Below are 72,089 nucleotides of genomic sequence, written 5' to 3'. Positions count from 1 at the left end.
TTCTGTTAACTTGGATAGTTTGACTTCAGAGTGCTTAGCCTTAGATCTTAAAATTGTGTTCACTTTTGAGATTGTAGACTCTGTTTTTCTAGTTTTGTACTTTTTGTTTTGTTTTTTTAGTCACAACAAGATTGTATTTGAGCTTTTCAATCCCCTAAAAATGTTGATAGTCACATTTGTAGAAGATGAAAGCTTCTTCCTGTGTTGTAAGACCTTCTCATCTGCCTTATCATTTCAATGTTTGGCAAATGGGATTAAAGCTTTCACTTGCACCAAAACAAAAGTTTAAAGTAATCAACCAACAATAAACCTGTTGGCAGCTGTTCAAAAATATCAGGGTAGTTTATAGATTGCTGTGCCTGATTGGCAGTGCTTGCTGGATTCTTTAGGTGGGTGGAATTGGAACCAGACCCAGCTGGTATCTGGTGAGGACTGAGGGGGCCACATGGATGTGCATCTTCTCACTTCTCCTGACGTTTAACCCAGAACTATGAAAAGTTCTCATCCATTTTATTTAAACCTCATATGGGTTTTAGGCTTTTTATTTGCTCTGTACTTTAAGTGATAGCAGCATCGGCTTTCAGTTAAAGCGTATTGTTCAAATTTTCTGTGACTAGCAGTTGTAATCTCCTTCCTTTGCTTCACATTTGTGGCAGATGGAGCACTCCAAACTCCCTGTAGCTCTGCCCAGACAGGGAATTCAGAAATACATGCTCTAAATTAAGGCATAGCATAATGAAACAACTCTTAAAATGTTGAATCATTTGTGTTGAAAACACTGGGGTCTGATTGAACTTGTTAAAGATCCAGGGCTGGAGAGTAGTTCCCTCACTATCCTCCCTCGATGTACCCAAAACCAGCCTGACAGGTGAGGAACAGGCTTTCTGGTGTGGTTTGATAGTGCCTGCAGCTCTGCCAGGTGTGAGGTGTGGCTCCATGGGAGCTCAACTGCCTTGTGCTGAGCTGTTTGGTTTTGCTGGGAAACCTGCCTTTACCAACCCAGGGTAGGGAGCTTTAAGTTTAGACATTGTGCACAAAGACCACCACAGGTGGTGAAAGGAGCCCTGTCTGCTGCAGTGGAAGTATATCAGTAGATACTGGATAACTAAACATAGAATGAAAAAAAAAACAAACCCTTTGGAATATTGCTTTTTTTTATTTCCTCCTAATAGAAAAGTGTAAAGCCTATAGGCTTCATTAGAATCTGAAGGAACGACACCCTCCACCCTTCCAAAAGCAGAATTGTTACTTTGTGAACTTCCTATATTCTTACTGTTTTGTGCATATTCAGAGTAACTCATGCTGCACTTCTGTTCAAACACAGTGAAATAATAAAATAATCCCAGAGTGAGAGTCTGCCTCGAAGGCCTCACTTCCCAGGCCCATGACCAGTACTACAACCTGCTGAAAAGCAATTCCATCAAAAAGTATAATGTATTAAATCCTGTACTGAAGTATTGCAGGAGCGTTACTGTTGAATGGGGTATTAGCATGTGTCAGATATTGGAATACAAACTCTCACTTCGTAAATTCAGTTGCTGCATAAAAATAATTTATTTAGGTTTCCATGTTTTGTTGTGTTAATGGAGTTGAGGACAGCAAACCATTTCTCTTTTTGTCATCTCTGGGTTATTTGTGTCCCATCTCCCACCCAGTCTCTTCTTTCTTATCTCATGGAAATATAGGTAACCATTAGAATCAAAGTTTTTCTTTAAGCAAAGAAAGAAAAGCAATTTTGTCTTGCTGTTTGGAAACATGAAGAAACCAGCCTTATAGGTTCATCCAGTAGGTAGAGACATAGAAACATTTACTTATAAATGAATGACTTTATGCAATGTTAAGAACTGCAGGAGCCTGTTTCTTTTGAAATCTTGCAGAATGCAGCATTGCCACTCAGATCCTGAACTTGCAGGAGAATACTAATATGAGCTCATCTGGAGGATTTTCCTAATGGCGTTACCTAAAATGACTGCTTTACATAAAATACATAAGGGGAAAATACTGCCTTGTCAAAATTCAAATCATTTTGTGGGAACAAATAGTTTTCTTGGGTTTTGACAGGGAAAGCTGCTTCTTAGTTGAACAAGAGATCTTCCACTGCGTGTTCCCCTCTCCATTGAATTTGGCTGTCCTTAAGTCTCTGCTCACAGTGTCCTGGCAGCCTTGTCTGGTAACTTGTAGTAGGTTTTTATTCTCTCCTATAGCAAGTCCATGGGTCCTGATGAGATCCATCCGCGGGTCCTGAAGGAGCTGGTGAATGAAGTTGCTAAGCCGCTGGCCATCATATTTGAGAAATCATGGCAGTCAGGTGAAGTTCCCGATGACTGGAAAAAGGGAAATATAACCCCCATTTTCAAGAAGGGGAAAATGGATGACCCAGGGAATTACAGTCCAGTCAGTCTCACCTCTGTGCCTGGCAAAATCTTGGAGCAGATTCTCCTGAAAGGCATGCTAAGGCACATGAAAATCAACAAGGTGCTTGGTGACAGCCAGCATGGCTTCACTGAGGGGAAATCCTGCCTGACCAATTTGGTGGCCTTCTATGATGGGGCTACAGAACTGATGGACAGGGGTAGAGCAGTTGATGTCATCTACCTGGACTTGTGCAAAGCATTCGACACTGTCCCACATGACATCCTTGTCTCTAAATTGGAGAGACATCAATTTGATGGATGGACCACTCGGTGGATAAAGAACTGTCTGGATGGCCGCACGCAAAGAGTTGTGGTCAATGGCTCAATGTCCACCTGGAGACCAGTAACGAGTGGCATCCCTCAGGGATCGGCGTTGGCCCCAGTCTTGTTTAACATCTTCGTTGCTGACATGGACAGTGGGATTGAGTGCGCCCTCAGCAAGTTTGCCAATGACACCAAGCAGTGTGGTTCTGTTGACACACTGGAGGGAAGGAATGCCATCCAGAGGGACCTTGACACGCTTGTGAGGTGGGCTGATGCCAACCTCATGAGGTTTAACCATGCCAAGTGCAAGGTCCTACACCTGGGTGGGAGCAATCCCAGGCACAGCTAAAGGTTGGGCAGAGAAGAAATTCAATGCAGTCCTGAGGAGAAGAACTTGGGGGTGTTGGTTGATGAGAAAATGAACATGAGCTGGCAGTGTGCGCTTGCAGCCCAGAAAGCCAACTGTATCCTGGGCTGCATCAAAAGGAGCGTGACCAGCAGGTTGAAGGAGGTGATCCTGCCCCTCTACTCTGCTCTTGTGAGACCTCACCTGGAGTATTGTGTGCAGTTCTGGTGTCCTCAACATAAAAAGGACATGGAACTGTTGGAACAAGTCCAGAGAAGGGCCATGAGGATGATCAGGGGACTGGAGCACCTCCCGTATGAAGACAGGCTGAGGAAGTTGGGGCTGTTCAGCCTGGAGAAGAGAAGGCTGCGTGGAGACCTCATAGCAGCCTTCCAGTATCTGAAGGGGGCCTATAGGGGTGCTGGAGAGGAACTCTTCATTGGAGACTGTAGTGACAGGACAAGGGGTAATGGGTTAAAACTTAAACAGGGGAAGTTTAGGCTGGATATAAGAAGGAAATTCTTTCCTGTTAGGGTGGTGAGGCACTGGAATAGGTTGCCCAGGGAGGTTGTGAATGCTCCATCCCTGGCAGTGTTCAAGGCCAGGTTGGACGAGGCCTTGGGTAATATGATTTAGCGTAAGGTGTCCCTGCCCACAGCAGGGGGGGTGGAACTTGATGATCTTAAGGTCCTTTCCAACCTTAATGATTCTATGATTCTATGATTCTATAATAGCTGTTATTGTTTTTCTCTGAATTGAAATCATGTGGTAGAGTATATTCAGTAATTTAGGACCACCTGATGCGTCCAAGAAAGATGCAATCTGCTAGAAGAGTTTGACTTGCTGTCAGGAGGACCTGCCAACAAGCTGCTTTGTACATTTCAGCAATTCCAATTTTCAGTTTTTCCAGAAGATGCTGATTTTTTTTTCTCTCCCCTTTCTTGAATAAACATAAGACACACACTTGAAATGAAACCAAAGCTAAGGAATATTAAAAGCTGACTGGAGCAGGAATGTCTGCCTTTGGTTTGTTGCTTCCTGTTCTGATCATGAAATATGAATCAGACTTGGTTTAAAGATAACAGAAATCCCACAAATTGCTGTTTGGTGTAGTTATGTCTGCTAACACTTCCTTTGAAGAAAGGCCACTATAAAATCTGTCTTCTAGAACTTTTTAGTACAGTGAAAACATTTTGGTTGCCAAGATTATAGCTTTTTTTCTACTTTTTTTTCCTATTTTGAATCAATGAAATGAATGAAAAAGTTCTGCTAGAATTTGGTGACTGTGTTTTCTTTTTCTGAGGAAAAGATGGTGAAGAGATTAGTCTGAAAGAAAAGAGTTGTATTCTCCCATACTGAGACTGACTTCATATTGAAAAAGCCAGCCTTAAATAAAAAGACTGATTTTTATGATCATTTGTTATTAAAAGCTGAATTGCTTAGCAAGATTCTTCTACTGCACTGTAAAACATTTGTAATCAGAGAAGGCTTGGGAGGAGATTCTAAAGAAATGTTGATATTTATCACAAAAGAGCATGAATGCTACAAAATGGTTTGGTTTGAGTTTTTCCATCTCCCTAAATCATAGGAATCATTTTTTTAAAGTCACTTTTTTTTTTTTTTTGGTAAATCCTGGAGTTGTGTGATGCCCAGAAGATAACAGTGTAACTGTCTAAAGCCATATAAGTAGAATTAAACCCAACATACAGTCCTCTCTCATCGTGTGGGAAGACACTTGTCTCACTGATTCTTCTGGTTTTGTATTTTTTTTGACAATGTGTTTAAAACCCCTGAACTTTAGAATGAAAGATTAATGAAAGTTAAATCCTACTTTCAGGAACTTTGTACTTCTGCAGAGTAAACTCATGCTTCTATCTAAAAATCACTCTGCCCTGTTTGCTTTGGGACAAATACTTGCAGTTCTGCCCCTCTCCAATCACTATGACTAGGAGGAGTTTAATTCACACTCTTGAATTATTGTGTTTGAGCACTTACTGGCTACAAATGAAAAGTTTTGTAGTGGTAACACACCAACTTTATGCATACAGTGAAACACCAAGGCTTTATGTTTTTTTTAAGTGTAAGGGGAGAACACAAGTCAGCTCCTTTTCATTGTATGACAATACAGAGTAAATCTTCCTAAGTGTATCTGTGTTTAAAAATGGTTCATGCCACAGCCTGCTGACTCCTGAAGCACATCCACAAACATTAGGCTATTAGATGGGTTGCGCGATTGCCAAAATTTCTGCTCAAATTCCAAGTGGCTTTCTTAGAGGGGACATCTCATAGCTGGGCTGAAACGTGAGTATGTGTGTGGCAAAGTGCTGATGTCTTTCTTTTCACACAGTGATCTCCAAATACATGATTTAATGAGGCTTGAGCATAGCTCATGGCACTTTCTCAGTTAGAATACGGTACCACAGGGTGTTTTCTGAGCAGTGTGAGCTTTTTCACCCTGTTTTTCCTGAGGTTTAATAACACTTTAGAGAGTGAGCATCCTCAGCTATTCAGGTATGGAAGCAGAGCAGTAAGTGTTGCTCTTGCCAGATGCAGCACAAAAATAAAATGATTTGGAGCCGGATTTCTGATTCTCCTGTTTACCTGTATGGGTTTTGTGGTTCTAGCCATTTGTCTGAATTTTCTGTGATGTCATATGTGTCTTGGTAGTTACTTTGCAATAACAAAGACTTCATAATTTCCAGAACCTCAGCTTTAGCTTAAGTATGTTGTAAATTTGCCACTGCTTCTTTCTGGTATTGTGAAACAGAATATGTGAATGTGTTTCCTTCAGTCCAGCGTGAAGACACTGATCTGTTGTCTAAAAGACATGATGATAACAACTTCCCCCCGCCTTCACCGCTTCTTTCTATTGAGGAAACTGCTTCATGTATTTAAACAATCTCTAGTTTCAAGACTTGATGTGTTTGAGAAGAAATCCTGCCAGTTCCAGCTATGATAATTTTCATATCACTGTCTTTTACCTAAGGGGGGGGGGGGGGGGGGGGGGGGGAATGAAATAATAAAGGATAGTGTTTGAGTTCCAAGTCTTTTTGCCAGGCAGGTGGTTCAGGTAGACTCTGCTACCCTTTGGATTTTCTAAGAACAAAAGGTTGTCAGAATTGCTGCTCATATTTAAGTACTGTAAAGGCAAAAATTGAAGGTTTTATTCAGTTTATTCAGTTCAGTGAGTAGTGGGTAGCCCACTGGCCATGTGCCCCACACCCACCCCAGAGCTGCAATGACAAGAGGCTTTCAGTTGATTCCAGTTGCTACTATGAAGGAATGAGTTTTAAAAAACAAACGAAATTAGACACTTAAGTATCCTGCAGTGCAATGCACAGGGCTATGAATTAATGTGACAACATTTGGATGCCTGTATTTTTTATGCCATTTGACAAGAGGTAATGGGTTTAAACTGAAACAAGGGAAGATCAGGTTAGATACAAGGAGGAAGTTCTTTGCTGTGAAGGTGGTGAGGCACTGGAGCAGGTTGTCCAAAGAAGTGGTAAATGCTCCATCCCTGGCAGTGTTCAAGGCCAGGTTGGACAGGGCTTTGAGCAACCTGGTCTAGTATGAGGCATCCATGCTCATGACAGGTGTTGGAACTAGGTGATCTCAAGGTCTTTTCCAACCCAAACCATTCTATGATTCTATGCCTGCAAATATCCATTTTACCAGCTATTCTGTCCTATTTGTTGGAAATTATTAAGTGTCCTGCCAAGTGGTAACAGTAGACAAGACAGTAATGCATATCTAAATACAAACTGTACAGCACCATTAATGCAGCAATAACAATGGAATAATGTTCAAAGTAGACACCTATATTCATTATTTACACGGTATCATATGAAGACAACTTTTTTATTGCCTATCTCTTCAATCCAGTAGGCTTCTGAAGTACTATCATCCTTCTGTAGTCTTTGGCTCTTTCAGGTCAAATTCTCCATCTTGCCAAAGTCATTGACTGTGCTCCATCTGTGCTACAAAAGCAACTGTTGGTTTTGATTGTGTGTGCGACTGAAGGACTGGCTTAAACAGCAGGTATGCAATTCCAGAAGGAGGGAACAGCATTAGCATCAAGACTTCTACTGGCTGGTTTGTAGATAATAACTGCATAGCAAAACATTGCCTGTAATTACAGGAGAACAAGGAGTGCTTCCCTGCTGCTTGCCAAATCTCTCTCAAAACTCTCCCTCAAATTTAATACAGATATTCGTGCAAAGATTAAGCTCAATTTGAGCCCACAGTGAAGAAACTTAAGCCATGTGTAGCAGTGCCACCTAGTGTAGTCTGCGAGTCCGTGGTTTTCAGGGTTAATAGAATTTTACCCCTGTCGTATCTAGAGTCTGTAATGGTTTGGGAAAATAAACATTACCTCTTTATAGAAATCTCTTGAAATCAGGGCCAGAATATCATCTTACATCAAACAAGCTTTTACCTGATGGCTTGTTTCACTCTTTGCAGAATTAACGGCAAAATATTTTGAAGTAATCCATGCATTAACAGGTGATTTCCTTTTTGCCATGTTTAGTTGTAAAATGAAATGGTCAGGTAGGATGGAGCAGTGATTGGACACTACTCTTGCTTAAGAAATACCACTTTGATATTGTGGATATTCATCGAGGCTCAATAATATATTTATAAAAATATTCATGGAATAAAGTAGCATTTATTATGACCAAAATTTATAGAATTTTTGCCTGCCAATCTACATAAAGTTCTATTTGAGAAGTGGAGGAATAGAAATAGATTAGATTACAGACTTCAAACAGTAAATGGTTTATCCTGTGTGAGAATTCTGAAAAGAAATGGGTTTAAACTTGCTGTGGCTCTTTGCAGATTGTTGTAATTTATAACTCTCAGCCTCCCAGCTGTTATTGATGTTAAGTTTTGGCTCCTTGTTAGTGAAGAATAGCCCCCACAAGTCTGAACCTTGTTATTGTGACAAAGCCATGGAGTGGATTTTTATTTTCACTATAATACCTGTAAAGGTTGACTAATGAAATTTACAGAAATTTATCTGGACTTTCACCGGTTTTAAGGAAACAGATTTAGTTGTGTGTACCTCTAACCAAAAGGAAGTTCATCACTGCAGCTGGAGCTGTTGGGAATTGCATGTTTTTTCTACATTCCCAAAGGAAATGCTGTCAGCCAAAGTTAGAAATGGCAGGAGGACAGAAAGCAAAAGGCAGAACTGCTGGATTTATACTTAATAGGATTTGTTCTGCTTCATCTTCTGACTTAGCTGCTGAATTGTTTATCTAGTGCTGTCTAGTTCAATTGACACAATCCTAGGGCCACCCATGGAACATGAAAAATACTGTCTTGAGTTCAGGTGCCCTCTCTGTGTGCTCATTCCAGACATGAGAAGGGGAGAACTCTGCCAGCAGGATATTTGAAGGAAAGATTTATATGAAAGGATACTACTTACAGCACATTGAGCCTCAGAATCTTGGGATGTTGTGCTGTACGAACAGCAAATTGCTCAAAGATATCTCCAGATAATACTGCCTTTGACTCCTTTCTTTGGAGGGAAAATGAGATTGTGATCACTCCAGTGCCAAGGCCCAACATCACTGATATAGGTGTGGTGAAAACTGAGTGGGTATAACCAACACTGTCTTGTACAGGGAGATCTCGCATGTTTCTTAAGAAAATCAGAGCATGGACTTTACAATTTGGGTACCCCCAAGACTGCTTTTATTCTTAATAGACGATGAGACGAATATGCTCACATAATTCTCTATCCACAAGGGTTTTCTATTATTATGAGCAAAAAAAAAAGGAATTAACCAAGTAAGTTGGAAACATCCATCTGATAGCTAACTTAGTATTTCTTAAAATCTGTTGTATATCAGAACAAGTGAGTCTGGTTCCTTACAGGTGAGGTACAGTGAACTCGCCATCAACAGTATAGGACATACTGCTTTCTGCTTCACAACAACAGGTTCACAAGGTAATTCAGCAGTTGCTTCAGTTCAGAGGATGTCTAGTCAAAGCGGGTGTTACTACCTGAGCAGGAGCTGCTGGGATTATTCCATTGCTGGTGAAGACCCTGTTGTGTGCTGAAGACTGCAGAACTGGCTTGAAAGGTTGCCTCAAGAATGCATAAGACTGCACTGTGTGTCTTTTGTTGTTTGGTTTTGTTTTACTGAATGGCTCCTTAAATATTTGGATGCTATTTCACATTTCTTAAATATTGTAGTCACTGAGCCTTGCAGATAGTACTAAATGCTACTTATGTAAACTAGATTTCTATGGGAGTCCCCCAGCGTTCCCTGTTCCCACAGCCTAAGACAGTGTTTGAAATATGGATGTTGCTCCCCATCATCCACTTTTCATTCTTCCAAAAACTCCTCCTGTTATAACTTGACCTTGCATGTGTCTTGGTATGAGTTTTGTTACTTTGAACTAATTTGGAGCTTCGTTTCTACAGCACTTGTGATCAAGAGGGTCCTATCTCCAGAATTTGGAGCTGCATCCCCCTAAAAGGGGTGATTGTTTTGACTGTTCTCAGTGATGATAATGGACAGTGTTTCTGACTGAGCTGAGTTTGATATTTCACTCGCTTATATATAAGGAGTTTTTTTATTAGTAGCTCTAATACAGTCCATTAATGTAGCAGGCTTGGAAGCCCTGCAGTGGAAGGGCATCCAGGTAGATTAAGTTTGTGTAGCCTAATTTACTTTTTTAAAGCATGTAATACATATCAAGATGTCAATGGCCCTGCAGCAGGTTATTCTGAGTAAATGTTATCAATGGCAGGAGTATCTCCTGCCATTAGGAGTATCTCCTATCTTTTTGCCCAGGGAGGTTGTGAATGCTCCATCCCTGGCAGTGTTCAAGACCAGGTTGGAGGAGGCCTTGGGTGATATGGTTTAGTGTGAGGTATCCCTTCCCATGGCAGGGGGGTTGGAACTTGATGATCTTAAGGTCCTTTCCAACCCTAACTCTGCTATGATTCTATGATCTCGGAGTGCTTCTAGCACTGATAAACAACTGATGGCTTTGAAGACAAAGGTCTTCAGGTAAAATCTGAAGCATACAGGACGAAGGGAGACCTTTGCATTTGATAAATGTGAATTACCTTATTCTGATTTTATGTAATGATCTAGTGAGGGGTAAAGGCTTAGACAAAAAAGCAGGTAATCTAGTTCTTTCCATTCTTCTCTGTTTCTGCTTCTGTAATGCATACTTTTTACCACCAACTAGCGTAGGAACATTTCAGGGGACTCCTTGTTAAAATGTTGGCATGGCATCAGAGGCATGTCCGTCCTCCTCTCCTCAGGTTGTGCAATAAAGGTTTTGAAAGTTCAGCAGAGGAGGAGTTCCCAATGGCAATGTCTTCACAACACTCTAGCAGCCAACCTAGTTTGTTTTGGTGCCATGGTCTGTATTAGGTTCTTCTGCAGACCCCTTCAGGGCAGTTTTCTGCCACAGTCAGCAAAGCTTTGGAGGGTGATTGCTTGAAACCCCATCTTGAGGCTTTGCTTTTATTTTCATGGGGCAACCACATCAAATGGTAAATGTACTTACATGGTTCTTTCAGATCCAGGGTAGATTTGTGGGTGCCAGACTGACATATACAGTAAGAACTATGTGTTTTGGCTTGGGAAGAATCAAAACAAAACTAAACTGCAAGAACAAGTTAGGCACCTTTCCAAGGGAGTCCAAAATCATGACTGGTGCCTGCTGTATCTCACTGGCCTTGCATCACCAATGGCAGGACACAGCACAAGTCACTGTGTGTTGTGCTGAGGGCTGCAATGAAGATTTCACCTTGTGGAGTAAAACTAAAATGCTTATTTTAGTATTTTTCAATATTAAAAGCCCTTATGGGAACATAGGAGGGATCTTGTGATTTGAAAAGTCAACCAGGTTGTCAGGTATTCCTGAAAGCTGGAAAAGAAATTTTTCATTTGCTTCCTTCCGGATGAATGTTCTCTGACTGTTTAACTTCTGCTGGTGGGTTGGCCTTTGTGGTTTTTCATCTTTTGTTCTGCTGTTTTAAATGAAAGGAAAATACTGATGTAACCTTATCAACAGTTGTAAGGCTTGATTATTTTTAAGATTTTAAAGGAAACGTTCAGACAGAGTGTAGACATGAAGGTGTAGTGGAGCTGTGGTAGAGCAGAACTGGAGCAGAGCTGAATCTTTGAGGCACTGACAGGCTTTAAACAGGGAACCCATGTGGAGCTGGAGCTTTGCCACATGCAGTATGAGTGGCAGTGTTTTAAAACAGGTTGTCCTTACCAAAGGAGTGAACAGATAAATTCTAACTACAAATGGAATAAAGCTGTAGGAAAATAAATTGCCTATGTCTACTTAACACCTGCACTTGAGTATTTCAGAAGCAAATCAGAAATCTGGTCACTTGTAAGAAACCCTATTTTTTTGCCTTTTAATGATCTCATTCATTAGCTCAGATACTTGGATTAAGGAATTAAAGATTTTGATGGATTCCTCTGTTTTAGTGAGCAAACCAGTAGATCACACTGAGTAGGAAAACAGCAATACGTACTCTCAAATTAATTCCTGTTTGAAATTCTTACTATTTCCTGAATGAAACTGGGAAGGGGTATTTTCTGCAAGAAAATTGCTTCCCATGGGAAAAGTCATTCTACAAAGAGCCACTTTCTCTGTCTTAAAGATGCTGTGAGCTCTGCTGTATTTTGATGTTAGAGTAAGTGACAATGTTGTTCAGTTCATGCCATATCTATCTTATTCTATTGTAGTAAAAAATATCCCAAAGCTTCTTTAGACTGTTAATAAAAAGCATAGACACAGTATCTATGGTCCTTTATAAAGAAGTTAAGGCTTCATACTAAATAAGGGTGAAAAATGTCTTAAGCTGAAGGCCACATCTTGTTCCCACACTTTTGTAAGCAGCATAAATGCAATTAGAAAACTAGACTAACATGCAACAAAAGACAAATGTTCTATGATTATCTACAGAAGAAATGGGCATAAACAAAAGGAGGCAGTGCCAGTACCTGGAATGCATCTCTTTCCTCTGGCCACATTTGTTTTGTTGTTTTCATCTGACTGATGCTTTGATAAGAGATGGTTATAATAAGACCTCATGCTGACTTCAGAGGGAGCTGCCACAGTCCGTGTCCTTGGCTGATCTCCTGTTGCCCCAGCTGGTCTGTGACCTGCACAGTTTGACTGTTTAATTTTTGCAGAGCAAGCCCAACTATGGCATTGAGACTGGGGCTGTGGACAGACTTCGCTGTGTGTCGGCTTAAGCATCAGTGTTGCCTAGACATAAAAACAAGAAAAGGTGGAATAAAGTGAAACTGGATTATTCTTTCTTCCTTCTAGGCTGGCATTACTTGCTTTCTGTGATACCAGAGTCAGCTTTATACTTGGCATGGGCAAGGCTGTGCTTCGATTTATTTTTCTTTTTTGGCATTATCATATCCTTAGTCACAGCATCTTAAGGTGCTGCTATGCATCCCAGTTAGGTATAATTTAACACTAAGATTTTTAGCTAAACTTAACATCCCTAGAGGCTTTAGAGTCTGAAGGCTTTTTTATTTACTTAATTAAAAAGTTGTGCTGCCAGTCAGGCAGTGTTTTCCCAGGCTGTCTGCTGCTGGTGCAAAGCAGCACACTCAGTTTGCACATAGCATAGGGTAATGCCTTACTGAAGGAATTGCACAACTCAGTGGGAGAGACGGAGGAGCACCTTGATTATTAGTCATCTGTGTAGTGGGAACTATTTGAAATCTTGGCTGCTAGCCCAAGGAACCAAATAAAAAAAAACTATAATAATTTAAAAATCACACCCCCTGCCCACCCACCCCTCCCCAAACCTACCACTCCCACACAGAGAAACCCACTTGTTACATTGCTGAGAGTAGACAGGGTGAGAGTGTTTTGATGATTCTATCACAAATGGGGAACAGAATTAACTGCATTTCAAGCCCAGTTGTGTGTGTTAGTCTGAGTGCAGAAGTCAACACACTTCAGATTCCTGGAAAATATTCAAGGATTTATATTCTGTGCAAAGGGTTTAAAAAGCAATATGCTCCGGGTTAAAAGCAGCTTGTCCCAGTTCCCTCTGCAGCCAGCAGTCTGGAGCAGTTGAAGCCAAGCCAGTACTCCTGTGAGGGGGAAAAGAGGGAGAAATTGAAGTAACAGAAATGCATGTGCAGGGTTGTCACATGAGACCAGTGAGAAACATTTATGAATAAGGGTTCAATGCAGAGTGTTGATCATGAAGAAATATTGATGCATAGTCCCTCAGTGCAGAAGGTGTTACCTTACAGATACACAGAGTCCAGTCCTGGAATAGTACAGAAGGGATGGAAATAGCTCCCACAATGTGTTCTGATACTTGAACCATAAGCACAGCCTCCTGTCAGCAGAAATCTTTCTGGAAAAGAGCAGCTTCTTCAAAATGTGCATAAAATGTAGAATAAAAGAAGAGAAGGAATGGAAAATAGTGGGAAAAATACATAGTAACACACAAGCAGTTGGCCTGTTTTATATGACAGTGTAGTAGACAGTGTACTAGAGGTGGGTAAATGTTGTTTAATTTTATGACAGTCCATGGTCAGTCTGAAGTTGTGCATTTCTCCATAGGTCTTCACTTGGTCACTTATTTGTCTCTCCTCTTAAAAGAGATAGAGGGCATTTCTGTGGAAAGTAAATTGTAATTTTCATGAAAAAAAAAACCAAACATTTGGACTCAAAACTTTCTGCTGCAGTGCCAGAGAAACAAGGGAACAATTTCATTAGCATTTATGGAAAACATGAGCAAGTGCAGTGCAAGAAGTGTACCCAAGCTCTTGTTTTTTTATCTTGCACCGTAAAAAACACTGGCAAGAGATATTGCGGGGGGTGATGAGGTGGAGAGGAGTCCTCTATGTATGACATTTCAGAAATCTTCCTATGAGTGATCTGCATTTAAAAAGCAAGCAAACCTATCTAGAAATGTATGCTATAAATGAGATCTTCCTAAATCACAGATAGATCACATGTGTTTGTAATGATGAAAATTAATCCAGTAAAGCTGACTAATCTAGTAGAGTGCTTTCCCAACGTGGTGTGCCCTCATTTGCCTTTTTGAGTAACTTGTGGAGGAGCAACAGGAAGATCTTCTGAACATTAGATGACTCGACAATGGACTAGAACAGAAAAATAACTTCAGGGGGTTTTATTCTTTGTGCATTGCATCACTTCTGGACAGTATGCCTAGGTAAGTTTGTGAATTTTCACAACTCTTCCATTCTAAGCTTTATAGTTAGTAAAGTTCTTCTAACATGATTCTGTTCAAGCTCTGCAGCTTAAAATGCAAGTAATTCATTGCTTTTAAGAACACAATAATAACGTGCTTCTGCCTTCATGCGTACTTAAGGAAGTAATAGCAAAGTAACGCTGAGGTTTTGAACTTGGATTCTTGTTTCTGTTTATTGTTGAAAGTTGACCAGCAAGGGAATAGTTGAAGTTCATTATGCTGATGTATTGAGAAACTCTTGTTTTTGAAACTAGGGCCTGACTAGTTCTCAAATTTCATCATCACTTTCCAAGAGAAAGCAGTGGCAGAGAGTTGTCCAGAAAATTACTGGTGTAATTGTTCAACCTGAATGCATTCAAGTTCCAACAGTGCTGGTACTTCTGGGTCTCAATCCATGTTTCTGTCTTACGGCAATGCTGTGACCTGTGCTGGGTACTCTGAGAGCACTCAGTATGGGCTAGTTCAGATCACTAACAGATTTTAAGTAAATGTGAAACCCAGTGCTCAGTGTTCAAATGATCTAGGAGATAAAGGAAAGTAAAAGGTAAATTAGCAGTAACTAATATCCGTTGCACAGCAGCCTTGGAAAATAGAACTAGATTTTGGATGAACGGGTTGATTCCCTCCCCCCACCCTGGGGAAGCAGGGGGGGTTACTTTGCTCTGCTTACATCTCAGAAGAACTAAATCTATAGCGAATCAAAAGAAGCAGATGTCTGGTGTTACAGTATGAAGTCTTTTTTTGCAGTTCATTCAGTGCTATGCTTGAAATGGGATTTGCATGTGCTGGGAAAGAGAAAATGTAGGAACCACAGTCTATCTTTTCAGTCTTAGTTCCACTTTTGCATCTTTACAATTCTGTATAATGGGGCTGAGTAAAAAAGCCTCAAGCTAAAAGGTTGTGTTCCGCTGCTGTGTGGGTGTGGAAGGACCTGGACTGCCAAGGAAAGCATCTAGGATTTAGTAATGGTGGTTTACAGGGGATCACTGGCAGAGCAGAGATGGTCCCAATTACATTCACGCAGTCAGGATTGTTTTGCAATCAAATAATTGCCTGAGCCTTCTGATTTAGGCTAGAAGAATCTGGCTGGAATTCATGAAAAGTCAGAAAATGTCCCTGTTGCCTTGCAAGCCCTTGGGAAGATTTTGCTTAAAGATGTGTGTAATTGGAAGTGTGCCACTTGATGAAAGACTACCTGAAATGGAACAGGGAGCCTCCTGTAGATGTGCTATCCAGAAGTCTGCTTACCAGACATACCCATTACTACAGAGTTCTGACAAGTCTGCCTGCTATACAGACTAATGAGTTTGTCTTTTAAAAGTACCTCATGTTTAGACAACCCTGATTTTCCTGCATAAATAAAAAGATTGAAGCTTATAATACTCTCCATAGGAAATGTCACCAGAATTGCCACGATTGCTACCAGAGCATTTAAATGTTTTTATCTGATTTGAAGAGGAAATTTAAATATAAATAATACTGTATTCTTTGGTAGAAAGAATCTGTGATGGAGTTAATGTTTCAAAATAAATCCAGTTGCTCACAGTAATCACCCAGGTAGTATATTGCCTGTGCAAATGCAGTTCAGGGCCTGCAGCAACATATTACTTCTGTCTTTCCCCTCTATGCTCTTTTGTTAATAAAACCAAAACAAAACAAAACCTAACTAATTCTAACTTTGACAGACTGCGTCCTGGTCTTTTTAGCTTTAAACATTCACAAATGCATTTTTGACACAGCACTTAAATTTAGGAGCTTAAAGAAAGGGGTGCTTTTTGTTCTCATCAGAATAGTGAATTACTTTTCCATTTCTGTATTTCTTTCAGGTTTTATAGTTGAAGTAGAATTTTGCTATTTGATTAATGGAATCAAGGCTGCATAGTATTCTTAATCAAGGCTACTTAGTATTCAGTAACTTCTTCCAGCTGATGTGTGCTTTAGTGGTCTGGTTAGTGGTGACTTGTTTCTCTACCAGATTTCTTTGCCACTGGCTCTCTATTGCTGTTGTTGAGCAAGAAAAAAAAATAAGGCAGTGGTTTGGATACCAAGGTCCTCAGAGAATAGCAAATGGAGGATTGCAGGAGTGTCCAAATAGGAACTGAGGGTGGAGGCCAGTAGAAAAAGCTTCAAAAGCAACCAAATTAGTAATTGAGAGCACACTAAACCCTTAAGTAAATCACTGTTGGCTTGGTACCTAAGTGGGACCTTGAAGTGCAATTTTTAAGTTGTAATGATTTAAACATATATGTATCAATCATTGTGATTTTGTCATCAAAATAAATAAGACATTCATAACCTGCATGTCATAAAGGAAAAGTCAACCTATTGCCAGTGAAAACTAATTGCAGTGCAGTGAGATAAAGCCCCTGAATTCAGCACTCCCTCTCATTAAGATGAATGACTTACCTGTGTTAAGTCAGGAGACTATGATCTGGTGGCAATTACAGAGACGTGGTGGGACAGCTCACATGACTGGAATATAGTCATGGAGGGCTATGTCCTTTTCAGGAAAGACAGGCCAGCCAGGAAGGGTGGTGGGGTTGCTCTTTATGTGCGGGAGGAACTACAATGCACCGAGTTCTGTCTGGGGACAGATGACGAGCGAGTTGAGAGTCTGTGGGTGAGAATTAAGGGGCAGGCTGGCAGGGGGGATACTGTTGTGGGTGTCTGTTACAGACCACCAGATCAGGGTGAGGAAGTTGACGAGGCCTTCTACAGGCAGCTGAGAGCGGCCTCACAGTCACAGGCTGTGGTTGTCGTGGGGGATTTTAACTTCCCTGATGTTTGCTGGAAGGACCACTCAGCAACCCAGCCACAGTCCAGGAGGTTCCTCCAGCGTATGGGTGATAACTTCCTCCTGCAAATGGTGGATGAGCCGACCAGGAGAGGAGCGCTGCTGGATCTCATCCTCACTAACAAGGAGGATCTGGTTGAAGCAGTAAGGGTTGAGGGCTGCCTTGGTTGCAGCGACCACGAGATGGTGGAGTTCAGGATCTTGTGTGGCAGGACTAGTAGAATACCAAGTAGAATTGCAACCCTGGACTTTAGCAGGGCAAACTTTGGCCTTTTCAAGCAATTGCTAGGGGAAATCCCATGGGCAAGGCTGCTTGAAGGTAAAGGGGCCCAAGATAGTTGGTTGACATTCAAGGACTGCTTTTTCCATGCTCAAGATCGGAGCATCCCGACACGTAGGAAGTCAAGGAAGAGGGCCAAGAGACCTGCGTGGCTAAATAGGGAATTGCTGGGTATGCTCAGGTGGAAGAGGAGAGTTTACAGGTCATGGAAGGAGGGGCTGGCCACTTGGGAGGAATATAAGGCTGCTGCTAGAGGATGTAGGAAGGCAGCTAGGAGGACTAAGGCATCCTTAGAATTAAACCTGGCAAGAAGGGTCAAGGACAGCAAAAAGAGCTTTCTCAAATACATGGCAGACAAAACTAACACCAGAGGCAATGTAGGCCCACTGATGAACGGGATGGGTGCCCTGGTGACAGAAGATAAAGAGATGGCAGAGTTACTGAATGCCTTCTTTGTCTCTGTCTACTCTGCTGCAGGCAGTCCTGAAGAGCCCTGTACCCCGGAGACCTTAGATGAAGTCAGGTCGATGGAGCGGTTTGCCTTAGTCGATGAGGAATGGGTTAGAGAACAGTTGAGCAATCTGGACATCCATAAATCCATGGGTCCAGATGGGATGCACCCGCAGGTGCTGAGGGAACTGGCAGAAGTCATTGCTAGACCACTGTCCATCATCTTTACCAAGTCTTGGGAAACGGGAGAGGTGCCTGAGGACTGGAGGAAAGCAAATGTCACTCCAGTCTTCAAAAAGGGCAAGAAGGAGGACCCGGGTAACTATAGACCGGTCAGCCTCACCTCCATCCCTGAGAAAGTGATGGAACACCTTATCCTTGGTGTCATCTTAAGGCATATCAAGGATAAGAAGGTTATGAGGGGCAGTCAACATGGCTTCACCAGGGGGAAATCATGTTTGACCAATCTCTTAGCCTTTTATGAGGAAATAACACGGTGGATGGATGATGGCAGAGCGGTGGATGTGGTCTACCTTGACCTCAGCAAAGCATTTGACACAGTCTCCCACAGCATCCTCACAGCTAAAATGAGGAAGTGTGGACTGGATGATCAGGTAGTGAGGTGGACTGCGAACTGGCTGAAGGAGAGAAGCCAGAGAGTTGTAGTCTATGGGGCTGAGTCTAGTTGGAGGCCTGTAACTAGTGGAGTGCCTCAAGGGTCAGTACTGGACCGGTATTATTTAATATATTCATCAACGATTTAGATGAGGGAATTGAGTGTACTATCAGCAAGTTTGCTGATGACACTAAGCTGGGAGGAGTGGCTGACATGCCAGAAGGCTGTGGTGCCATCCAGCGAGACCTGGACAGGCTGGAGAGTTGGGCAGGGAGTAACTTGATGAAATATAACAAGGGAAAGTGTAGAGTCCTGCATCTGGGCAGGAACAACCCCAGGTTCCAGTATAGGTTGGGGAACGACCTGTTAGAGAGCAGTGTAGGGGAGAGGGACCTGGGGGTCCTAGTGGACAACAGGATGACCATGAGCCAACACTGTGCCCTTGTGGCTAAGAAGGCCAATGGCATCCTGGGGTGTATTAGAAGGGCGGTGGTTAGTAGGTCGAGAGAGGTCCTCCTTCCCCTCTACTCTGCCCTGGTGAGACCCCATCTGGAATATTGTGTCCAGTTCTGGGCCCCTCAGTTCAAGAAGGACAGGGAGCTGCTGGAGAGAGTCGAGCGCAGGGCAACGAAGATGATTAAGGGAGTGGAGCATCTCCCTTATGAGGAAAGACTGAGGGAGCTGGATCTCTATAGTTTGGAGGAGACTGAGGGGTGACCTTATCAGTGTCTATAAATATATAAAGGGGGAGTGTCACGAGGATGGAGCCAGGCTCTACTCAGTGGCAAACAATGATAGGACAAGGGGTAATGGGTACAAACTGGAACACAAGAGGTTCCACTTAAACTTGAGAAGAAACTTCTTCTCAGTGAGGGTGACAGAACACTGGAACAGGCTGCCCAGGGAGGTTGTGGAGTCTCCTTCCCTGGAGACATTCAAAACCCGCCTGGACACATTCCTGTGTAACATTATCTAGGTGTTCCTGCTCCGGCAGGGGGGTTGGACTAGATGATCTTTCGAGGTCCCTTCCAATCTCTAACATACTGTGATACTGTGATACTGTGAATTAGTTGCGATCAAAACCATCAGAGAACAATGTGCACAGGCTCACAGGTCTCCAGGGCATGCGGGAAGATTAGTGGCATATATTAAGTATAATTTTCATTGAGCAAGAAAGAATGTCCTTTTCTTTATCAGAACAGTGATCCACCTCTTAATATGATCTCTCTTCATGGACTGTTAAAGAGTTTCTTCCATCAGTCCTGTTCCACCTCCCCTAAAGAAATGATGAGTCTTGTTCCTGTCTGTCTTCTAGCATGTATTTCTCATATTACAGCCGGTAGCTAGATCACATTTTGCCAATATAACTTTAAAATCCATCCAGTATTGTGCATCCAGTGCTTTTGGACTATCAAAGGTAGAAGCTGATATGTACCAACAAGAAACCAGTTATTTTCTTAGTATGTAATGATTTTTTAAATGGTTATAAGATAATAGATCAAATTATTGCTTATTCTTCCTGTCTCTTGCTCATTCAGTATAAAACTACTGTATTGAACCTGTTCATCCAGATAGTTAAGGGAATAGAAATTACAACTATTTTAAAACTGCTAAATAGCTTTAGATGTACTCTTCTACTAACTGATGCAGCTGGTACCAAAGATACATGTTCTTCTGCAATCTACATATACATGCTTATGAAACCAAATTTTCATCATCAAATGGAAGCACAGTGAAATCCTAGTCAAAGTTTGTCTGATACAGGCCGAAGACCTGTGTAATAACCTTCCATAGGGTTAGTCTAAGGGCCCGAATGTTCAAAGCTCCAGTGATGGCTGTGCTCTGCTGGAACTAAGGAACTGCCTGCTGTTGTGGGGAGTGCTAAGAGAAGGCGGGGAAGTGACTATTCCAAGAACAGACTTAACCTGTGAATAGGGGAAAAGCAGTGTGTTGCTGTAGCTTTCAGTGGCAGATCCAAAATTATTTCTGTTGCTTTCAAATAGAAGCTTTTTTTTAGATGCTAATTAAACATAGCAGAACTGTCCCCAACATCTAATAAAGGTTGATAATGCTATTTTAGGTGACTGGAATATACTGTCTTCTGTTCATTCAATATAAGATATATAGTAAGGAATGGGGTAGTACAGGGTAATGCACCTAAAAGATAGTAGGGAATAATACACTTAAATATTGTGTCTGCGTACTATTGAATTCTAAGTGGCTTTATTTGCTTTTCTAATTTTAATTTGTTCATGTACTTCTTGACCTAGCTACTGTTATCTTTGTTTACTGCAACAATCTCTTATTATGCAATCATCAGAAATGGCTTTTAGATGAATGGAGTGGGGGCTTTTTGGAATTCTAGAATCATAGAATAGTTAGGGTTGGAAAGGACCTTAAGATCATCTATTTCCAAACCCCCTGCCATGGGCAGGGACACCTCACACTAAACCATCTCACCCAAGGCTCTGTCCAACCTGGCCGTGAACACCACCAGGGATGGAGCATTCACAATTTCCCTGGGCAAGCCATTCCAGTGCCTCACCACCCTTGCAGTAAAGAACTTCTTCCTTATATCCAATCTAAACTTCCCCTGTTTAAGCTTTAACCCATTACCCCTTGTCCTGTCACTACAGTCTCTAATGAAGAGTCCATCTCCAGCATCCCTATAAGCCCCCTTCAGATACTGGAAGGCTGCTATGAGGTATCCATGCAGCCTTCTCTTCTCCAGGCTGAACAGCCCCAACTTTCTCAGCCTATCTTCATACAGGAGGTGCTCCAGTCCCCTGATCATCCTCGTGGCCCTTCTCTGGACTTGTTCCAACAGTTCCCTGTCCTTTTTATGTTGAGGAAACCAGAACTGTACCCAACCCAAGTGACATCTCACGAGAGCAGAGTAGAGGGGCAGGAGCATATCCTTTGACCTGCTGGTCACGCTCATGGGACATGACTCAGAGAAGTCTTGAGACAGCTGTAGAATTGAGTTGTTTCAAATATGCTCTATGTCTTACTTGTTGTTTTGGTTTTGATAACTTTATTTCCTATTTAGTAATCAGGAATGTAACCCTCTGCTTTGCTAGTTTGCTTATTTGTCTCTTTGGGTTTGCTTAGTGTTAATGATAGCCTCACACAATTGTGCCAAGTATAAAGCATCTTCTCTTTTTCCCAAAATAGCTGTGTTTATTGTAGTGTAAGAGAACCTGAAATCCAGAAAAGGTTCAGGAAGTTAATTCAGGGTGTCTTTCCCACCAAGCTGCAGAGTTTAATTTGATGGCTAATGCAACCAAGGGTTGGATATGAGACAGAAATACCAGCCAGTAAACATTATCTGACAAGGACCAGGCAGAAAACAGTTCCCCTGACTACCACTAAATATATTTCATACAGCCCAATTTCTGCTATGTTGTGTAAACCCCAGGACTAGCAAAGGTGTGCAGAATGGGAGGAGGTGTTTCACATTTCCAGAGACATTTCAGGAGATGATGGCAATACCTTTGCCTGATCTTCTAAAACACTGTAGGTGAATTTACTCCATTTAAGACTAAACAAATAAGAATTGTCAGGAAAAGCCTTTTGGAAGGTCTGGAGCATTGGGTAGTGCTGGATGATTCCATCACTGAGTGAGCCAACTCAGGAACTAATCCTGTTCTTCCATCAGAACTCTATGTATGTGGACAAGTGTTTATACCCCATACAGTGTACTTCCATATAGTGTCTATTAATGACACCTCAAGGCAAGATTAAACAGGAGCAGGCTGCTCCAAGCAAAGAGGATTGTGAAAGAGGGTTGTTTTCATCTTCCTTCTCTTCCTTTCTTCCTTAGTAAGTGTTTTTTTGCTTATCCTCCAATTTCAAGACATGTCTCAGTGGATAAAGCCTGTTGTGGGAAATAAACAACGTGCTTACTGTTTGCCTGCAGTTGCGCATTCAGTCATGCTTATCACAGCAGTGTAAGCACCCAGTTTCTTTTTTTCCTTATTAGACTGAATGTATAGGTTCAAAATTAACCATAGGCACTCTGCAAGGATGCAAATCTCTGCCATGTGTTTGGTCTGTAGGAGGGATGGGTATCCCTATGGAAGGAGCCAACGTAGATAAGATTGCACTGAGTTTCAAAGCATAGAGGAAGGACTTGAGAGGCTGAGATGTAGTTAGAAACAACAAATCTTAATTTTTCTTTTTCTGAGGCCCAATCCGTCTATAAGAAGAACAAAATATATCAAGACATATAGGAAACTATTCCCAGCTTTATGGATTCTTCATATTGTTTCTTGCAAGCAAACCTGGTGATAAAATTGACAAACTTCTCAATGTAAGAGAAAAGCCCACGGGCTACAGATTGAAATTGTGAAAGGCAGCTTGTCAAAATGACAATGGGGGAAAAGCCAAACTCGATATGTTGTAATATTGTTAAGCCATAGCATTTTATGTATATCACTGTTGATAATGCAAATTAAGGTTTCTGCTTGTCCTGGTATCAGCTGGGATAGATCTGAGAGAGTGAGTGAGTGGCTTTGTGTTACGCAGTTTCTGCGGGGGTTAAACCACGACATTGCTCTTTCCTCTTAAGAAGAAATATAACCCATTGAACTGAAAGGGAGCACCTGGGTCAGGTCAGCCTTGCAGTTCCAGGTTCCAGTGCAGAAGTAGCCAGTTCAAAAGGGTATAAAGGAGCTAGCTGCGTACACCAGTAGACTGCAAAATTGCCTTCCAAAAGCACATAACAAATCCTGTATCAATAAAGAAGATTCCAAAGCCACATATAGCACAAGAGGATGAAGTTTACCACAGGTTTCTGGGCTATTGCAATAATGAAATTTGCTATATTAAGTATCAGAATCTTCCCAAGGAAAGACATTTCCTGTGCTGGAAAGAACATCTGTATGTCTTTCAAATTCCAGCCTTAAGTTCCAGGTCTGGAACCACAGCTGATCTTCAGGATTTTGTTGCTACTTCCCTGATTTTTATTTGTTTTAATCAATAAACAAGTAAATTCTTGACTTGCTTGTGACCTGCTGTAATTTGGGGGCCTGTATCTATTTTGTTCTGCTTCTTATTGTTTTGCTTCTTCTGTTTTCAGCTGCAAAAGAAAGAATTGCAGTCCATAGTACTTCTCTTGCAGCACCTCAGAGTGAGTCCTGGAAACTGCATATTATTCCTGCCAAGTCACACAACTCTAACATCATAGCAATCAGTAACAATACTTCTGTTGCTTGAAGTATGAGGTTTTCAGACTGTTAGGAATGCTGGTCTTGCTGCTTCTTTTAGTTATTTAACCTTTTCCTAAGTCAAGAAACAACTTACGTTTGCTGTATCCTGAAAACTAGTTAGAGGATATTTATATAGAAAAGTGTATGGATTTGTAGCAAGTTGCAGAGTTGAGCACTCTAATGCATGAAAGTCACCAAAATCTGAGTTTAGGCACAGACCCAAGCTCATGAACCAGTATTGCTGCTGGAGTCTGGAGTTCTAGTTTGTTCCTGAGCTCATTCCTAACCTCAGAACCCTTAATAGCCAGGAATTCCTTATGCCTATGAATAGATACTCTTTACTTCAAAGTACTTTGTTTAGTTCAGTCATTAGCTAATTCCCTCCTCCTTTGTTTGCCATAGCCTCTGGAGCTTTAGAGAAGATGGTGCTTCTCTTTGGGGAGAGGGGGGAGGAAAAGGATTATGTGTTTGGGTTAATGAGATATGGTTCTGTTTGAAATGCCCTTAGGTGTCTGAGACCTGTGCACAGGAGGGATGGAGGTTGTGATGCAGGACTTGAGACCAACACTCTCCCAGTATGGTAGTAAGAAGCACAATGGCTTACTGTGTGGGGTAAATGACGCTAGGAGTACCATGCATAAGCAGCAGAATCCTGGTCTTAGCATTGGGTTTGAATGTTGTCTTAGCTTGTGATGCTCCTTTGAGTTTACGGACAGTAGTGTCACTCTGGGAATAAAAACAAAGATATTTTAAGTTTGCTCTTTTTCACTGGGTGCATTTCACTGGTCTGCCATTTCATAGGTTTTCCCTGTAAGTAAAGTATTGCATTTGTGACCTGCTCAGTGCTTTTGTCTTATGTGGGTAGAGCTTCCTTATGATCAGAAAGATATTGTCTTCTGTGGGTAGAGTTTCCTTCTGAGTAGATGGAGTTGGGCCCTCCTCTTCTAGGTTCCTCTTTAAATGCCTGTGGAGATCCTGACTCAATGCTTATGTATTTGTCTTTTTCTATTAAAAGCAGTTATCCCTGTGCTCTCTGTGCTAAAACAAACCCTGGTGTACAGGAAGCAGCAGTCTTGATTCAGGGGATCCAAAGGGAGAAGTTAAGATTTCAGAAGCGTTAGGCTATAGGATTTGGCAATAAAAGGCCAGTCATCATAGCCTGTTAGTACAGACTTCCATAGAGGCTTTGATTATCTAACATGTGTATGCATAATTGTACCACTGACAGTGCTTTCTAGGGGCTAATTTTGATTTGAGGTTATTTCAGTGGAAAAACAAAAGCTCTAAGAGATTGGTGTGCTTGACATGACTATGTGCTATTAGGATTTGCATTGGGGTATGTAGGTAATATGCTGAAGGAGATTGCTTCACCCAAAACCTTGTAGTGGTATGTACTCACTGTCTCATCATGCTGTTAGCAAGTGTGTAACAATTTCAAGGGTATACCATGTTTCTCACCTATTACATATCTAGTATGGGTCAGCTTGCAAGCAGCTTTTAGCAAAGGGAATACAGGTAAGAGTAAGTCTGCTTATGGTGGGTGGGTCAACAGGAAGGAGGAAACCCTTGCCTAAGAAAAGGTAACTTCAGGCATGCCAAAATCTGTGGGGCTTCAGATCTGGAAGACACAAGTAGACCCCAAATAGTAGAAAGGGATGGATTCATTATAGGGTTGGTGTGAAAGAATTGGGTCCATCTGTAATACTGCTTTGACAAGCTGGACACCTAATTTTAGGGCTTCAGATCTGGAAGACACAAGTAGACCCCAAATAGTAGAAAATGATGGATTCATTATATGGTTGGTGTGAAAGAATTGGGACCATCTATAACACTGCTTTGACAAACTGGACACCTAATTTTAGGGATGTATGTGTTAGCAAAAGCAATTCCACTTAGAATGTATCTAGCTTCTGTCTCACTGCTTCTCCAGGAGGATGACACCCAAGGGGCACAGATAACCCACTGCCACTCAGCAGGAAGTCAGCACTGGCATCTGATAGAGGGGGCAGTACTAGAAGCAGATGCAGGAAGTGCTCTGTTCAGCAACTGGTTGCCTTGGCCTAGCTGCTGCTGTGGAGTGCAGACCTGACGAGTTCCTAACCAGGCTCCCTGCTGAAGCACAAAGCTGTTATTAGCAGGACTCTGCAATTCACCTGTAGGCATGACCTGGTAGGAGTCCTATGGGCTGAGCTGGAAGGGAGCAGAGGACATCACAAGTCCTGGCCTCTGGATATGTGGAAAGCTGCCAAGGTCTCACTGCTGCTTGCTCACCCGTGAGTCACGACTGGATGCTGTCCCAGCTGGGGCTGAGTGCAGCCCCAGGTACAGAATCACTTTAAGGGCAATGACTACTGATTTGCTATTTTTCTTCTTGTAAGCTTTTAATGCTTTGTGTATTTGAAGCTTCATTTTTAGTTCCAGTTTTCTTGATGTTTTATTTTCAGTTCTAGTTCTCTTCGTGTAAATAAAATATTTCTTCCCTTTCTGCTTTCCATCTCATAAATTAAGCATTATCTTTTGTTACAAAAAATTAATATCCAGCTATAAATTGTGATGGTACTTGTGTAGTTAACAGAAGAAGCACTCTTCTTTGTGAAATGGGTAAAACTTCAGGAGGGATATTTTTAGATATGAAACAAGATCCTGGTTAGTGGAAGGTGGCAAAGAATGATATTTGGTTTAACCCATTTTAGTTATTTCTAAATATAACCAGTTGTTAATACAAAATATTAGACAAAACAATAATAATATATGTGGTGCATTAGTTTTGAGTCTAACCTCAAGATCCTTCCTGAGAATTATGAGATATTTTTGGTTTGTAACCTTAGCCATTAATAGCAGGCTTAGGATATCTAAAGAGATTCTGAAATGAGTAAATTTGAACGCTGTGAACCAGGAAATGAGAGGAGAGGTTTCAGTTCTTTATAAACTGTGAGCTGTGTAAACTGCTGCAAGGTACAAGGCCCCATGTTCTCTAATAAAACTAACACAAGTAGTAATCAGTCAGCTATGTAGCCCCTACAGGGAAATGCACATATAGCAAACCTAAGTAAATGAGTGTTTGGCTTGTATTTCTTCAGAGGAATGCAAACTTGAAAAGGGAAAAAGAAAACGTCAAATAACAAAATCTAGGTTTAATTTTTCCTTCTGCTGAAAGTCTTTAGCAAAAGACTGGAAAAGTTTTGTTTCATGAGGCTGTGATCTGTGCTCTAGAGTGACTGATGTTGCTGGTGTTTGCTTGTTGTCTTTGGAATTATTGAGATGAAATGTCTTGGTTCTGAAGATTCTAATACTCTTTATGACTGCAACCTTAGCTAGTCCTGCAAAGGGAAAGGCGGAGCAGAAGCCTCCTGGAGTGCCAAGCGTGTGTATAGGTGTTAAATGTTCAGTATGCAGTCCAAGCGTGTCATTTCAGGACATTCAGGGTCTTAAAACTGAAGCTCTCCTTTTATGTTGTTGAAGGCAGGATATAATGAAATGAAATGCACCTGCTGCTTTGTTAGCAGAGTTGGCCTTATGGTTGTGTTTTCCACTACCTCAGCAGATAAGTTTGTTTTCTCCTGTGCAGTGTAAAAGCAATAATACTAATTCATCCTCCCCCTTCTTGGGTCTGGATTGCAAGATAGCCAAGAAAGCATTCCTAAGAGCTTTCCTCAGACTGAGTCATTTGCAAACCTGTTTTAACTTCTTTAACAGATTTAAAATAACTTTTTTTTTTTCTTTTGGCCAAAGAATATATTGCAATGATTCTTACATAAGTTTGATCTTTCTTTCTTTTTTTTTTTTAATCTTGCATGTACATCTCAAGTAAATCTTGCATTTAAGGAAGGAGTGAGAAAGCAATAGTGGCAGCTTTATACGGGAAGTGGCATTCAAGTACCTGTATTTGTCCTTCTAGAAAGCCAAATACTAAGAAGACTAAAAAACCCAGAAGATTGGGATTTTATTATATGCAGGATAGTAGTTAGGCATTTAAAGCTGGTTTAGGGCTTTCACTATGAGAATTCGATTTCTGAGGGTACCCGTAATCACAGAAGGGAATTAGGTCCCCAAAGATCTTCTGAATGCCTGAATTCTAATAAACAGACAACTTCCGACTTTACAATGATCAGCTGTTTGAAAATTAATCTTCTCATAGGGGAGATGTACATAATGTTTGCCACTTAAACTGCCATAGAAATATTTGCATTTCTTTGCATGTTCAAATTTACATAGTGCTGTTTTGATTACTTAACCATGGAATTTACATAAATGTGCATGAAGGGCAGTGCAGCTCATTGTTTCCTCCTCCTGCTGGGTCTTACATGCTTTAAATTTCTGTAACAGCAGAAGGATATGCACTTTGCAATTCCACTTAAGGAAGGGATATGCCTGGTCTTCCATGACTTACAGTACGGAGGCAAGATTTATAAGCTGCTCTTCATCTGTGTTTATTTGGGTTACTGATTGATAACCAACTCTGTGTGGAGTACACTGTACTGATCTATGATTTTGGTGTGCCAGTATTGTAATCTCATCATCAAAATTAAATAGTATGAAAACACTTTTTTTCAGAAAAGCCAAAAACTGAAATGAAAGGTGGTCATCTGGGAGACTGGAACTTCTTATACTCTACATTAGGGAACAGTCCTACTTTCTGGTATTACAAGATATGCCAGGAATCTGTTGAACTAGGGTCTGGGCTCTGTGTTAAAGGTTATGCCAGTGGTATAGTAAGGGGTCAAATTGTAGATGTATAATTTCACCAGCTAAAGGTTTGGGTCCATCTCTGGTCTTGCACCTCTGTCTCACTGACAGCAACAGCAGAAACCTCTGTTTTGACTAGAGTATCTTCAAGGCAGGAATGGCACCTGACCTCCTGAGGCCGCTAAGACTGTACTGTGGTTTCATGTACTGTGGTTTCAATGGCCATTACAAGTGCTACCATAAGCAATTTTTCAGCTACCTAAAGTCTGAAGTTTAATATTATATGGGATGAATCATGTCCTGGAGGACTTGCATGTGCCTCCCAACCTGCCAGTTCAGTGTCTAGATACAGTGTCTGTATTTATGTAGTTTTAATAGAAAAATACTCCTTTTCATGATTCTGAAGAGAGAATCCTGCTTTTGATATTCCTACTTTAGTCTGTGTGAAGATGGATGTGTGGACTTGTTACTTTATATGCTGCTTCCTTGAAAAATCGTTGACTACTTTCTATAGTTTGGTTTTCCTTAGGAAAACTATAGAATGATCTTGGTGGATCAAGGGAGAGCCCAGCAAATACGTGCAGAAATAGTATGGACCTATTTCTGCTCCTTTTCTCTGGGTTCAGCTGCATTTCAGCCCTTTGCATATCTCAAAGACCTGGGAAGTGTGGTGTAAAGTAAAGAATAAGGCAGTAAAATGAGGTTGAGCCAATGGGTGTAATCGATCCAGCATAACCAAATAATGAGCACTAAGTCCAGCTGGACTCTAGTAGGTTCCATATGTTGGTGTCTTCTTTCTGTGCTACTTTGTGGGAGGATGGTCCTGAATCAAAATAGCCAGCTCCCTAGTCTGAAATGTTTATTAACTTGGGTTTCAGGCAGCCTACTAAGGAAGGTGGAGTTTTTTTGTGAGCATGGCCAATATCCTGCTGCACACTTACACCTTCAAAATGCAGTAATATGAAAGGAATATACGATTAGTCCATGGAGTGTGTATGCTATCCACTTTCCTTCTTAAGCCTGTGAGGACAGATAAAAGGCTATTCTAAACTATCAATGGATTTGTTTGCCAGATGCTTTCCAGATGAGTACAGTGAGGGCGGGGAAAGAAGGTCTTTTGGCTCAACACAACTCCTTTGATTCCTTTTATATTTCTTTCATAACAAGGTTTTGTTTGTTTTTTAAGGAACAGGAAAAAAAAAATCTTGGCAAGTAGAAGGCTTTGCAGAGGACAGATTAATTTGAGTAGTATTGCATAGAAACATCTTTAGTCCTAGAGAGCTGGGGGAAATTCCTCTCAGAAGGATTTTTATTTTTTTTTTTTTAATAAATGGGTGTTATTTTTGCTAATGCTGAGGAATATTCTGTATGTGAGAAATCGGAAATAATAAAATCGGTGGTTCCATTATTTGCACCAGTCTTTTTCTCCTGTCCAGTATGTGAGAGGCCACTTGCTCAGTGTACTCCAGGAAGCAAAAATGGAAACAAGCTGCTACTTTGTTTTGTGTTTACACTCTCACATTTCTAAACAAGAAAAGAATGCCATGCACTTGAAGAGAGTATTTTCTCCCAGTTTTTGCAAGAAGTAACAAATGAGAAGTTTGACTCTGGTTTTGATTTGGTAATGATATGGTTTGAGAACTACTGAGAAAGAAACACAGTCTGGGATTTATATTGGGTAGAGAGGTTTACAATGACTGATTCTCTAGGCATTCCCATTGTTCTGAAGAAAGGAATGTCACATTTTCTGTGTGTGACAAACTACTTGAGCATTCAGGCTACTGATGAAGAAAAATCATAAAGATTACACATAAATCGTATAGACTGAAGGGACCAATGGGTAAAGGAGCAATTAAAGAAAGCAATTGACTTTTCGTTATTGTCACTACTGAAAGTGGAGCACACTTCAACCAACCAACCAAAACCCCACCTTATTCCTATAGAAGCCTGGTCAGGGCTTGTTCACAGGTTTGGTGCTGAAGGCCTTTAATAATAGAGTAGGACTTTCCATCGCAAAAATGTGCACCCAGAGCTGTGGTACTAGAGCCTGCTGCATCCAGAATCAATATTCAGCACTCAGGAAGACAGACTTCTGTAAGCAACGGCTGGTTGGTTGATAATTAACATCAATAGAACTTGTCTGTGAGTGTTTCTCAGTGACAAGCTGTCAGTGTCATTTCCTTCCACTCACAAGGGAAGGGTACGTGTTTCTTTTTATCAATTGTACTTTGTATGATTGGCTGAGTGTATTATCCAGAGCTTCAGCTTCAACATGCCTATGGAAGTGTTTTAAAGTTAGCATTCAGTTGGAATTGCAAACTTGTAAGTTTGGTGTAGCCTGATCGATTTGCTATTTTTGCAGGCAAAAATAATTGAAATGTTGGTTCCCCTTCAACATACTTGCCATGAGTCTTTCCAAAGGACAGACTAGATCTTCTATAGTGGCCTAGCCAAGAACTGTAAAACACCTCAACACAGAATCATGGGCTGAGACCACAGTCTGCTGTTCACTCTATGGAAGAAGGCAAGTGAGGGAACAGGGTGGACATAATAAAGCAGATATGGTTTTGCAGTGGGAATGCTTAGTATAACTCTATACCACAGAATGAACTGCAGGTCTGGGATGTCTCATTGTCAGTGCCCAAGACTGAAAAATCTGTATATTTATGTTGTAGCAAATCCTGTTCGCTGCAGTTCTTTCACTTCATTACTGAAACAAGCTGAAAAGCAAAGGTCACAGTTTGCTTAAAACTGTCATTGCTGAATTCATCAGGCTGGGAGGAAATGCCTTATGCAAGAAAGAATTTGGATGGTAACTATTAACTTATCACATTCTCTACTTCACTCATGTATATGATAAAATTATGCTGATTCCTGTAACTCCTACTCTGAACATCTTCCCCTGTCCCTGTATTGCCAGTATGTTTCTCCCCTCCCCCTTTACCACTTGTTCCAAATTACTCTTTCCACTTGGTGAGATCTGGTCTTTTCTACCACTTGTCCATCAAAGGTAGCAGTATACCCATTTTCTTCTCTCTTAAAAGACTTCTCAAAGTTCAAACTTTGAGTACACTTCAATGTCAGTAAAAAATCTGTAATTACTGTTCTTTGGAACAGGTGAGTAATTGGAGGCTAGGTGAAAAAAAAAAAAAATCACAGCATTTCATGTGCCTTCTCTTGTAAGTCATTTGCTGAGACAGATTATGTTACCTTTGATTATTTTTCCCAGTCAAGTCAATCTTCCTTCAGGAAAAGGCCAGGTAATGTGGTACCAAACACCATTTGGATATCTAAGGTCCATACCTAGGTCAGTGGTCATTCTTCTGTGTCATTTGAAGCTTTTGGTTATCTGTTTTAAAAGAAAACAGTTAGTGCTTCTCTTTGAGCCTGTATTTGATAATTACTACTTTTGAGTGGAAAGAGGTACTGATTCCAGTGACAGGGATCTTAGAGGAGGAGGGCTGTGCACTTAAAGTAGGAACTGTCTTTGGCCAACACTATCAATCTCCATTGGTGTTTGACTTGTACACATCTAATGGTGAATTGTAACAAGAGAGAACTTGACAGTTTAGAGGCATCCAAAGCAAGAAAACTTAATCAGCAAACAAGGGAGACTGGAGACTTGACCTCTTGTAGAAGCAACGTAGCCTGCATCCCAAGCTTCTTGGGAAATACAGTTTCACCTACTTTGGGGTAGTCTTCAGTCCTGCTATAAGCACGTCGTTCCTGTCTTGGGCAGAAATCAGTGTCTGGTCTGTTGAAAATAGTTTGTGGCTTACTGACTCTCCTTTCAGTACAGTCCACAGCTACTTCATCTAGCTCTATGTGAATGTGTTCTTGACACTTCAAGCATGTTCATGTTTTTCAAATGAAATACTCAGATTTCAGTTCTAAGATTAGCATTGAAAAATGGAAGTAATCTGAATTTGGAGGGGAGAAAAGGCAAGCAAGAAACTTGTTGCAGAGCTCTAATTTCTGACTCATTCTTGGAAAACAATTTTGTATAAACACAGTGCTGCTGATGCAGGATTTCGTTTGTTTCACTTTACTGCATATTTTACTTGTTGGGTTGGATTTTCTTCATTATAAATTATTTCAGAGGGTCTTTTTGTGGTTACTTACAAAGCTGAGAGTGTTGTAAAGGAGTTTTCCCAAACACACCCCAAGAGGAATTGTGAGAATAGGTGCTCTTCCTGAAGCCTGATAGGATCATGTCATGCTTGTTAGCTCATGCTGGAATTGTAGTCTCTTAGCTTCGATAGAGTATCTGCAGCTGGGTCAGGAATCACCCTATGAGATAAAGCCTTCTTCACAGGAACAGCTAGCAGTCTTCCTTTGGTGAGCAGAAGTAGCAAACCAAGAACTACTTGATGTAGAAGGAGAAACGCTGAAAACCACCACAAGCTCCATCTGGGTTTTGTAATGACTACAATATAGAACTGGAATGCAGAAAAGCAAAAAGTCTAAGTAACTCCTCAGAACTGATAAAAGCAGACACAAAGGCAAGCTTAGACCTCTCTTGGGCTACTCCAACACCCATGCTTCTCAGTTGATGAAAACTTGCTGGGAATACAACTGGTCACTGCAGTCCTTCCAGATTTTGTATTTTCTGGAGTTCTAAATCAACCAATCTTTGCTCATACAAAACAAAGCTGTAGGGATTAAATGTAGAGCAGTTCCAACACAGTTCCTGCAGGTCCTGGGGAGGGTGCTGGTGCTGTGAGGAACAGGGAACATAGCATTATTCTGACCAAGTGACTTCTAGGCAGGTACTGAAACCTGAAGGAAATCCTTCATTCCAGAGGATGAACTCAGGTACTTACCCAGTTGTTACCACTGTGCGATGGATGGCTGATCACACTTGTTTTTTGTGGGTGGGGGAGAAGCCAGATTGGTCCTTGCCTAGCACTCAACTGGGAACTAGCAGGAGCAGGAAATCAGTGGAGACGAGGGAGACAGAGTGGCATCCAACTGTAAAACTCTTAATGTTAGCCAGTGACTTACCTTACAGTTCTTGTATTATTCAGTATTGCCTTCAACTGAGTTAATTCCTCATGAATTATGAAGTGTTATACCAAAAATGCAGATATACATGTGATGCATTTCCCTAGGTAGGAAGGAAGGAAGGGAGGGAGGGAGGGAGGGCGGGAGGGAGGGAGGGAGGGAGGAAGGAAGGAACTAAAAAAGGCATTCTCAAGGGAAAAGATCAGGTTACTGGATGCTTTCTGCCTGTGGTAAATGTGTATAATTTTGTCCTCTTTTCAGCCGCACTCATATCTCTAGCTGTTCTTTTCTCTGGAAGCTTGTTCTAAAGCCCTGCGTATTGTTCAAATCAGAAAAATATATCCTGTCAGTTGTTCCCATCAGTTGTTCCCCCTTCCTCTTATCTGTGCCTTGAGTACCTCACAGCCCTGCCTCTGCTCTGTTGAAGGTATTAAACATCCTTGCCACTAGGCTTAGTGCCATGTGCCAGAGGACTCTGTGAGACTATGACAAGGATAAACACAAAGTGATGGCCTTAAGTAGGTAAAGCTGGCTGCATAAACTCAGTTATAGATGTTGTCATACCGAGAATAGTTCTGCTGCTGCTCTTGGAAAATGGAAGATAAATGACATTAACATGCTGGAGCTATCTGCTAGTAATAAATCACAGTGCTTCAATGTTTATGTATAGAGCCTGTGGAGCTCTCCAGTGCATAGCTATAATTTAACTGCCCCTGGGGAGATCCAGGTAGCAGATCTTCTGGGTAGCTGCTTTCAGCTGGGGTGCAAAAACTAATGTATCATTTAGGACTGCCTGCTTGGCAGGCCTGTCAGCTTTCCCGTGCAAACTACAGATGAGAAAGAACTAATATTTTTCCAGCCACCCTTGGATGACCTTAGCAGCAAAGCCTTGTACATCACTAGCAGGTTAACAAGCAAGCCAAACCTGCCCAGCAGTCTCACCCCAACGCTTAACTTCTCCGCTAGGCCATATTATTCCCAAGTTTTCCCTTTGTATAGAGCTGTGACTTCGGTGAAGCACCATTGCTTGCTCAGGCACTTGTCTGTCAGCATTAAGGACACAGGGGAACCTCAGCTATGTCAAAACCCTTTAATGAAGTATTCAGAGAACATTTTTTAAAGTCATTCCTCCATCCAGCTGTAAGCCTGTACTCACACTGCTCAAACTAACAAACATGAGGAAAAATGTATGAACTGGTATTTTTATTGGGCAAATCAATCCATTCGTGCTCAATCCAATGTACAAAACTGAATTTGAAGTAAGTAACTTGTACAGATGAAATGTTCCTTTTTTTCAGTAGACTTAAGGAATAAACTCCACTCAGAGGCTTTGAAAGAGGGAGAAATCCTGTGTCATATGTGGTACAGGGCATCCATTAGTAGTTAGTCATAAATCTCTCTCAGTTTTGAACATCAGTTGTATGTAATTTTATTTCAATCTCAACTCCTGGCCCACATAGCTTGTGGTGGCACCTTCTAGTTAAAAACCTCAGCTGGCCAGCCAAGCATTCTGTGAGACTTGTGTTCTTCATAGGAGTGAAGAAGTGTTCTTTGCAGGCACTGAGGAGGCTGCACTGTGCAGACAGTGTTTGTGACACTGGCATCTAACAGCTTCTTCCCTGGCTCTAGTTAGTATATATTTTCTTGCATGGTGATGCCCTTTCTTTTGTGTCTGGAGGGAGTGGCCTGGCATGGGATGTACTCTCCCATATATGAGAAGGGTGAAGTGGGGGCACAGCCTCAGCAAGCAGAAAGGAGTTACAATGAGAGGAGAGTGCTCATGTTGCAGCACCCAAGCAGAGGGGGCAGGGTAGACCGCGTGGATAGTGCCACAGACTAGAGCTTTCTAGAGTCACGTTAGAAGAAGCAGCTGCCATTTCAGCAGCTGGTTCAACCAAATGAGGCTGAACCAGCAAGAGCACAATCCCAGTTCTGCAATGGCTACATACATAACTGAGCTTTATCAGCATCTTCTCACTGCTCAGGCACTGCTCTGTGAAACTCCAGTGAGACAGTGTGCACAGGGATCTCCATGCCCCCCAAACCCCGCAGAGAAAGTGATTTCTTGTTCCTCCAAAGGGTCAGAGGTAAGACATGTAGCTGTCATCACCAATTCTGTTCTCATTTGAAAAGCCATTCCCTCAGAGGTGGGTGTTTCAGGCACACTGCTGGTGCTGACAGCCCAGAGGTAAACAACATTCATAAGTCTCCACCACAGGTAGAACTGTTGACCTGCGGTTACTGGCAGGCAGTTGTCATGGTCTCTGAGCAGCTAACCAAGATAGGTGGCTTCCTGATAACAAAAGTTATCTCTTTCAGTACTGCCATGATTCACTCAAATATGTACTCTGCTACAGGAGGATGGTGAAGTTTCCTGTTGAAGTCAGTGCAGATCTGATACTGAAGTTCATGAGTACACATCTCTAGACACCAGTGATACCAGTTCCTGCTCAGAGCCATCAGCAGTAGTGAAGCAGGAATTGCTGTGTTCTTACAAATGAGGTTTTTCTGGTGTCTCTTGTACCTTTGCACAATTCTGTAAGAGTGGCTACAGCAGACCTTGGCATAGGTGAATGCTAAAAGCTTTGTGACAATCAATGGGGGAACTGTAAGCCACTGCAGATCCCTATTGTACTCTACAAAATGCTGTGCAATGCTCTGTCATGTTAGTGTTGATGGCTACTGAAAACTAGGGGCCTGTAGCTCAGCTTAATATGTGCTTGTAAGACAGGCAAGCTTCAAAAGCAGCAAAAAGCATATGGCAAGAAAATTGTGTATGCAAATATGTATTTAGCCATTTAGCTGGTGTATCTTGCAGTCTAGTGAAATGTGTGCAATGCATAAAAGGGTGGTTGTGGGTAGTTCAGTTTGAAATCCACCTGCTGGGTTTGGCCAATTGATGCTGGGTTTGACCAATTGGCTGGGTTCAGCCAATTGATAGACCAGCCTTGCAGTTGCTGCCTCTCATGCTCTCTTGATAAGGGATGTCTGGCTGAGCTCTGCAACTGTTCCTTCCTGTTCCTCAAAGGGGTGAGATTGGGAATGGACCCTGGAATAAGGAACAGCAGGACTGGCAGTGCCACTTATGGGTTTGGATCTTTGCAGTCTAGAAACGCTGTCGCTGGAGGGATAGGACAGATAGACTACAACAAATGCATCCAGCACTACTGCAACTGATGGAGGTAATGCAGCAACCGTAGTAGCATGGAGCTCAGTTTTAGAGTCATAGAATAGTTTGCATTGGAAGGGACCTTAAAGCTCATCCACTTCCCACCCCCTGTAATGGGCAGGGACACCTTCCACTAGGCCAGGCTGCTCCAAGCCCTGTCCAGCCTGGCCTTGAACACTGCCAGGGATGGGGCAGCCACAGCTTCTCTGGGCACCCTGTGCCAGTGCCTCAGCACCCTCACAGGGAAGAACTTCTGCCTAAGAGCTCATCTCAATCTCCCCTCTGTCAGGTTAAAGCCATTCCCCCTTGTCCTGTCCCTGCAGGCCCTTGTCCAAAGCCCCTCTCCAAATTTCTTGTAGGAACCCTTTAAGCACTGGAGCTGCTCAAACATCTCCCCTTAAGGAGCCTTCTCTTCTTCAGGCTGAACAAATCCAGCTCTATCAGCTTGCCTCCATAGCAAAGGTGCTCCAGCCCTGTATAACATGTACAGCATCATGTCTGACATTTAGTCAGCTCAGTCCAGGGGCTGAAGTCCCAGCAGCATCTGCAGTGTGGAAGTTGATGTACCAAACTGATGGTACATGGGGTTGGATTTGAGCTCCCTCAGGCCTGAGCAGAAGCACAGTTCTTCTCTGAAAGCTTGTCAGTGTGTTTAGATCACTGTGCTTATCTGCAGTACACAAAGATGAGCACAATAGATGCAAATCCAACTCCTGAGTCCATTTTCATGTTTACCTTGTTTTCCTGTATGGTGTATTTGTAAGTGCTTGCCAGTTAAACACAGCCATCAGGATTTAATATCATCAGGAGGAACATCAGGGGATCACATCCACAATTCTGGCATGGTGTCAGGCAAAGAGGGAGAGACAGAGCTGATACGGTTATAGGTGGAGCTGTCTGAGATAGCTGCAAGTACAAGTTTCACAGACTTCTCTCAGAACATTGCCTCCAGGGCACAGATGTGATATGAGGGCATGAATACACTCCTCTCTTTGTTGCATGTTTGTAATAACATGACTGGTTTTGTTTTTGAAGCTGAGCTTTTAAAACAATGTTGTTCTTCCTCCTGCAGTGCGTTAACTACACCATAACATAGGAAGAGCCTAGATGCTTAGCAGGAGCCCTATGATATCAAGTGCCTGTTCAATAAAGGCTTTTCCTTCTTTCATGCTAAAGCAAACCAGGTCGCATGGGCAACAAGGAGCATTTGCAGGGGTAGTTGCAGGATGCCAGTGATCTAGTCAGTGGGCAGCATGTGGGATGGTTCTCGGGACCATAACTGAAACATGGTTCAGTGCCTCAGTCTGTGCTCCTCAGTGCCCCATGGTGTCACTGTCACTCTCTGCTCTTGCTGTGCCAGCTCCACTTGGTTGTGAAATAACTGAGATGGGCTTTTAGGCTGCGGAGAGTAGGGACCCACTGACATTCACTGTTCCACCACCTTCCTGACCATGCTTTGCTTGTTGCCCCCTGACCTGGAGATGATTTTCTCTGCTGCTTGCTTGATGTTTGTTTAAAGCCTGGTTTTGTGCTGAATTTTCTGATGAATATTTCTTTCACAACATTAAGGAATTTCCCACCCGAAGACAACCTCTGCCTTGCTTATTTAGACATACTTCTCTTCAATTTGTATGATTTTAAAAAATACATTCAGTATTGTAAGCTTTGATAGTCATACAACAGTAAGTGCCTTTAGAAACATTAAAATAATGAACCCACACCCACTCACCCCCCCTCCCCCCCCCCCCAAACTGACTGGGATTCTTATTTGTATGGATCTGCTTTATGTTAAATACACCAAATCAGCATGGGTATTTCATATAAGCTTGACTTTCTTTGCATTGGCAACCAGTGAAGGACTGCCTTGGTGTTTATGAATACTGAGAGAAAATCCAAACAGAAGTTCAAACTACTGTGTTGTCTCCTCAACTTATTTGTCTAATATGGATACAGGAATGTTATCTGTGCTTTCAAAATAAAAATGTACGAGATCAAAGGACATCATAGGAAGACTGAATAAACATTTATGGATTCCAATTGAAAAATAACTAGAGCTCTGAAGTCTAAATAGTTAGGAGGGTCTTTCCTTCACCAAATAATACTTAGACCAGTCTGACCTGTATCTTCCTTTTCCTCACTAAGTTTTAATAGCAGGTTTGTTTTATCGCATGTCTTTCAGAAGGCCTGAGGGCAGAGAACAGATCTGAACTGGTAGTGCACACATTAAGGAGCCAGCGGTTATTTTATGACTTGAGGAGAGCAGGCATGTTCTTACATGCTGTGGGATCGTCATTCAGTGATACCAAAATTTCTACCATTCTTTAATACTTCTAAGCAGTTTGCATTGGAAGAAGAATTTGCTTGTTTACATCCTCTATAAATTCAAATTCTTTGTTGCACAGTAAAACATGATTTATTTATTTGTTACTGGATAATTATTCTTTTGTTGTTGGAACTGGTTGTACCTTTAACTGTAAGAATTTATCCCTTGGTTTAAAAATAAGTCTGTAATTTATTTGGAATGGTTTCCTTCCTAAAAGAATTTTTTGGGAAGAAGTGCATCAATAAGCTGAAACTTTCATGGTAGTTTGTAAACCACTTCTTTGGTTTTGGAATCCAGGTCCAGAGCCATCTGCTTTTTGCTTTTGCTTGTCACTGCTATATCTACTTCTGTAATGCTGCAGTTCTCCTTGTGAACCAATTCTACAGAATGTGTTGCCCTGTAATCTTTATGTTACACTGATGAAAGAAAATGAGCCAAAACTGCTTAGTGTATAAGGAACTGGCTGGCTGATCATACTCAGAGTTGCAGTCACCAGCTTGATGTCTAGGTGGAGAGCAGTGATGAGTGGCATTCCTCAGGGGTTGGTACTGGGACCAGTGCTGTTTGACACCTTTGTTAGTGGGATCAAGTGCGCCCTCAGCAAGTTTGCTGACAACGCCAAGCTGTGCTGTACAGTCAACATGCTGGAGGGAGAGTGTGGCTTCCTTAGAGAGAGGAGTGGGTGCGCCACGTCAGTATCAACCTACAGTTTTTCTTCTTATCTCCTGATGAACAACAGATGTGTAGTTTTGAAAACAGCGAGTGAAGCAAAACAGGCTTGGAGGTCATTTATGCTGAATTGCTGTCTCAAAGGTACAGAGTATTCTCTGAAGAACATGGAGAAGCATGCTGAAGAGCCAGCTCCAGTCACACTGCCCCATCGAATGAAAATAGAAAAGCTGATCTGAAAAGGAGAGTGTGAAAGGGGAGGGTTCCCCAATTTCTTCTAACTTGATACTCACTTCTGCTCTTGTGGGGGAAAAAGAGAGAATTGGTATCTAAGCAACAATCTTTAACAGTATCTGGGTTTTCTCTGTGCTGCCATCAGGAGAGCGTTATGTTTGATTTCAGAGGTTCCACATGAGACATCCAGGTTGTGGATTTTTTTTATTTCCTTCTTTCCAGGAACATAATTCTGGAGGTGGGGCTCTGAAAGAAAACAAGACAAATAGATCACAACCTTGGGGTTCAGCAGAGCAGACTTTGGCCTGTTTGAGGCTCCTGTGGAATATCATCCTGGAGAGTAAAGGGGTCACAAGTGATACTGATTTTTTCAAGGATGACCTCCTCTGAACTTGAGCATGGCCTGCTGCACATGGGCAGGAAATAAACCAAAAGTAGCAGAAGGCCTGCACCAATAAACAAAGAGCTGCTGACAGAGCTTGGGCATGAAAAAGATGCATGCAAGAGGTGGAAGCTGTGTCGGGTCACCCAGGAGATTACAGAGACAATGTCCAAGCATGAGGGGGTGGTTAGGAAAGCCAAAATCCCACAAGGGACATGAAGATGTACAAGAAGGGCATTTTACGTGTGTATCGGTGAGGAAGATGAAAGAAAATGTGGGCCCACTGGATGAGTGGGGCAGGGGACTTGGTATGGCAAAGGCTAAGATACTCAATCCTTTCTTCACCCTCGGTCTTTGCTGGCAAGATACATCCTCAGAAATTCCAGCTGCTTGAGACCAGCCTGGAGCAAGGAAGACTAAAGGAGGATCAAGTAAAAATACAGGAAATTCTATTTAAACTTGAGAAGAAACATTGTTCTCCCATGAGTGTTAATCAAACACTGGAACATGCTACTCAAAGGGGTTGTGGAGTCTCTATCCTTAGTAACAGGCAAAACCTGACTAGACGTGGCACTGAGCAATGTGCTCTGGCTGACTTTTCCCTGAGCAAGAGGTCTGTGGACTAGATGATCTCCAGAGGTCCCTTCCAACATCAACTGTTCCATGATTCTGTGAGATCAGTGCTGCTGAAGCAGCTGCAGAGTGGAGACCTGAAGGTTTGACTCTATATCTTCAGACAGAATATTGCAAAGATCTAAATTGGTGCATACTGTTACCAAGAAAGTAGCTTCTTACCAACCTGTTGGCATGTACTCTTCACTGGATTTGGGATTTCTTTCTACATCAGTAGGCCTGCATGTGCTGTAAGCAAATACAGAACTGACTTCTTGTAAAAATGGAAATGCTAAAATGCACCACTGGGAAGGTGTCGAGAGGCATCTCCCATGCTATCCGCTTTCTAAATTTAAAATAGACATGTTATGAAATCTAAATACAGATTCCCAAGCTCAGCACTCTTGTCTCCATAGCTAATATTCCTTGTCTCCTGTTATTCACACCATAATATCCTGTGCTGAAAGCATATGCCAGGTCTTACCCAGGTGAGTAGCTATTGTGAAAAGACTTGTCATATGAGCACCATCCCATATATTAACTGGTTATTCCATCTGTAAATTCTGTGTGGCAAGGCATTTAATCTGTACGTGACCAATCCTGCTTCTTTGCTGTGAGTTTAAATTAAAAAGGATGAATAAACTACCAATAGATTTGGGTAAAATAAGCTACCTTCACTATAATCAGTGCCCTTGTGGCACTGGACTGGGATTATCATTGGTGAAGGTACTTAGATCCATTGTTTTCTTACTCTCTTTGGAGGTTGAGTCCATAAACTTTTATGAGCTATACTTTAGATAATGTTAGGAAATAGCTTGTCTGGAACTAAAATTATCTCATTGTTTGAAACAGGCAAGGACAGGTTTTGGTCTTTTTTGCATTAGTCTATTTGCTATGAAACAGATCTTATCTTTCAAGTATTGTGGAGCTGCACGTTAAATTTCTGGGTTTATACATGGAAATACAATAGATCTGGCTTCTTGATGTCTGTGGCTGCGTGCGAGTACTGTAATTAATGATCTAGTTTATATGAAGAGAGATCTATGGAAAAAAGCTGACAGAATGTTTGCATTCTGTTGGCCTGGGTTTTTTTAAGAGATCCTCAGATTTGTCTGGGTGAGTATCTTTGCAATTGTTAGAAATCTCTTTCCTTTGACATATTCCCATCACAACTGGGATTAACTGCATTCTGGAGGCTGAGTCTAAATACACTTACACAGTAAATAAGTGGCAAAGCAAGACTAGGATCCAAGTTTTCTGCATTATTCACCTACCTTGACTTCTAAGAAGCAAATGGTACCTTATTTCTAGCATTTTTTAATCTATATAGATTTATAGCCTAAGTCTGTGGAAGTTTTCTCCTTTTTGATAGCCTAAAGAAAACTATGTTTTTTAAAAGAGGATGTACACCATCAGCAAACTGAAGTGTGGAAATGTATGGATACCACTTAAAGATAAGAGCACTTTCTTCACTGAGATTTTTTTCACTACGATAATGTACTTGGCATCTTCTGGTCAGTTATAATTAGGGAAGATGATTTTTGTAAGTATTGTTATTTTTGCAGTACTCAGTAAGAATTTATTCTTGCTGATGGTAGCTGAATCTTAGGGAATTACTGTTCTCATGGAAAATGGTGCTCTCAAAGAACAGTACTAACTGTCACAGATCCATGATTTTCAGGCAGTCATTCTCAGCAGGAGTTCACACGGTGTTCAAACAAGTTCAGTGTTGTTTGCACTGATAGTGTACCAAGTGAGCACTCCACCCAAAAGCAGAGCTGAGGTCTTGGAGAGAGCATTGCTGAACGAAGGCACAGTCAGGAAGGAGCTGGAAATTAAGATGTTCAGAACTATTGTTCAGTGCCACCATCTCTGTCCCAAATCCCCCAAATTTTCACATTCAGGGCTTTGATTCAGGCTGACTTCTCATTGATGTTGATTGTTTTCAGACATTTTTTTTTTCATTTTCTCCTGTCAAGATCTGTCAAAAGAATTCAGCTCTCTCAGAAGTGCCTTTATTCTGCTCTATATTTCTTTTATTGAGTTCTTGGCACAAAAACTATTCCTAGCTATTAGAGTAGCTGTGTGAACTGGGAAAGCATCCAACTTCTAGAAAGATATTTAAAGGCTTCAAGAAGATTCAAATTTCCAAATAATTTTTACTCCTTTGCTTGGTTGGCTGTCAGTATTTGATAAACAGGGTGGACTACTGTCAATATTTAACAGCTCAACACAAATATTATTCATACATTGTAAAAATAGCATATGAAATGCAAATCAAGTGCTTTAGCCTAGGTTCAGTAGTAACAGAAGCAAACGATAAAATCTCCCTTGCTTCCATACAAAGGCATAGAGAGGGAAGAAAATGTTACCAGTGGTAGCAGTCTTCCCTGCTGGGACACAAAAACGTGAGACTCCCCACTCCTCCCACCTAAAGTCATGTCCAAAGGCAGGGTTTCATGGTAGAAATTTGCTGTGAAGTGTTTGAGTAAGAAGCAGCAAGGTACGACTATTAGTTCAAACCAGATTACCAGAAGTCTTCAGTAACAGAGCTCTGTCTCCAGCAGCACACCACCAGGACCCCTTGAACTGCTCTGCAGTCCTACATTGCCATACAAAACCAAATTACTTCTATACCTTTCCCTATATTTGGAAAAATCCTCCCCAAAAGCCACTATTTGGCATTATTATGACTATTATGATTCTATGATTAGCTTACTGGATGGAGCAGCCTGCCCTCTCCATAGTCATGTGCAACATGACTACAGTTTATCCTCATTTAGAAAATCAAGATGCAGTGTAGTTGGTGTGAGATGGGTTTAATGAGTGTCAGAAGTAGGCGTAGGTGTCACTTCCCAATCCTGTGTTCCCAAATGGTTTCCCATGATTTTAAATCTTTAGAAGGATGTAATGTGTGGTTCAGTACTATCTGAAGGAAAGAACCTGAGTGTCATGTGGCTCAGCCACAGCCAGGCTCAGCAAGAACTGAGCTTAGCTCACAGGGCAGTATGGGTGCTGCTCAGCCCAGCCTCCCTCAGCAGCATTACTTTTGATGGTAGCTAGATTAAGCCACCACCCACACAAAACAAAGGGTACAGACCAGAGCCAGTTTATGCAGGAGACTTTCAAACCTAGCATTGTTTCAGATTTGGCTTTGGTCCAGTGTAAAATGCATTTGGTGTGTTCCTAGAGCTGCCCTGTAGAGAGGAGCCTGAGGTAGCGGGAAACAGTTATTAGCGTTGTAGTTTGCTGGTTACTCTGCAAACAAGCATGAGCAGCTTCAGGAAGGAACAGAAATAACAGTGAAACATTTCTTCTCCATTTTGTCCAAAGCAGTCAGACTGCTTTACCATTAGTTAAAACTAGTTCTGTCCCAAATCCTTTGCTAGGACTACTGTACTGTTAATGTGTTTCAACTGTCAGCCACAGAGGTCAGATCTTCAAAGCCCATTCCATCCTTTTCCCCACCGCACAGAGTAGTGCTCCATTAAGAACTAGAAAGCTGAGCAGTCTTGACTTACAGACTGAAGGACTTTAAGCACATCATGTTGCTGTGTTGTTCCATTCCTGTTTTGTCTTAGCTTTCTCCTTAGCCACAATAGAGCAATGGTACTGTCTTTGCTCATGAAATCCTTCAAAATTTAATGATAAGATACTACAGATTTCTAAGACCTTTCAGACTTGGGCAAATATCACATCAGTAACAAATAATTCATATAAACAGACAAATACACACTTCATAATTGATGGCACAAAGAAACAAATGAAAAAGGAGAAAAAAAAAAAGAAAGAAAAAGGAAGATGTAGAGATAGAAAGATTCCCTCTCAGTTGAATACAGGCTATATGTGTACCTGGAGTGATTACACTCAAATTGCCCATCAGCTTCTGTGAATCAAGTTTGTCCAACCTCCTCTAACTCCAAACTCCAAATCTATCATTACTAGACAGGAGGAGAGTGTAAGGATGGGGTAGCATTTGGACTTTTCCAGACAAGGACTGAAACACAGACAGCACATTACCCTGAACAATTAACTCCTGTGTTGTACTAATTCTGTTGAAATACTATATTTCAGTCTAACGTTATCTCTAGCTAGTAACTCACATACCTTGCCATATCTGTCTGCTTATTTTCATGTGGTCTGATTCTGTTAAAATAAGTCTACTAATTCTGTTTGAATAAGTAACAGCTACAGCTGAGATTATGAGGTTGGTCAAAGGAAAGAGGCCTGATATTAATTTTAAGAAGTTTGTTTCTACTGGGCTTTATTACTTGAGAAAACAGAATACTAATGATTTTCTTCAGGAAATATTTGCACCTTTGCAACTTTTATGTTATTAAAGGTTACAACTCAAGTGTAACCAATGAGTCGTGGGGTGCTGGGGAAGACTTTTGCGCATGTCCATGCACTTCTTGTCAATGTAGAGGGAGTTTGCTTTCACAGCAATGTCATGTTCCAGGTTTGATTTGTTGACCATCAGCATGTGCAGAGTATCACGAGCTTCTTGCAGACGTTGCTTTAAGGTCCGTATGGTGTCATCTATAGTATAAATTTCAGTCACAAGCCTGATAAAAGAGAAAGGGACAGGTTGCTTGCATAACCTCAGTGCATTACTTTTTTGACAGTGGACAGGTCATGCTTTTAGGATGGATTTAAACAGCTGCCTTGGACTGAATCAATATGAAACTTATTTGCCCAACTAGCTTGCATAGCACGTGTAAATGATGATTTCTTGCTTGCCTTGCCCTTTAATAGCAGAATAAGCTGCTCTGATTTGGTATTTCTTTCTAATTGCTATCTATCTCCTTCACTTGCAGCCTCTCATTTGTATAGCCTTTCTAGGGCTAGCACAGCTGTGTTGAGCAATTAGATGTGGTCCTGTAGAAGTATATTTGGGATGGATGTTACTGCAGAGTGCTGATGTAGCTCATGCTAGCTTGAATCTGTGCATCAGAATGTGCTGAGCGGTCTAGATTTGGCACTGAAGGATGTTAACTGGAACAAGAGTCACTTGCCAGAATAACCATTGAATGTAGGGCTCTGAAATCAAGATTTTCTGTGAGATGATAGTAACCACATTTCTTCCAGTGGCTTATCACTGGAGATATGGCAAATTGTCTTGGATAGTCCCCGAGCTGGTAAACTCTTTAATACTGTCAGCTTTGTGTTTTGTCTCATGTTATGTTAATTGCTTAGTGCACTATAGAAATAAGAAAGATTGAATTTTCCAGAATCCACTTTAACCTGTTTTGGGACAGTCCCAGTTGTTTCAGCACAGAAAAACTAGGCTTTATTAATTTATTTGTGTCTAATCCCTTCAACTACAAAGTTGGCAGCACACACAGAGAACATGTGCCAACATCAGCACTTCCTTTTAAATAAACAGCAAACTTAGATAACATTTACATGTTACAAAGAAGTGGTTCATTTGATATTTTCTTTCCCTATTACAGTTGAGCTATTGGACTGAATTCCTTCTTGCTTTAGACCACATAAGAGAAATACATATAACATCATTTAAAAGCAAAAAATCCTTAAAAAGTGAAATTAGGAAATGTTTTTTCTTTCTCAGATAGCATTTTGTCTCTGGGAAAATACATTTTGAGATATGAGCTCACCCAATAACTGTGGTAGAAAAAAAGTGCCCAAATTTTAAATACCCTGTCAGAATTTCTGTTTGTAATTGCAGCTATGATGAATATAATATCCACTGATTTGGATCAGCTAAAGCATCTAGCATAACCTGCTCTGGATCAGGGAGCTGGGTAGAGCAAAATTCATTTGCATTGGAGAAAGGAGAATAGGTTATGCTAATTTTCTGTCACTATACCTGCATCTAGCCAACAGTGTATTTGTATAAATATTTTGGTTAACCTATCAGAAGTCATATTAGATTGACAGAACACTTGTGCGTATGTTAAGCCTAAAATACTCCCAAGTAGCTGTACAACAACTTGTGAAGCTCTTACTCCTACTAGCTTTTAGGTTATGTTAGATTGATTCTGAACCCCTATGTACTACTTGGTTTTAAGTATGTCATGTTAATGTCCTCTCACTCTAAAGAAAATATTCAAAGATGTTCCAGTGATTTGAAATAGAGCTTCCAGACTTTTCTAGACAGGACCCTTTGGAGCATCAACAGCATCCCTCGCAATTGTGGGATGAAGAAGGGACAATGTGCATTTTGTGCACTGCATTTTTGATCCTAAATCAAACAAGTTTTATATCTTGGATACATGTGATCCTGCTGACCAGACCGGTATCAATCATAAAGCTACAGGCATTTCTCTGGAAGAGATTTTCAGGGAGGAAGGAGAGAACAAGCCTCAGAGTGAGTATAAAGCTGGAGTTATGTATTAGTATTTAAGGCCATCTTGGGGTTTGTGTGGGGTTGTTTTTTTAATAAAATGCTGATAGTAGTTTATTTGCTTACTTAATTGATGGTGTGACGGTGACTGAAGTGGGAAATGATCTGCTCCTGTAGTAAATGTAACTGCTAAGTGAATGCTACTGTGTAATCACTGGTTTTTACGGTTTATAACAGCTGAACTCCTGCATCTAGAACAGACATGATTTATGTGTAATGAAAAGCCACATGAATAAAACTCCCCAAATGGATATAAAAAATTCAGATCCAAAATGATATTTTTTGACAGAATGGATGTGGAGAGCAGAGGATGAAGTTGAAGAAATCTAATATATGGATATGCCAAAGGAAAGGTTGGGATCCAATTAAAGAAGTATAAGATGGAAAAAAAGGTATATTGCATTGTACATTTTATGGTTTAAGGAGTTAGAAAAATTGGAAAAATACCAGTGCAATAAACCATGATTGATTGCCACTTCCTTGTTTAAATAGAAGCTTTTTGAGCTGACAAAACATTGTTTAGGAAAAATAATATAAATCCTCAGTTTAAGCATTATGTACTTCATTAATCTCCTTGTAAGTGAAGCTCTTGTATACAGCAGAATTTTGCTGGAGGCAAAAATAAAAAGGGAATAGCTTGCTACTTTTCATAAAAGTATACAGAATTCTTTTCACTGGACTGTGAAACTCCCTCCAGCTATGGGAGGAACAGTATTTCTTGAGAAACTCCCCTCACAGAGTATTTGGAAGACAGAATTTTAAATAAGATACACTTTTTTGGAACACTGTTGTGTTCCAACTGGATTGGAGAAAGATAAGTGGGATTAAAATTCAGTCTTTAGGGAAGGAAGGCTAGTATCTCAGACATCATCTTCGATATCCAGGAAGACACAGTACACGCTATACAGTGGATCACAACACAGGGGTCACCAAACTGATGCCAACATGTGCTGGGAAGCCCCCACAGCTATATAACCAAAATGTATTTCAAATGAGCTAACCTGCACCAAGATGATACTGGAGTCACTACAGAGCTGAAAATTAGTTAAGGCAGTAATTGCTTCATGCTTATTTGCAATTAACTTTTTAAAGAACTTGACTATTAGATAGGTTTGAGAGGGTTTTTTGCATTTAAAGACATTTGTCTGGGATAACATGTTTCTAAAATTTGGTATTTCCTAAAGTGAAATATTGTGTTTCATACAGAATGGGATTAAAACCAATTCCTAAATCCCAATTTGGATATGAGACTGAATCCCAAAAGACACCGGTCACCAGCAAGCAATTGAGCTCTTTAGAGTCCTTCTCCCAGGACAGTTAAGGCAACTAAACACATTGAACATTAGATGTTTTGGCCTACTATTTCAGTGTAGCTACTTGGATTTTACTTCTTCCTCCCAGAATTTGTATCATGATATAATGAATGCAAGTCTAATCTCATCTGATTCATTCATACTGTTGTTAAATTTCCTGTTCTTGAGTGGCTGGTGAAGGAAGGGAGAGGGTAGTTTGGCCTTTACTTACTGAAACTGAGGTGCATCATGGCAGAGTTCTATGTTGGGTCGTTTGGTTCGTCCTTCCAGGCGGGTCTGAGCCACTTTCAGTGGATACTCCTTTGCCTTTATGGATCTCTCCAATAACATGATTGTATCTTCGGTCTGGAAGATTTCCTGAAGTACCTGAACAAAGCAGAATGGTTTTAAGCTTCATATGCATACAAAATCAGAACTTACCTCACTTTTAAACACTCCTGTCAGAACTACTTCCAGTTTAGAATGTCATTTTGCTTAATTTAGGGGAGGAGATCACCATAAATTCACATGAATCAGATGAATTTGTATAGTATTGGTTTGATCTTGCCATTTCTTTAAAGGGACGTATGGTAATCAAATGTCATAGGAGAGCCAGAAGGAGGGGGCTTTACACTCATACATCTTATGGAAACATTTAATGGAGTTGTTCCCAAAATCAGGCAAACAGCTTCCACTAGGAAATGTGCAGCCTCTTGCCTATAATAAAATGAAGAAATTTGTAGGCAAATTGGAATATAATTTTATTACAAGCAGAAGAGAAGCACTGACTTACTGTGATGGGGAAATGCCAACTGTGTTTTTTTGTGACAAAGACATTTTCATAGGGGTGGTGTTTATCGCTCTACGGGGACTTATTTGCATTTTGCTTTATTACCTAATTTTTTTCCTAAATAAAAAAAAATCTGATGCTTGATCTATGAACACTTTTCAAAGGTAAAATTTCAATTAACTGTCGCTTCCATTTAAACCTTCATTCAATTCTTATTTCCTTTTGCCTCATAAAAATTGAGAAGGAATTAAATACGTTCCCTCTGAAATTGTTCCGTACTCCAAGCATTTAGGGCATGTTTGCTGCAAAAGCACATTAACACAAGTCATAGTTCCCTACTGAAACTAAATTCTCAAAGTTTTGAAAACTCCATTGGGAGCTGTAGAGGGAAGAGCCACTTCTTTAAAGGCTGTAAATGTAGAAGATATGGGATGGCAATATCACCACAAAGGAGAGGCCCATGGAAGTAGTAAAGCATAGTGTTTGGTTGCAGCCCATGTAATCATATAATCATCTTATCCCTATAAATTCTGCAGATTCTGCTTATTTGCTGTAATCTGTATGTAAAAATTAGCAAACTTGCAAGGGAAAAGTTTTGCTCAGCCTTAAAGAATGGAGAAAATATTTATATTCAGGCAACATTTCCCAGACAATTGATTGTTGTTTCTTTCATCGATCAGGATTCATTACAGCCACTGTGGTGAACAGGTTCATCAAGGGGTTTTTTGCCTTTAGACAGCTTTAAAATGGAAGACAACAAATTGAACTACTGTAGTTTCTCAGCCACTCTACTAAAATCAGTGTACTTTGAATTTCAATAACCACAAAAAATGGCATAATGTGATTTAAATTAGGTTGCTATTTAGATCTTGACTACACACTAAGCTGTACCAGGTTTGCCAGTGATACATGTGGTTTGAGAACTGCATTAGTTCCTGCTGCTGAAAGGTTATTTATAGACAAAACCCAGAGTTAATGCCAGGAACCTGCACCCCAGTCCAAATACTTAAGGGCTTGTTGATGCTGTATAGTAGAGCAATGTAAACTACGTCCTGACTAGCACTGTCCAGAGCAGTTCAACCGTTACAGCAATGCAGTGTTGCAATAGACAAATTGGGCCCTAGAGCAGCAGTATATGAACTGTACTGATTTGAAGGCAGGTCTCCATACTGTTCTGAGCCCTTTGGGTCCAAGGTTGGCTCTCACAGAGCTAGCTTGAGAGCATCTTCACCCAAAAAAGCAGCTTTTATTGTTTACATTCATAAAATAATAAAAGCATGCAGCTTTTATTCCCTTGCAGTCTGAAAGGGAAAATTTCTATGAAGAGTTCAGACTGTGAAGGGAACACAGTATGGAAGACAGCAAAGCTAATGGTAGTAAATTCCCATAATTCTGCAGTGGTTCCTTTTTAATTAGATACTTGCTGTGGATTAGCTTGTGTTTTAGATAATCCAGTGCAGTTCAGTAGCTGTTTGCAGCAGAACTACTTACAAGAATGCATTGTTAGATACAGCATTTTACATATTGTCTATAATTTCACCAGTTACACATACTTATTTCTATAGATAAAAACCAAGGGAAAGAGACTTAATGAAATCAAATGTCTTCATTATGCATCATCCACACCTTTCTTTTTTCCCTGAAAACACTGAGGATTTGGGTCTTCTGTTGCTCAGAAGTCAGAACTTTGCTGTTTATAACCTCCTTAAGAGGCACGGAGGGGAGGTCCAGTTCCTACACAGGCTCCTGGTGAGCAAGTGAACATTTTTCAGGGAGAGTTTTAAAGCCTGTCAGTCCTATCCTTTGTTTCTACTGTTCACCTTCATTGTGAACTAAAACAGCAACCTGTGGGGACGTACCAGGGCTTCGAGGCAAAGGGTACACAGTGCTTTTGGAGGTCACCCGCTGCTCAACAGGGTCCTCCTTTCCTGTGTTTATGTTCTGGCTCTGTCCCTGCAGCCGTGTTTCCCATGCTACGCCTTGCTGTGTGTGAGTGAGCCAAAGTCACTGTGCTGTAGTTCTGTTAGTGCAGTGGGCTATGTGAGAATGTCAGCCTTTTACCTTAATTCTACTTACAGTTTGGAGCAAGTTTTAAGTAGGTTTATTTCTTTTTTAATAAAAAGTGTAATTCAAAGTAAAAAGAATGAGACATAGGAGCAGGTATCAGCCCTGTAAGAACTGGGCAAAGTCATGTCTCAATTTCAGAAAAGATTTGAGTGTGTTATTTATTTTCCACTCATGGTGGAGCAGAGGACTTCCATTCTCAGTTCAGATTCTGGGTAGGACCTTTGTGGTTCAGACTTTGAGCTTTATTGGTGACAAGACTTCCTCTCTTGGGCAGCAGTTGGAAATGGTGATTCACCTTTATGGAGCAAATCAATGAAACAGCACAACTTGAGCAGGCCAGAGCACTCATTTCTGAGCCATGACTGAAACCAGCTCCCCAGAGTGATGCTGCTCATGTATAGTAAGTATGCAGTGTAGTCAGGTTAGACAAAAGGATAAAATTAATATTTTCTGCAAGAAACTTTTTTCCTGCCCTCTCTTTATTTGAAAGCAGTGTAGGTACCCTGTGTTTATTCCACATGTGGAAGGAAAGCAGGAAGCCATCAAAGGGCATGGGCACAGAACTGTACTGCAGCAGATTATGGAAGCATTACACAAATTTCTAAGAGGACCCAGGGAAGAAATTTAGTAGTCTTTAGTATTTTAGATAACAGTGCTGCTACTCTGCCACATAAAATCCTTATTGTTTAAGGATTGACTATAGCAAACCAGTCCAGTACTATGAGACAATGCTTCTGTAATGGTGAAGTGCCCTTTACTCTTTGATTCTGCTTGCATAAAAAAAATTATGTATTGGATGGTTTTTCCTTCTGCATCTTCAAATGACTGATTCTAATACAGACCACACTAAGCAGATTGTCCATGTATAAACTGTCTCTTGGAAAGGCTGTTTCCATTAAGCTCAGCTAGCAGAGAGAACTGGAAGAGTGATTTTCTGAACCCCGACTCTTCTCAAATCTTCTGATGCATTCATATGTGGCTACAGTGCAAGTACAGTGCAAGACCACAAACCCATGTATTTCAATTCAGTACTAACTTTTCAAGTGCATGAATGCTGGCAATCATCAAACCTGACATTTGTTTCCATTCCTTTACAGGACATACTGTGCTGTGTTGTCAGAGAGCACCTAGTTAGGCCTCCCCTGCTCACACAGTAAGCACATAGGTGTTCCCCTAGTGACACCAGGATAAGCAGGAGACTCTGTTGTCCTCTTCAGAGCACTGCCATGTATGCACTTCCCCCATAAATATAACCGACACAGGACAAGAGTAGTCTTGTATCTAGAAATGACTAGAAGTATTTAGATCTTGCACAGCCTGCAAATTCACACAATGTTAGTGTTTGAAAAGGGCAAGCTCTGAAGTCTAGATAGAAAATGTTACTCTTTATTGAGAATCCAGTAGTTCATTAGTCATGAAAAGAGAGCTTTCACCCAAAAGTCACTGAAAACTCAGTTTTCTGTCCAATCCTTATACCACTTTGTGTCAGCACAGTGTGCAGTAACTACACTCCCATGCCACGTTTCACTGGTGCTCTGGTGTCCTGCTCATAAAGGTCTGAGTAGCCTGCAGGCATATTATGCACAACCAAGGGAACTGATTCATGCTACTGAACAAACTGCTTATTCATTTGCTAAGGAAAAATATTGTTTAAACCTGCCTGTGAACTCAAAATTCAAATGTCAAACTATGGATCCATCTTTAAGTCTTGCTTGGCTGCACGTAAGTGGATGTTGTTTGGGTTTATTGTGTGTTCTCAAATTACTTTTGTTTTTTAAAGAAAAAGGTGTCATCATTTAAGGGATACAAAGATAAATGGCCTCAGGGGAACCACTTCCACTGCTGCAGCAGCTTTGTACAAACAGCTTTCAATTACTCACTTTGGCCACACATTGGATCAAATGGTTTAGATAACCTGCTCTACATTAACAGATTGGTGGGGAGGATCACCAGACAGCGTTGCACCAGTCTGCGTCATTTCTGGATGACCTCCAAAGGCAGGAAGCAAAAAAACAACAAAAGCTGAGCAGCATGTTCCTAGGAGAGTGTGGTGAGGCACTGGCTCCAGCAGCTGCCCATTCGGAAACTTTCCCTTCCAGGACATGAGTAAAGTCTTGTGCTATAGCACAAATACTTGAGAGCCTGTAGAAAACTGCACTCTTGCTGTTCTCTCACTTCACCCAGGCCATGATACTTACAGGCTTGTCACAGACAGACTGAGAGAAGGAGGTGCTGAAGTTGCACAGTATCATCATGTAGGCATCGTCATCTTACGTACAACATCAGCATTTCTAACATGGCTACAGTCTGACAGCTATCCTTGTTACTTTGCTGTTGTCCTGGGTTCAGCAGTAGCAGTCATGTTTCTCCTCCTTGGTAGCTGGTGCAGTGCAGTGTTTTGACTTTCGGCTCGGGAACAGAGCTGATAGAGATGTTTTGGTTTGGCCAAGGACTTTGTGAGCCTCATGCTCTGCCAGGGAGGAGGGGAAGCCGGGAGGAAGCAGAGACAGGACACCTGACCCAAACTGACCAAAGAGCTATTCCATACCACAGCACGTCATGCCCAGGATGTAACTGGGAGTTAGCTGGAAGGGCTGGGAGACTGCAGGGTTGGAGGAGGTATCGGTCGGAGTTTGGTCGGGCTTGGGGGGCAAGTTATCGGTCAGCGGGTGGTGAGGTGTTGTATTCTGTTCCCTTGTTATTTCCTTTATCATTATTATCATTGGTGGTAGCAGTAGTGATTTGTGTTATACCTTAGTTACTAAACTGTTCTTATCTCAACCCGTGGGAGTTGCATTCTTTTGATTCTCCTCTCCGTCCCTCCGAGAGCAGGGGGAGGGCAAGAAAGGGGGGGGGGGGAAGTGAGCGAACGAATTACCTGACTGGGTTTAAACCACGACAGCTGTTTCCAAGGCCTGCTCAGCAGCAGCCAGGTAACATGATGGGAGGAACATTCCTGAGCCTCTTGGTAATTTTTTTATTTGATATTTCCCTCTCTTTTTTAAAAATGTTTTCATCCACATTTCCATATTTCATCCAAACTATTCTGTAAAAGTTACATTTGTTGAGTTTATCACATGTAATTAAATAAATGGTGTAATTATGACTGACTTCACAATTCATTTTAGCGGATATTATTTCAGAGTAAATTATTTCAGACATTATTTCAGACATTATTATTAGACATTATTTCAGAGTAAAATTAGGATACCTTGCAATCCTTGGATTACAAGTACAACCCAGATCTCAAATCTGAAATTAATTTGGACCTGCCTGACAGCTTTTACTGTTAAATTTTTAACAGAGATTACCGTGTCCCTTACTCTTGTTGGGTTTAGGGGTTGTTTGTGTCTTTTGAAGCTTCGCTGCAGGTCACTGTTTTATGACTTTGCAAGTTTGGTGTATTTTTTCATCAGATGGTGGTGGGGAATAGTCCAGGAATCTCTTAAGAAGAAAAGCACATTTAAAAGAAAAAAACCACCACAGACTCCTCAACAGAACGTGCCAGGGGCAGGTAACGAGCTCAGATAGCTTAACAGTGCTGAAGCAGAGTTAGAACCATTGGGAAGAGTAACTTTCGTGCCTTTGTTGTGTATACTGACACGGGACGACTGAGTTTTGTACTGAGGAGAAGTACTGATTTAGTTTGTGCCCAGAGAAAATACCTTCATTGCACACTTCATCAAGCATATCAGAAGAGAAGAGATTGGGTTCAGATTTGGGAATATTGTAAGCTTTTATATAAAACACTTTGTAACAATGGGAATAGTGTTGGCGTAGATACAGCCAACAGATCTGAAAGCTGAAGCATTCACAAAAAATTCACAAGTTCTGTTTGTGCTAAGGGGTACCTCTAAAATCCCCAGCATTTTCAACTATCTTAAACATGACATTGTCATAGAAAAGAGGGAAATATCACATTGTCAATACCGTACTTTAAAACCAAAGGTTTCAAATATACATCTGGACGTTTAATCTGCGTCCTAACTGAGCTTGCTCTGATCCGCATAGATTGAAACAGAAGATGCAGGAACTCTGGGCCTGCCTTAGCCAAAAGGTTAAGTGTAACAATTTACAATCATATAAAAATCGTCCTACCGCTGAATTCCAGTATGCTGGCTTTTTTTTCTTTTTTTACTTCAATCTCTGAAAAGACTCAAATCAATTTCACATTTATATGGGATCACTATCTATTTAACTTTTCCGTGGGTCCTAAAAATGTACAAGACGTTTATTTTATAGAATCATAGAATGGTTAGGGTTGGAAAGGACCTTAAGATCATCCGGTTCCAAGCCCTCTGCCATGGGCAGGGACGTCTCGCAGTAAACCATGCCACCAAAGACTCCATCCAGCCCGGCCTCGAGCACCGCCAGGGATGGAGCGTTCACTACTTCCTTGGGCAACCCGTTCCATCTAAAGCAGCTTTACGAAAAGTAAAACCATGGGATCATTTAATTTGGCCTGGTTTTCCTAAAATATTTTCCAAATAACAGAGGAGCCCCTAACTATACACAGGAAGATGCTTAACTCGCTGCATACTCTCTTGCTCCGCTTTTAACTACTGAGGAACAAGAATAAGCCCCGAGAGTTCTGTTATTGCTTCTTCTCCAGTTTACACTGTATCGCACTTGCAGGTGCTGCAGGACCAGCAATTTTAGAGTGCACCATCATGTAGGAGAACAAAATAAATTACTATGTCACTAACGTGTTTTTGCTAAACCGAGTCAAAATAACAATGAAACAGGCAGTTTGGGCCTTGGGCGTCTGTTTTGTCATCTCAGAGGAGGGTATACATCCCTTTAACAGAGAGATGCCTCTAGCAAAAAGATGGTGCCAGAGCAAAACAGCTCTGGCTCATACAGCTGCTCGGCAATTCTGTTTCTTGTCAGGAATGACATTCTTTCTAGTCACTAATGAAATCTGAACCCAGTCACGGTAAGCGAAATTTGCCCGGGCTTGAGAGTCAATGAAATGTTATTTCTCTCGTGACTCTTCAGAGCGTGAAAATGCTTCCTTTCTCGAAAAGCTGCTGCAGATGTCCATCTGTGTTTTCTGCAAGACAGTCTTATCTGAGAACAAGGAACGGTTTTATAAATACTTATGAGCACTGCTGCCTTGAACTGAATCCTCTTTGCCAAGCCGATATGAATTGCCTGAGTGCAGATGGGTCGCAGGGAAGGGAGCAGAAGAAGTAGCAACCACCTCAGTTTCTCACATATGAATGTTGTGGCAGAGAGAAGTTATTTTCTCTATCAGTGACAGCAGTATCTCGCATCCAGGCTGCCTTTACTTAGCCCTGTGTCTCAGTGTAAGAAGACATTAAGGTTATTTTACAAATAAAGACTCTTTGATTCTTGACAACCTGATTACATCCTGATGTGCAGTGGATGTTACTGGGTTATGACAGCTCTAGCCTTCCCCATTTCATGTTCCCCTCAGGCTAATCCAAGAAGTGGAGCGTTGCTGCATGGCATGCTGAGAAGCCAGGCTTTTCCTGCATGGTTTTGCTGCATGACCACAGTGAGTACTCTGATGTAGTTAGTCTATGCAAGTCCTTATGATTTCATGGGATCAAGCAACAATTTTAAGAGAGAAAAATCTAGTTTTGGCTTCAAGTGAGTGTCTGAGATTTCAGCTGTAATTTCTCTTGGTTTCTAGGTGAAAGTCTGTTCCTAGCTTAAGTAACTATTTCCTCCTTCAAACAGGTTTATCTAGGCAAGTTCGAGCTACCTACACCAACCAGCATCCACCTTGCCAACCACTTCTGAGTCGGCCTTCATTAATCATCTGAAAACTTAACTCTCAAGCAGGTTCCAAGATTTAATGATAAGATTAACTGTATACCCAGCCACTATGAATGGGCATGAAATACTGTAAATAACTGAAATTTTAAGGCATAAGGGAAAAACTCAACAAAACTGAGTTGAAAAAAGTCATGTGAGGATACACTGCGGTCTGAGATGAAAGCCTTTATGGGGCAAGTCCCAGGGGGAAAGTACTCCTGTTGCTATACACATATCCTTCCTGCAGCTCACAGCATTGCTGCACCCCTCCTACAGGCTTCTTGCATGGGCACCTCCCATCAGATTTCAATATCTCTTTGTGTTTCTGTTCATAGGAACAGGCTCTGTGCTTTCCAACAGCGTAAGAGGGATCTGTTCAGCACTTCTCAGATAAAGAGTTTGAAAACTATTGCAGAGGCTGGTGGGCAATTTCTGGTTTTATTGCCACAGAAGTTTTCCTGGCTTTTGCTCTATATTTTATGCAAGTTGTAAAATTAAATAGGTTTATCCCTTGAATTAGTGCGAATAAGATGTATTCAATTATTCTAGCCACTATATAAACATAAGAGTTGCTAAGATAGGGAAGTTTTTTTTTCCTTAAATTTATAAATAAATTTAAGAAAAATGTGTGAAAGATGGAGACTCTCAGGGAGTAACTTATTTAAGAGATGGAGTAACTTACTGAAACAAAATACTGCGGGCTCTTCAGGTATCGACTAAAAGTCAATATTCAGGTATAGGTTAAGAGTAGAAACACTCTTAGAATCATGGCAACTCATTTACTGGAGTGCATTGCTATTTTTTAATGTTTTTTAATAAACATGAACCAGGTTTTTTAGTCTCTTTCTGATTCCTGTGCTCTCAGGTGGTGGAACAGCAAGACCTGCAGGAAGGGTGGTGCTGGGCATTCTGCCTCTGGACACAGAAACACTTCTGAACACGGTACAGGTGTTGGAGCTGGCAGGGATAATCTGCTATTGAGGTACCGTATAAATACTGAACTATGCAAACATGTCACTTGCTGTCTGGTCTGGCTGATTCCCAGAGCTGATGTATATAAACAACCTGCCCTATTGGTTATTTCCAGGAGACTGGAGCCAAGGTAACTATTTACATTAATAGTAACTTCATGGAAAAGAGATGCAAACATATTAATGAGGGGCTGGCACCTTGATTAAAGGTTTTCCTTCTTTCCCTGAAGATTTGTGTACTTTTACACCAGATGTAAAATACCTTTACCATAATGTCTCTTGGCATAATTCAAGTGTTTCTGGAGGTATACTGCAGACAACATACCACCCTCTTCTACACTGAACTGCCTACACTGTATTTTCTCTTCACTTGCCTAAAAATTTGGTCCTACTGAGCCTGACCACAGTTATAACACTGTGATTAGATTCTTGCAGAATATTTGCATCCCCAACCAACCACATGCTCTGTGAGCCCAGTGATGATGAAGCATAGTGGAGCTGTAATGCTGTCTTTGGTTTGTGATCCTTGCCACATACCTAGCTAGGGCTTCTGGGCTTCTGTCTCCAGCACCTCGTATTTCCAGAGTTCTGCTATCCAAATTCTGAATGAATCTTGCATTGTTATGACCAAGATTAATCCCAGAATCAAGTATAATAAATTAATCATAGACTTGTGCAGTTGGGACAGAAAGGGAAATGAGGTATTTTTGATCTTAGGGTCAGAAAGAAGTCTTGATTATCCACTAAGTCTGAACTGCCTGCAGGTCACTAGTCAATCCTGTAGAAATTCCTCTTTGTAAGCCAGTGCCTGTAGAGATCAGAGCTTCAAGGAGAACAGTGATCTTGATTTTGAGTTCCTGATGCTAATGAAACCATCTATCTGTGTTAAGCTGATTTCTTTTGCCTTCTCTATAGATACTTCTGGATTTAGCAAGTTCTCTGTCCCTTTACAATTTAAGTACAGCAATGCCAGAATGTTCCAGTAGATCGTTACTAGAACAATGCCCATGTTCCCTTTGGATTTTTAGTGGATTTCCCTAAACAAGTTTGAAGTAATGACAGTCTTGTACAGCAAGTCAGGACTGTAAACTTGCGGCCATAAAGCCATTAGACATATAGGCATATGTAATAATATAAAACAGCTACATATATACACATACAAAATAAATTAAAAAAAAAAAAGATCAGGCCAGAAGAAATATTTTAAGTATATATATGATGAAGTCTAACCACAGGACACAGCACAGCCACCACCACAGTATCAGTGACAGACACTAGTAGAGCATACTTTTTCAGGGTACTGACTTCAGAAACAAATGGTTGCAGGAGATTCCCTGTAGGTTTTAGGGTTTTGGTCAGTTTTCAGGGTTGGGGTTTTTTTTTGGTCTGGAAGAGATTTTGCTGTTTCACAAATCAGAAAAGTATTTTCCATTCCAAAAAGAGCTCCAGACCTCATTAAAAGGATAGCTTTTCACAGTTCCAAGATAGCAAATCTTTTCTATGCTCATTTTCCTCTCATTTTATAGTGCTAGCCTGCTTAGCTAGGAAAATAATTTGCCAGAAAGAAGGATATCTCTGAGAGTAGCATTCATTGCTTGAGAAGTCAGTGCAAAAACAGTTAAATGAGCACTACCTCCTTCTGCTCTCACTAGCCTTCTCTTTCTTCTTGTCCTTTTGAGGTATGGTCATGAGCAAGAGAATTAACAGAACTTCGACCATATAATTTCACCCACATCTTAACCAGCAAAGATTTTGCTCAGTAAATGTACTGCATTTTCCTTTCCTTTGACAACACTGGATTACTCCTCAGTAGCATATGCAGTTTTCTCATCCTCTAGCATTTTGTTATTCTGACATAACTACATTACTATGGAGTTCGTGATGAGTAAAGTATCTCTGCTTTGTATGTGCTAACTAGTGGCTCAGTAGTAACAGCAGCATTAGTTCTTAAAGTGCAGTCTTATTTGATACTTTTTTTATCCATGTATATAGTACAAACTAATTACTCTTTACACAAATTACTAAAGTTTCTCCAGATAGCTTATTACTGCTATTTAATGGTGTGACAGTACAGGGACATAAATATTGGGTTTCCCTTTCCAATTGTCAAAAGTTAGGTCAGTGTCGGATGGACTCCATGGCAAAATCCCTGCTCATATGTACTTTGTGATTCCGTATGTGCACTCTGTGCTGCCCTGTGCTACAAGTTCTTTTATAAAAGAGACACTTAAAAGCATTAGAAAAGGTCAATGAAAAATGTGAAGCAGATGTTCATAGATTTAAATCCAGGAGAAATTTGGATGGATGGCCAATTCAGGGATAAAATTCTGTAGCTGGCTAGATCATATACAGTCTAAAACACACAAAAACCTGCATTCAACATCTTTCATACTTTACAAGCTGGGGGAAGTGGGAGAGAGAAAAATGTGAATTTATGTGCTGTGGCTTAATGCTATTTAGCTGGTTACTTTACACTTTCCTAAGAGTCCCTAAAAATAGCCTGAAAACATCTTAAACTACTTATGGCAAATAGAATGGCAGGAAAACTCTATTGTTTCCACATGCACATTGAAAAAAATGAGTGAACATTAGGCTCCTCTATAAGAGAAAGAATCTTAATGGAAGAACTTCCAGAACTCTGACTGACGTCACATGAAAGTAGCACAGTGAGTCCTGCTAGCTTAACAAGAATTTATCTGTCAGTACAAAGGCTGTACCTCCTGTTAACTTCAAAAAATGCATTTCAAAATTCAACTACCTCTTTTAACTTCAAAATATATATTTCAAAATTCAACTAATACACTTCTGACACGTCATTTATTTCAGTGAAAACTTACTAAAAGGGCAAAACAGCCAGAGATTAATACAGGTCTGTCTCTGTGCCATTTCTGCTTTGCGTAATATGAAGACAAAGGCAGAACAAATACTGAAAAAGTTCACTGTCTGACCTGCTATGAAATATCAGTTTTTTTCAGGCCAAAATTCAGGCTAAAGATGTGGAAATGTATCAAAAGGGAAGGAAAACTTGGAACTTCAGTGTCAAAAGTTGACTAATGACATTCTGCATGTAAATACTTTAAATTTTAGCTAGTTTAGGACTCTTCCCTTGCTGCTGCAAATGAAACTGTAAAATCTTAAAGTCTTCTCCTTCCTCTAAATCTGAAAAACATGCTGCTGTTTGTGGACCTTTTTATTTGCACACTTTCCAAAGTTAGTTCATTGGGGGGGGGGGGGGAAGCAAGCAATTAATGCACAATTTCTGTGTCAGAAAATGGCCAGGCAGTATCATCAATAAATGTAAAATAGGACCAAATACCATCCAAGGTACCTTTCCCTACTTAAAACATGTAAATCGAGAATGAACATAACCAATGTGTGACTATGGACAGCTGTTGCAAGGTTCTTCATTGTGAATCTTACCCTGGCCAGTTGTGCTTGGAGTTTGTTCTTTGCATCAGCCACTTCAGCAATCCGCTTATTAAAGGCCAGGTTGGTACCGATGAACTGATTCCACATCTCCTCAGAGGTGCTCCCCAGTGCAACCTCTGTATCCTCCCGCAGCTTGACAGAGTTGGCCCTGGCATGCTGAGAGTATCTGATATTGTCTTCACTGAATTTAGCCCATGTTGCAGGAACTGAAACACTAGTAAGGAATTGAAAACAAGAGGAAAATTTTACAAATAGAAGCTCAGGTGAGCTGTTTTCTTTCAGTGATAACTACACTGAATAACACCAAGCATTAATCCATTGCAACCCCTGCAAGCACATGTATCAGGTGATTCTATGGGTTTCATACCCACTTTTTTTTTTCAATTTTTCCTCTATAAACCAAAGATTTGGCAACAATGAGCAAATATTTTTGGAGAGCTGTTGCTTCAACAGTGTTTCTATGGCTTGCTTAAAGATTGTAACTGCTAACTGATGGTCTTAGTGGCCCTGGCATCAACTCCAAAATAAGTAGTTTTATGTTCTATTGTATAAAGAATGGGCTTTTCTTGCATACCTTTTGTTTATTGAGGATTAAAAATAGTTTTTCAGTCTTTAATAGGCTAGATGACAGTCTGAGTTCATACCTGCTGTACCTCAGCCTGAAATTTGCCTCATTTCTCTGTGTCAAGTTTCAAAGTGCTTGCGGCATTGATGATTATTAGATTATTCAGCATGATCTCTTGGACATTACACACCATCAAATTAGACTCAAATACCAGCTACTTTTGTGAACTCAAATATTTATCTTGGGGAGGCAGAGTTGTGTGTCACCAGCCATGAGAGAACATGAGAGCCCAGCCTAGCTTAGAGAAAATGAGCAAGAAGCATTCCACAGCTCTTCAGCCAGCTCTGGTCTGCTATCAGAGCAGCCCTACCTCATGCATGACTTGCATAATAAAGCATGTGGCTCCAACCTCGTAGAAGCCTTTATCAGGATGAACAATAGCAGGAAAATGAATAAAGCACTGACTTACAAGTAAGGAGAACAAGTTTCTCCCAGCCCCAGCACTGTCCTGCTGTGTCATTTGGATAACCATCTCCACCCTCTTACTTCTCCATGCATTAAAATGAACACCTCTGCTTTAACTTTCAGGGGTCTTACAGTTAAATTTAGTAATATTTATGAGAAAAACAGAAATGGCTTTACTATAGCAAAGCCTATAAATCTAAATCTAAAGACTGAATACAGGGCTCTGCAAAATGGCACCTATGAACACTCTTGCTGCAATGTCCTGCACGTGAACAAACTTTGGGATGTTTGGCTTCATGTCCAAGCCTCAAAGATGGCCATCGTTTTCATGATCAGTTGAACATAAATCCAAGACTCAGATCTTTCCAAACCAGGAGTCTGCACTGCTCTGAATTTGCAGGCTGAGCCCCTGGCTTGAAAACTGCTGATCCAGCAGAAGCTACTCTGTTTGGTGTCAAATTCACCACTTTTTTGATGCATTGCTCAGCCTACTAGATCACTGCTCTCTTCACCCAGATATATTTAGGGTATTTTATAAAAAAGGTACAGATTCTACTTGCCAAATTGAAAGGCTGAAGCAAACTTTAGTCTGCGTTGAGACTTCTGTCTGCTCACAAACCTGTCTTCTAAGAATTATGCCAGTATGTTAAACTCTGCAGGGAGAGATCACTAGTTTGTGAGTAAATATTAAGGGAAGCAAAAAGAAAGAAGTTAATTTTGTCAGTGCTTGTTTTCTCACTGGTCTTTTTTTATTCTTCAGTTTTTCAGAGGGTATTCTTTGCTCTCCAAACTGAAATACTTCTTCCTAAGATTTCTGGAATTCTAGAGCTACGCATTTTAGGCAGTTGCCTACCTGATATTGTAGTAAAGTATATAAATCAGTGTAGTAAACCTGAGCTGACAGTGCTTACAGCTGCTGATCCAGACAATCTCCGTGTACTTTCTGCAGGGTATTTGATTTTGTGTGATTTTTTCCCCCTCCATGGCCTGATGAATTATTTTCTTTTTCTCAGTAAAGAATTAAATTTCCAAGTAGGTTTCCATGTTGACTTTCTGAAGTACTTTGTACTTAAGCTGTTCTCCAACATTGCTTTTTCAGACTGTAATTTATCCGGCTGGCTCTGCTGAGGCAGAAAACACCTGCTCTGCTATGGAGTGCTGCAGGTAGGGCTCAGGCTGCCAAGTGGTTTCAGGAAAATGTTAATGAAAAATGGCATTTCTTTGGATAATGGCTGGTGAGAAAGGAGGAGGCTGTGAAACTTATCCACATGAATCTGCTTTTTACTAGAGCTGACAAGAATAATTTTATTCATGGCTAATCCTAAAAGTAGGTGGTGTTAATAGAGTCAGCAGAACACCTGCCAAGTTTCCTTCAGGTATGCCCTAATTTCAGGAGTGCATGAAGTGAGCTTTTAATGAAAAGCAGAACATAAGTAAACAAATAATACTGGGGTGTTTGTTTTTTTTTTCTTTATCCAACAAGACAGAATCATTATAATTTGAGATTGCGAATCACACTCACCTTTCAGATACTGCCATTTTAGAGAGTGAGAAGGGAACTAACAAGTCATTAGCACAAAAACACTGCCCTCTATTGGAAGCTGCTTGTCTTCTGCTGTCGCTTTTGGATTGGATACAGTTTTTGATGAAGCCACTCCTACTAAACACTTCTAAAACTGCATGCAATTCGGACATTTTAATTGAGTAATTTTGGTTCACTCTGTGCTGCTAAAGCTGTATCAAATCTTTTTGATCATCCTATTTAATACATATCTTAGTATAGCTTGATGGACTCATTTCCAAATAACCCAAACTACTTTTGTAGAAACCATATATGGTCCTTTGTGTGTGCTTGAATGCTGTTTACCGCATTGCACACAACTGCACACCTTAGCTGAATTTTTATTTGTTGTTTTGAAACCTGAAGGTCACCAAACAGCTTAAATCAAAACCAGAGGGAGCTTCCTGTACAAAGGAGTTTGAGGGCAAGGAGTCAGCTGCAATGGTTGTGAACAGTGGTCCTTGTTGAAAACTACAGTTCACCCCACATCAGTGCTGTAGGTGCTGCAGCCTGCCAGCTTCTGCCTGGCCTCCGACAATGGCAGCCATTAGCAGGCACAGAATAATTGAAGATGATGGAGGGTTTCACACCAAGATAAAACAGGGCCATACAGAGAGAGAAGCCACTTCTTTCTAAATCACTTCTCAGAGACTTGTGCTGCAATCAAGCTCCTATTTAAAGCATGGAGCATGGAAAGAGAATAGTAGAATACCAGAATACCAAGGGACATTAAAGCTCATCCAGTTCCAACCCTCTGCCATGGGAACAGACACCTTCCACTAGACCAGGTTGCTCCAAGCCCCATCCAACCTGGCCTTGAACACTGCCAGAGATGGGGCAGCCAGAGCTTCTCTGGGCAGCCTGTGCCAGTGACTCAGCACCCTCACAAGGAAAAACTTCTTCCTAATGTCTAATCTAAATCTGTTCTTTTTCAGTTTAAAGCCATCCCCCTTGTCTTGTCAGTACAGGCCCTTGTAAAATGTCCCTCTCCAGCACTGATGAGGAAGGCTACAACAGTCACTGATACTCACGTCTTATCTGCTTTTTCCACTCCATAGTAAAAGTTGATGCTGTTTGATGTGTTCCTCAGGTTAAAGCATTTCTCATCAATAAAATGGGCTGAGTTCTTGTCAGAAAGATCCTGCTCCAGGGCATGCTGTGCATCTCTGTTGATGCTGTGAAAGGGGAAAAGCTTAACTTAATCTGAACCACCTTTAATGCTGTTGCTGTGCTAAACAGTTAATTGCTTTCATTAGCTTCCTACAATGCTTCAATTTATAGTTGTCGTTTACAGTGTCTTAAAAATGCCTGGTGCTGTACTGTAGCTAGAAGGAGCTGCTGTACCATTCACCCCTTATAGCCCCTACCGAGTATTCCTCAAAGAATTGTATTTAACGCATCGGATTTAATAACGTTTGTCATTTTGATGACGGACAACCACAAGGGTGAAAAACAACATGTAGTTGTTGTGTGGCAGGAAGGAAAGCCTCAGAGAGCAAAAGGGAGGAGGTTTTCAGTGATAACCTTCATACCAGCACATCTGTAAGGGAGAAGGAAAAGGTTATGGTTTCCCATCTCTCCTGGTCTGGGGAGACATTCACTTAGCATGATTCAAACTGTGTGTCACTGGAAGATCTGTTTAATTATTTCTGCTCATCTTGATCACAAGGAGGGAAATACATTGCTCCATCTCTGCCTTCTTACCCACAAGAATTTTTGGAGTAACTTAATCCTCCTTAGCTCTTCCAAAAAGGGGGAAGGCCTGGTAGTCCCTGGGTAGAATAAGAGTACTGTGGATAAAGATAGACTCAAAGTCTTGTTTTCCAGGGCATCAGGAAGACAGCAGACACAGTGACATTCTTACAAACATTGCTGTTTCCGTGCTGCACTTGTCAATTGGCATTGCTATCAGTCTGCTGATGTGGTGACAGAACTGAATCAAGAGGAACCAGAAATGCCAGCCTGGAGAGATACACGCAGTTCATGCCACCAAATGCATACTTAGCTTTCATCTGATCATACAGCAAATATGTTACCACAGTGGGATGAACTGCAGAAATGTATCTGTCATGACCTATGCAAGTCCGCAGTGCCATTAATAAGAGCAATATTTTATAAAATCTACTTGTGCCTTCCTCTCCTCTTCTGTAGTAACCAAGAACTGTACAATTTGATCTTCCTTGCCTGTGTGTACTTGAACTGTTTCTTTTGAGAATCATGTCACGTAAGCATGACTTAAGATTTGTGTCAGTTGTGTGTAGTTAACAGAACACTTTATCGTAATAGTTGTGCCTAATTAAATGAAAAGACTTCAATATAATTTGCATTCACTAGAATATTTGTGTACTCTCAAAGAAATAAAATACATTCCAAAGCCTCCCATAACAAAAACATATATGATTATATATAAAAATAATGTAACTCTATTCCATAACTCCTCTCATATCTTAGGATGTGCTTAGATTCTTGTTTCTGTTGTCAATAAATTTGCTTTGATTTAGCTTTATAATTAAGAAAAAAAAATCCATTTGAATTTCACTCAAGTATGCAACATAGCAACAATGGCACAACAAAGTTATAATTTTGTAGTCCCTAATTTTAATAAAGGATTTCAGATTAAATGTGGCTTGAAAAATTGAGTCCTAGTCATCTTTAAATAGTATTGCTGTTCTGCATTTCAACATATAAATTCTATCACTGGTAAGGATTAAAAGTGGAGGGCAATGAGCATCTAACAGGTCAACATGCTGCTTTGTCTTTGCTGTTTCCAGTGTCTCACTAGGTACTAGCCCACACTGATTTCTGTGTTCTTATCTTTAAAACAGGAATTAAATGTAAAGCCTTACCCCAGCTGTTGACTGATTTTCTGTGCAAGTTCTTTCAGTATTTCTTGGCATTCCTTGAATACATCAGTTTCCTACAGTGGAAAACACAGTATCAGTGCTTTTATCAAACTTCATTTGTCTTGGTGAATGTACCCTTTTTATTCTCCATTCTAGATGTTGTAACCGTCTTGCATACCTCACACATAGTGTAAGTCAAGAAAGGATGTGTTTTGGTCCCTCTCTTCCTTAGTGCTACGAAATTGTGTCTTTTGACTTGGTTTTGTATGGCTTTTTATATTCTATCAAACATGTTAGTAAATTTTATTGCATGGAGTCATTCTAATAAAGGCAAATTTTCCTTGGTTTGAGTATAATGAAGCTACTTGAAACATGAACTTTAACCCATTAAACTACCCCCTCTAACTGCTTCTGCATTTTCCTAGTACAAATATTTTGCTGATGGTGGAGTAGGTTGAAAATCTAATTTCAGGCTCCCTGAGGAAGTATATTGTAATATTCTTCGAAACTATAAGTGTTAGTTGAAGAAACTCCAAGCCTGCTTCCACTCAGCTTAAAATGAATATAAAGTACTCAATATGAAAACGGCAAACATGGTAATTATGGTCCCTCAAATGACATTACGGTGTTCCAGCATCTTTCCTTTTAAAAAAAACTCTGCTTTAGCCCAACATATCCTTTCACTAAGTGTGTACAGTTTTGTGAGTTTTGAAATGGGGAATAAAGTGGGTTTTTTTTATTTTGAAGTCATTAAGACAGCCCAGATTTAAAACTACAGGCTCTGTCTCTGTACTTGCACAGAATGTGTAGGACTGACAGTAACTTTTGGAACTGGCTTTCCTGTTATTACGAAATGAGCCTCTGTTGGCCTTTCTTGTCACTGTCTAGCTCACTCCACTGGTCACAGGAGCACCTGGGGAGATCTGGCAAACAGCCTTTATTTTTCATTTTGAAACAAAAGGGTTTTCATCTGTCCATGAGAAACATTTAGCAGTATTTTATCCTACCTTGAATTCCCAGGCTAAATTAAGTGCTGAAATACTTAAGCTAATGTATATTAACCCTTGATTCTTCATTAAAACTAAAAGTTCAAGTTGCAGGTTGTAGGCTCAGCAGATGCATCTCGGTTATCCCAGTGGTCTGCACATTCTTCTGTATCCAGAAAAGTGCTTGAAGAAATGCCACTGTCCCATAATGTTCTTTTCTATTATTTTTACCCTCACACACATCCAGTATAACTTCTTTGAAATATGCTAGCAAAATGTTATGTGATTTATTTTTTCTTATTTAAAAGCAATCACTACTATCCATCTCATTTTCTTTGTTCAGTAACACTATATATATATATATATATATATATATATCAAGGCAGTAAAACAGCATTTTATATTGTAAGACCAAAGAACTTCTGCTATTTTATAGACCATGGCCCAGAAAACAATCTTGAGTAATGTTTTTACCTTGTTTTTTATAGGATCAGGGAAGACAGAACTGGACAAGACAGAATGCTGGGTTGTTCCTTTTGCTCCCAGAAGGATGAACAGAACATTGACCATCCCCAGTAGGTACAGTTTTACCTAGTTTCTTCCTCTTCCCCCTCCCCAGTCTTCCAAATGAATGAAAGGAAGAAATTATCACAATACTTTTACCCTGATAAATATTTGGTTGGATTTTAGTTACTTCCACAGTTGGAAAAATAAATTAGTAAGTCTGATCTTACCTTTATGAGGTTCTTTTCCACGTTGTCATGAACTAAGTCTATACCCTTTCTCTTCTCACGGTGGTACAAGCATTCTATGGCTATCTGCAAGCAAAGAACATCTGCAGTAGGCTCAATATTGCATTATGGAGTGAAACCTTGAACCTTGTTTGCAGGGGCCACTGAGCTGACATGTCAAGTAAAGACCATGTCTTAAGGGTGGAACAGAATAGGAGGTGGCTCAAATGATCCATCTTAGTGGCTCTTTCCTACTTAAGCTGTCAATACATGCTTTTAAGGATTAGCTGCCATCATAGCTGCCATTTGATAAGTTGCTTATTAATGTGCAGCAAGGCCTACACCTCAACATGACTGAGCTTGGTTGTGAGTGCTGTCAAAACCACCACTTCTGGTTGTGGGCAAAAATCCTTTCATCTTATCTCCCCTCATCCTGCCTTACCCAATGCCAAGCTTCGGAAGTTGCATACCTGTACAAGAGAATGACTGTATAACCAGGCAATAGAGAATTCAGTTAACCTGCCACAGGTCCCATGCACTTGTTTAGAACCATACTAATAAATGAAACAGCATTAGCTGGCACAAATCATTTCAGCAGAAAATGTTCCCTGCATAGAAAGCATCCTCAGCCCAACACTTTGAGTCAGTACAGATACAGACAACTAAACAAGTCATTGTTGAATACCAAATTTGGTTTTCTATTTGTACTTGCATAGAAACACAATAGACATGTCTCCATCAGCAGTATTCCAGATGTTTATGAGAAAACTTTAACTCTAGTTATTGGTAGCATCGTTCACTAACTCTTACATTACTGTGTTTTTTTTCTGTTGCAATTAATTTGCCTTTAAGATTCTGGAGAACTGCAGAATGTAACACAAATTATACGCTCTCTAGGGTGAAAATACTATTTTCACCAAGTAAGAGCATAAAATTCAGAGCTAGTTAAGAATACTGAGATATTGCAGCTTACAGGGCCATTTTCTACTCTGCTGTAATGTACTGAGGTGACTGGCCAGGGTCTGAAGGAGACTTACCCTCTGGGCGCCTCAAGCAGAAAGGAAGGTGAAGAGAGCACAGAAATGCCCTGATAAGGTTCCTGTGTTGACTTTCATATATGAAGCCCATAGTGGCCAAATTTCTTTCTTGCTGAGTATGTTTCACCAAAATCTGTCGTGATGCTAACAGTAAAAGTCACACTAGTATTCAACAGAGATAAAGCAGTCTTCATTTTGCAGTCAGGCGATAACTAGGAATGTCAAACCTACCTTCAGTGGTCCTTGCAGTTCATCCACAGCACATTCCAGACGCTTCTTTGTTGTTTCCAAGGCTTGTTTCTCTTTCAGCAGACGCTCTAGCTCATACATGAGCTCAGATCGCCAGTAATCAATGTCGGAGATCCTCTCTACCAGATTTCTTTGGCTGTCTTCTTGCATCTGGTAAGTCAGTTGATCCTTCTCTTGCATCAGTCTTACTGAATCCACGTTCATTCTACCAGCACAGTACCTGGAGGCTTCAGAGCCTTTTAGCTGGACCATGTTAGAGTGGTGCCAGTCACGAGTGCTGTAGCGGGCATGCAGGCTGGAGCACAACCCAGGCAGGACAGTGGGTGGCCTCCTGCTGGGTTTAAATTGCCCATTGTCACCATTGGGAGGGACAGAAACCACCTTGTGGAACAGACCAGGCCGCCAGGTGCTCAGGTGGCGGTAGCCTGGAAGGTAGTAGGCCTGGTAGGTGTCCTTGGTGGTGGTGGTGGGAAATATATCTGGGAGCAGGCAGCTTTTCTTGGGGCCACAGTAACTGGCTAGCTGTGTGGTCCCCAGGAACTCCATGCTGCCCTGGGCTCAGGCAGCCACTGCAGGCTGTCCAGCACCCTGGGTTGCTCTGGGCACCCCTGGGGCTTCCAGAACTGCATGGGCTTTGTGACACAACAGAGCTGCCACTGGGTCCCCAGGACTGTTCCATGGGTTCTGGAACACCCATGGAACACCCATGTTCCAGGGCTCCACTTGTCCCTCCTGTCCCAGGGCACCTTGTTTTCCCCCCAGAGCAGCAGTGCTCTCCCCGCAGTGCAGCACTGCGTGTGGTGGGACCCAGAGTCAGGCATGATGTGAGCGAGACTGGTTACAGTGCAGAGAGATTTGCTGGAGGCTCACTGCAAGTGGGTCACTGGGTTTGCCTTCAGTGAGCTCACCCTGAGCAAAATGAAATCAAAGGTTTGCTGCAGAGTGACTCCTGTCTATCAGTTGGTGGCTGCAGGGAAGGCAGCAGTGGAGACAAAACACAGCCTCTGCAAGTCATCTCTTGGGATTGTCCAGTGATCTCAGCAGAAGATTTGGTCCAGGTTGTCCAAAAAAAAAGTGTACTTCTCTTGGGCTTTGTTTATCCCCTCCACTAGATTCACCTTTCATAAAAAGTATAACAGATGGACAAGACCTTCCTCTGATGATGACATTTTTCCAGTTCAGAATGTTGAGTAACTTCTCAGATAACTTTTCTCATTTTTCCTTTCAGCTTCTTGGCCTTTCTGGCAAAAAAAAAAAAAACAAAAACACACCCTCTTTCTGAAATCCAGTGCTCTAAAATTGCATTGTGACTGTCTTCTGTACCAAGAAATTTGAACATAAGTATTTATTTGTAATTAAGCACTGTACTAAGAGTCCCTAAATCAGCACAGATTTCTTCTAAGTTTACACAAAACAATTGCAATTGTTTCTTCTTCTCCAGATATATAATTGTGAAGCAGCTTGTGCACCTTTTTCAACCTGGGTAAATAAAATACATATGTACATGGAATCACAGATTTCTGCCCCTCCACCAAAGAGCAGACAGCAGCTTTGTGAGCAGGGAGCGTGCTGGTTCACTGACAATCCCACACCCAGCCCCACAACCTGCCTTTCTCTTCAGCTTGAGCTCTCATCCACGGGTTTTAAACTGGAATTCACCAGTTTATGACACCTCCTGCCTGTCATACACACCCGTAGGAGGAAAACAGACAGCTCCTCTCAAGGGTCGTGTTGTGTGCATTGTTCTAACACAGAGTGGTGACACTACTGAGCACCATGTGATGAACACTGGAGCTTTACTCCTGTAAGAACCATTCAGATGGCTGCTGCTGCTGCACCTGTGGCAGCTAGGACTCTGAACTGGTTCAATCCTAACAGTATTGCGAGAACTTCACACACAGTGGGGAACTGAAGGGCAGGTAAAAAGATTGTCAAAGATCATGGAAATATATTCTCCTCCTCATATGGCTAAATATGGTTCTGTGATACACTGCTCATTTCTCCATAGGTTGGAAGCATTCTGAGGCAGGAACTGCCTTTTGCTTGGTGTCGGTGAGGTCTTCATCTTCAGTGGGGGTTCTCAGCTGGTCTCTCCAGGTGATCCAGTTCTGCAGCTGCGGTTTCCACACGCAGGTTTTTGTGAGGAGAACAGTCAGTTTGTGCTGGGTGATGAACAGTGCAAGGAATAACTGTGCAGGGTCAGGATCTGGAGTTTGGTTTTTAGGCTGTAATGTTAGGAATGGAGAAGAGGCGT

At 41.1% G+C, this 72,089-nt stretch overlaps 1 protein-coding gene and 1 long non-coding RNA gene across 3 annotated transcripts; one reads left to right on the top strand and one right to left on the bottom strand.

Moving 5' to 3' along the window:
- Window positions 1–44,931: 44,931 nt before the first annotated feature.
- Window positions 44,932–70,453, bottom strand: TEKT5 (tektin 5). The gene is given in 8 exon segments (XM_057418950.1): window positions 44,932–45,084; window positions 45,086–45,263; window positions 48,590–48,744; window positions 61,390–61,612; window positions 65,021–65,164; window positions 66,836–66,906; window positions 68,553–68,636; window positions 69,818–70,453. Coding segments are annotated over 8 exon segments (1,455 nt in total). The 5' UTR covers window positions 70,382–70,453; the 3' UTR covers window positions 44,932–45,048.
- On the top strand, window positions 46,798–68,543 carry LOC130604440 (uncharacterized). Of its 2 annotated transcripts, none has more exons than XR_008973452.1 (3): window positions 46,798–47,029; window positions 47,243–47,438; window positions 68,307–68,543. It is a non-coding gene; the product is annotated as an uncharacterized LOC130604440 (long non-coding RNA). The 2 variants fall into 2 exon arrangements; XR_008973453.1 differs by lacking the exon at window positions 68,307–68,543 and adding an exon at window positions 51,489–51,573.
- Window positions 70,454–72,089: the final 1,636 nt, after the last annotated feature.

The sequence above is a fragment of the Pezoporus wallicus genome, unplaced genomic scaffold (assembly GCF_028554395.1).
Source record: "Pezoporus wallicus isolate ANWC-B61680 ecotype Strahan unplaced genomic scaffold, APGP_CSIRO_Pwel_v1 contig_7071, whole genome shotgun sequence".
In the NCBI taxonomy this organism is placed as follows: Eukaryota; Metazoa; Chordata; class Aves; order Psittaciformes; family Psittacidae; genus Pezoporus; species Pezoporus wallicus.
Note: the sequence above shows the minus strand (reverse complement) of the source record. Positions and strands in the feature narration are given on the sequence as shown.